Below are 62,409 nucleotides of genomic sequence, written 5' to 3' on the forward strand. Positions count from 1 at the left end.
TTCCCGCATAATTCATGAGGGGACAACGCCCCGCCCCATCCCCTGATTCATATTCATGAGCGCCGCGGCGCGTCCGGACCCTCGAGCCCCGCCTCCCGCGCCGGCCACGCCTCTTATTGAATATTCATGAGCAGCGTCCCCCTATATAAGGAGGGCCCGCCTCCCCCTTCCCTCAGTAGCCGTCAGGCCGTTGTGTGTGGCGGCCCCGCGTCCCCTCGGCCGTGGCCCTAGGGCATGGCGGCTGCGTGCCCCTTCGGTGAACTGCGGGGCTCCAGGCCGTGGCCTGCCGAAGGGAAGATCCTCCACGGTTGGCTGTGTGGGGGTATCTTTTATTTATCTGTGTCTGCGGGGCACGATGCAGCCTCCAGCCACTTCCACCCTCCTCCTCGACCATCTTCCTACAAGATCCAGTGGTGGGTCTTTAAAAAGACACCACAAAATCCCCTGTATGAACCTTTCCCATCCTGATTTGTTGTTACTTACAGCTTTTCTTCCTCACATCCACAGCGCATGCTCCTTTTTGGACTCGGTGCTTAAGACGGTTGGACTAGATGATCTTCAAGGTCCTTTCCAACCTAGATGATTCTGTGACATCAAGCAGTGGGCAACTCCTGTTCGGCTCTCTGGCTGGCTCTAAAGGTCCAGGAGCTCACAGATGAGATCAGCAGGTTGTAAAACAGCAGATCACAGCGGCCAGTGCCACACCAACCCTCTGGTTTAATCCTTTCTGGAGAATATATACTTGTAGGTGCTCAGTCAGTGTTTTTGCTCGGTGATGGTAGTGCTCAGTTCCACATCCGTGAGGTTTGGAGGAACTCAAATCCCCACCTCGCAGCCTCAGGCTAACCCCTTCCTCCCAGCTCCCCACCCACATCACAAAACTTTTAGGTCACCCCTAACCCATCATTTTCTATTGCTGCTTGAAACTGGGATTTAAAATTAATCTCTAGTCTTCTGCTGAATAACTCGCCGAGGAGGGGTAAAGGGGTGGTGGGGCAGGTCCTACTTTTGCCTAATTTAGGGTGTGAGGTGCTGGGAGGTGAAGGGCAGGGAGGTTTAGGAAATCACATCGTTTCAGTGATGCGCTTCTACACAGAGCTCTGATTCTTGTGGATTCCCCAGTGTCTAGTAATGAATCCCATTTAATGCCGGGTGCTAATTTACATTTTGCTCCTATTTGCACAAAATATTTTGATGCACAATATCTTTGAGATTTCTATCTTTCTGTCAGGCTAGTTGAAAGGCCCAGCTGGTGATTAGACCTGCAAGCTAAGAAACCGGGCTAAAAATCTTAACGAAGCTGCAGTCCTACCTATGGTGCTGCATGAAGCCTTGCAGCTGCAGGGACGGCACTGCTGTCAGCGTTTGAAGGTTTAGCGATGCAGAGTTGATTATTTTCATTAGCAACATTTAACAAAACCCCTCAGAGGCTTAATATGAGGAACAGTCATTTCTGAAGGAAGACCGACAGCGTTTGGCTGGCAGCATTAAGCGATTAGCAATTGAGGAGGAGAGCTTCAGTGCTTGTGGAACAGACTGACGATAATACATACAGCTTTTACTGAGAGAGAAAGGCTTTGAACTATTTTCCTCCTGAGAGGTGCCACATCCTATGGGGGAGCCTTGGAGGAAGAGATGCAAAATCACCTTTAGTCATCATGGGTTTTTTTCGGGGAAGGGAGGGTGTGGGAAGGAGGTTGCAAAACAGCTGGCGTAGAGGGGATGTGTATCCAGAGCGGGGCAGGCAGGGAAAAGGAGGCAGCGAACAGCCAGGCAAACAGGCTTTGAAAATAAGCAAGACAGCGAGGCGTGGGCATGAGCAAGGGGTGCTGGCTGCCGGTCGGGATGAGCTCTGTGTGTACAGTGAACAGCTGCCTTAGGAGAAGATCCCCGGGATCTGATTTGTGGTGGCTCCTCTTTTTCCCTTCCTCCTCTTGGCAGGGTTTGCAGAGGGACACTCTTCCAGGAGTTGAGGAGAGGAGCTGTGGCATCCAGATGCACGTGCTTCCCTCGGGAACTGGGGGGGAATGCAAACCTCCCTGCCACGTTGCTGGTGACAGGGGACTAAGCTGACCGGCTGGTTATTACAGACAAAAAGCTATGTGGAGTTTCAGATCTGTGTGATATCACACCCTGGCATTGCCCAGGGGGGTGCAGGACTCATGGAAAATGGAGCTGCCAGGGTCCCCAAGGGATTATTCAGTCACCCCCTTCCCTGCAGTGGGATCAGCTCAGCCCGAGTCATTCCTGAGCAATGCTTGTTCATCCTGTTCTTAAAGACCTCCACTGCTGGCAACCCACCTCCCCCCCCGGCGACTGGCTGAGCCTATTCCTGTCACCAGAAAGCTATTTTTCCGTTGTCGAACGTAAATCTTCCATAATTCTTGTCTTGGTGTCCCTGTTAACCCACATCCCTTCCTCCTGCCTCAGGCAAGTAACAGAGTCTAGACTAGGAGCCACCTTAGCACAGCTGCTCCCTGAGTCTGGGGTGAGTCAGATCCCAGGGAAGGGGTTTGTGTTACACCCCAGAGCATCCCCAGTGAATAGTTAGAAAGATCCTTGGCACAGTTTTGGGCTCAAACAACTAGTCCCATCCTAACCCAGCCCATCCCCAGGCATGATTTTGGGTTTACTGCCGCCACAAGTTGTTCTTCAAAAGTGATTTAGGTGCAGCCACCCTGTTTGGAAAGGATAAAAGCACTTAATAGTGTGGCTTTAGCCTGGGTAAGGACTATTTAATTTGTTAGCAACTACAGATTCCGTGCCTTCCGTGCAGGCAGGAGGCTTGGCCATCTCACCAGCTCTTCTGCTTTCCAGGTTATCGCATGTGCTGGGTCTGGAAGGCGTCTTGTCTCTCTGCTTAAGTGATCCTGGAGCCCTGCTTCAATATTTGTACAGTGCCAAGCACACAGGACACTTGGTAACATATCAACATCCTGGGAGATGAGATAGCAGGGAAGGAAGAGGGGGGTGAACCATCCTGGTCACATTGCCCTAAAACATTTCCTGGGGTGAGTTTTCTCTTTCCTGCACCAGCTGTGGGGGCTGAGGTTGGGGTGTTAGGACTCACACAGGGAGTGGGAGAGGCTGGTTCTTCTGCCAGACTAGGGAAGGGGGACATGGGACAATTGGGACTTTGTTAGTCACCTGCCACAAGTTTGACTGTTCTCATGCTGTCTGAGAATGGGGAAAAGATGGGTATAATAGAGATTTAGGGATTTTTTGCAGGAGATTTAGAATCATGGAATGGTTTTGGTTGGAAGATCATCCAGTTCCACCCCCTCCGCCATGGGCAGGGCCACCTTCCAGTAGCCCAGGTTGCCCAAAGCCCCGTCCAACCTGGCCTTGAACCCTTCCAGGGAGGGGGCAGCCACAGCTTCTCTGGGCAACCTGTGCCAGGGCCTCACCACCCTCACAGGGAAGAATTTCTGCCTTAGATCTGGTCTAAATCTCCCCTTTTTCAGTTTAAAACCATTCCCCCTCGTCCTATCCCTACCCCCCTGACGAAGAGTCCCTCCCCCCTTTCCTGTAGCCCCTTTCAGTCCTGGGAGGCCGCTCTAAGGTCTCCCCGGAGCCTTCTCTTCTCCAGCTGAACCCCCCAACTCTCTCAGCCTGTCCTCACAGGGGGGTGCTCCAGCCCCCCGAGCATCTTCGTGGCCTCCTCTGGCCCCGCTCGAGCAGGTCCGTGTCCTTCTGCTGTTGGTGCCTCCAGAGCTGGACCCAGCACTGCAGGGGGGTCTCCTGAGAGTGGAGCAGAGGGGGAGAATCCCCCCCTCGCCCTGCTGCCCACACTGCTCTGGGTGCAGCCCAGCACACGGGTGGCTTTCTGGGCTGCCAGCACACGTTGCTGGCTCACAGGCAGTTTTCCACCCCCCAACCCCCCCAAGTCCTTCTCCTTGGGGCTGCTCTCCAGCCACTCCTCGCCCAGCCTGGATTTGTGCCTGGGATTGCCCCGACCCATGGGCAGGACCTTGCCCTTGGCCTTGTTGCACTCCATGAGGTTCACAGGGTCCCCCCTCTCCAGCCTGCCCAGGTCCCTCGGGATGGATCCCTTCCCTCCAGCGTGTCACAGCACCACACAGCTCGGTGTTGGTGGGGAACTGGCTGAGGGTGCGCTCAGTCCCACTGTCCATGTCCCCAACAAAGGTGTTAAACAGTCCCAACCCCGACCCCTGAAGAACACCACTCATTCTTTCTTGGTTTTAGGTCACTGTGGCCGCCAGATCTCTCTGGTGCTTCTCCATCTTTTGGATACCTTCAACACTTCCTCATCACTGCCATATAGTTGGAGTTTATTTATCTGCAGCTGAGCTGAGCGCTCAGTTTTGGATCAAGGGTAGCAGAGCCTCTGGGAACCTCTACGTTGAGACAGTGCTCATGGGAGAGACACCCGCTCACACAGGGATGTTCAAAGGCTTCAGGAAGCTGTTGTGGAAGGGCAGGTCGGAGGGTTTGTATGGGACACGTGTGAGGTATCAGTGAATGCCACAAAACCATCAGCTCATGTGTGTGTTTTTGGGGGCATCTGCTTGGGGAGTTACTTTTTTTCCTTGCACAGCTGTGTGCTGAGCAGGACAGAGCACAGAGGAGCCATGCCTTGGGTTTGCACGTCCTGCTTTCTGATGCCTGACACCCTTAACAACCAGCAGCAAACGCGTTTAAGGGAATTTCACCCCAGTCCAGACAACCAGGGGTGCTGGATTGATTTTTCACCCAAACTCCCTGCTGCTTCAGGGTTGTAGGTGCAGGAGAGGTCTTTGAGCTCAGAGACACTCTCCTGGGGTGTTAATAGGTTCGTTAGATGGGATGTTGGGAACTGTTTTGCATCCCAGCATGGCACGTGGTGTGGATGCCCTGTTGACCATCAGAACTAAGCCTCTGCTGCATGGCAGCCTTTGATCAGAGGGCTGGAGATGGCGACTCAGATTGCTCCTACGCTTCGGTCTAAGGTGAGATCAGCTCTGTACATCATCGCTGACAGATATGCTCATCCTCTTCTCAAAGATCTCCAGCAGTGGGGACCCTGAAGCCTTCCCAAACAATCAGTCCCAATCTTTTAGTATCTTGTTTTTCTACCTGAATTTCTTTTATTGAAATTTAAACCTGGGATTTGTCCGGTCCCGCTGGGATGTCTCCCCCTACCTGCCATCCTGTTTGAACAAGTATTTCTTTCTATTACAGATCTCTATGATGAGTAGAGGAGGAAATCTCCAATGCCAACGCAGCACAGAAGACATATTTCTTCTCGTGGGGCTGCCCCAGCCATGGTCCTGCTTTGATGTCCCCGGTTGCTGCCCCTCACTCTCTCTGCTCTCCAGCCTGGCTGCTTCAGCAGCTTCCCCCAGGCCCCTGTTTTCTACCAGGTTCATCTTCAGGAATGTAAGAACTTTCTTAACCCTCAGCTTGGCCAGGGTGACTTTATGTTTTTGTGGTTTGTTGGTTTTTTTTTAACTGGGAAGACCAAGTGTGTGTCGAGTCTGTGTGTGGCTTTATTTTAAAGTCAAACAGCACTCTTGCCTTTTTGTGTATTGCCCAGAACACAGATTTTAGTAATGCTTGGGATGGATGTCACTGTGATGGCAATTGTACTCAGGCCTTTGAGAGCATGACTTGGCTTTGCAGGTTTATTCATTCCAGGGCTTGAATCAGCTTGAACTGATTTTTTGGGGCATTTTTAAGCAAGCCTTATGTTCGGAATCCCCCTCCAGAGGAACTTGGTGCTTCCTTTGGCAAAGGAGCTGGTGCAGGGGATTTTTGTCAGCCTGGCTCCATCTCGCACTCACCGCACCTCCTGCCAGGCCATCCCTTTCCCGCGAGGTCAGTGATCATACCAGCACCCCTGGATTATCTGTGTGCAGGGAAGGGGAATCAGAGAAAATCAGAGGAGGCAGAGCCTCTGCACTGGTTGCTATGGAAATCTCTTGTGCTTTTCTGCTTTTCATCTATTTACTGGGGCACTAAAACAGTCTCTCTTTTCACCATATTTGAGTGTCAGGTCCCTCTGATGAAGGCTCTCATCTACCCTAGACATTGGGTTGGCAGCAGAGAAATGTGGGTGCAGGGAAACACCTTGAAAGACCCACGATTGGAGAGAGGAAGGGAAGATCCGTGCCCAAGAAAACAGCATCTAAATCTGTGCCAGGAACTTTCTAGGGGTTATCATTTCCTTATTCTCTCACCCACACTTCTATCTTTGGTTGTTCCTACTTCAGCTGTTATATGACTAAAAGGATATTGGTGCATTGATCCCTGCTGTTGTGGGGATCCACAAAACACCGGTGACAAAAAAGCTAATTTCCAGGAAACAAAAAGATTGTAGTGACTTTATTAAGATGAACGACGACGTGAAGGAGGTAGTGGTTTGGTGCTGGCACTGGACTTAGTCCAGCAACTCAGGTGCTTGTCCTGTAGATGCTGCTGCTAGACAGAGTCAGGTGGGGTGTGTTATTCCCACGGATGCCCTGCCCCCCCTGAAAGCTGCCTGCTCCCCAGGATCAGCCTGACCTGGGAGCTGGGGCCTGGGGAGCCCTTGGGGAGGAGCAGAGAATATGGGAAGATGGGACAGTTCCCCACCAAAGCCATTCGTGGGACTAGCCGCTGTGCAGAGCTTTAGCTCTCTGCAGAGGTCCTAGTGACAGCGGATTCAGAAAGGGATCTCTGACAAATGTTCTCCCAAATTCCTCTGCACATCCAGCCCACCCTGGAGAAAACTTGGTGGCTGTGTCTCCAGTTTGTCTTCCAACCCAAACCCCTGCAAGGGGCAACAGTTTTGAACTGACAGAGGGGAGATTTAGATTAGATATGAGGAAGAAATTATTCCCTGTGAGGGTGGTGAGGCCCTGGCACAGGTTGCCCAGAGAAGCTGTGGCTGCCCCCTCCCTGGAAGGGTTCAAGGCCAGGCTGGACGGGGCTTTGGGCAACCTGGGCTAGTGGAAGGTGGCCCTGCCCATGACAGGGGGTTGGAACTAGACGATCTTTAAGGTCATTTCCAACCCAAACCCTTCTGTGATTCTACAATTCGGGACGTGCGGAGCTCAGCGCTGGCCTGCAGAGGGTATCCTAAGCCCGTGCAAGGTTCCAGCCTCACATCCCGCCACCCCAAGCCAAAACCTCTGCCTTGCCCAGCCTGCCGAGGAACATTTCTCTGCTTCTCACCCCTCCCGAGGAACTGGCAGGGTTTTGCCACCACCGTTTCTCTTTGTGGTCCTCCCAGCGATGATGCCAGCCCTGGTGAGACACTTGCCATGGGGTGCAGGTGGGGATATGTCGCAGAGGAGACAGGAGATATGGACAGACCTGTGGCACTGTGCTCCCCCATTTTTCCTCTCTGTCCTTCCCCCTTCGCTTTGCCCAGCCTCTCCTCACCTCTCTCTTATTTGGTTGCTGATCTCCATCCCTGGAGAAGAATCTCTTACCCACTGTCCTCTCTGTATGGCTGAGTATAGGCTATTTACCATGCGTTGGTCTTGTGCTTGGCAACACACTTGGGCACTAAAAAAATTACTGGATTTCCCATTCCAGGTTGGACTATGTGATCCCATTGGTAAATTATCTTTTTAAGCTTCGTCAGTCATTGACTGCCTTAAACCCCCAAAAGTGCAGCTTTAGAGCTCTTGGAAGTCCTCCAGCACTCAGTTTCATGCAAAAATAACCGCTGCCTGTGGTAGTTATGGCTGTCTGTGAGGAGAACAGACGTTCACAGATGCTGGCGTGTGCTCTCGCAGCGTTTGACTGGATCCTGTTGCAACTCCACAAAGCCCTTGGGAACACATTTTGCATTCAAGGTGCCGCAACAAATTACGTTGCCTCCAGCGTGAGTCCTGCAGGTCGTTAGATCGCTGTGGGGTGATAGATGTAAAGGCTGCTCCTCCTTTTTCCCCAAGCATGAGTCAGGAGAGGTAGGGTGATGTCCTCAGGAGAAGTAGGGTGATGTCCTCTCTAGGCAGTCTTTGTAGCTCAAGGGGTGTGGTATGAGATGCGATAAAGCTCCCGAGTGAGGCTTAGTTTCACGCGTGGTCCATTGGACAGAGCAATCTCCGAGACTGCTCCACAGTGAACGCTCTGCTTGAACGTCCCCCAAACCCAGCTGCCTTCGAGAGACCTTCGGGAGGAGCTCTCACCGGCGTTAATCACTCATCAGGCTGGGAGCAGGAAATCAGATGCTGGGTAAAGCGATGCCTGGATTAGAATTGCAGCCGGAGGCAGCTTCCCTGAGCTGCTGCGTCATGAGGAGGTGCTGACTGCTTGCAGGCAAGGTGTCTCCTTGCAGCTCCAGTGCTGACTTGAAGCTTGGAGGCACATCTCCTGCCATCGCTGAACCAAAGCCAGGCCCTGGGTCGGGGTGGCACAGGAGACTGGCTGCAGAGGTGGCTGCAATGAGCCCGGCAAGGAGTTCAAGGGTTACACCGTCAGTCGTGGGAATGAGGTAGCTCCTCTCCTGTGGTTTCATTGCTGTGAATTACAGCATTACTCCACCGGTAGTTTAATGCGGGAGAAGAAACAGCATAAAACCAGGCCAAGGCTCAGCCTGAAGGATCTTTGCCAGCTCTCCTCTTCCCACCCCAATTGGAGCTGCAGAGCCAGTGGTGTGAGGAGCTCCTGGAGCATCGTGCAGGGAGGCAAGATTGACTCTGCAGCTCAGAGAGAGATGTTTTGCCTCCCCATCTCTGCATGGTGTCCAGAGGGACCAGAAGGGAATGGAGCCACCCAAGCCATCAGCCCCAATTATCCAAATGTCTCTCTCTACCTCCTGGTGGCTTCTGTGCCTGCGGAGAGGAGGGCTGTCAAGCAGGATGGGCCAGGAGTAGGACTCTTACCCTCCTGCCCAGCCCATGCATGGGCTCAAGGCTTTGAGAAGTGGGGGAGATTGACTTCTCTGTGGTGGCCACCCTTGGATATGGAGGAGAATTCATAGCTGCTGCCTGTTGACAAGACCAAAAAGAGAGACACATAGGAAAAAGGCTGATCGGAAGCATTTCCAGGGTATCCAGTTTGTGGCTGGTGCTCTTTGAGCAGGACAACATCCTTCTGCAAAGAGAGAGCACAATGGCAGCGCTGCGTGGAAGTGACAACAGTGAGAAGAGCCCTCCCTGAGGAGGGCAGCGGGAGGGAGGGATAAAGCCTACCGAAACAAGGTGGTGTGGGAAAGCAGATAGAGGGGATCCATCAGGGCTGTGCCTCGGCCCTGTTTGAACTCTGCAGCAGGGCTCAGGCTTGGCTGCCAGTGTCGGTGACGTGTCTTCTGCTCTTTGGGGACTTTGAGGGCAACGGAGCTGGTGCAGGGTCTGGAGTACAGGTCTGATGAGGAGCAGCTGAGGGAACTGGGGGAGTTTAGTCTGGAGAAGAGGAGGCTGAGGGGAGACCTCATGGCCCTCTCCAACTCCCTGAAAGGAGGGTGCAGAGAGGGGGGATGAGTCTCTTGAGCCAAGGAACCAGCGGCAGGCCAAGAGGGAATGGCCTCAAGCTGCGCCAGGGCAGGGTCAGACTGGCTCTTAGGAAGGATTTCTTTGCAGAAGGGGTTGTTGGGCGTTGGAATGGGCTGCCCAGGGCAGGGGGGGAGTCCCCATCCCTGGAGGGGTTGAAGAGTCGGGCTGACCCAGCGCTGAGGGATCTGGTGGAGTTGGGAACGGTCAGTGTGAGGTTCATGGTTGAACTGGAGGATCTTCAAGGTCTTTTCCAACCTCGATGATTCTGTGATTATGTGAAGATACGACTCTTGCCCTCCTGGGAGGCTGGGCCGGAGCTGGGGAAGTACTGTGAGTTTTGTGTCTCTGCAGAAGTGGCATGAACCAGCTTTGAAATCCTCAGGTGATGAGAGGAAACCCACGAGGCTCCAAGCATAGGATGGGAATTTTGTGAAGTTGTGGTACGAAGAAAATTTGGATTTTGGCTCAATTTAGCCATACCCGTGGAGTATGGTGAAGAGGCATCACCCCATTTCATGTCCATCTTGCTGGGATGGGATGGCTCCATCTCCACTGAGTCTAGCTTGGACCTCTGGCACACTGATGTGGGATGCAGCGACTCCTCCCTGAACGCATGCCAAAAATAAAGGACATGGTCACTACTCATCGACAAGGATGGAGGAAGACTATGGAGTTACAACAGGAATCTTGCCTCTGCTTTGGGCAACCTCTAATTGAGGTGCCAGCACATCTGCCCTCCCACTGGCTGAAGTTCCCATGAGGCTGTGATGGTTTTGTTCAGGGTCTCGTGCCACAGCCTGTGTTTAAAAAGAAAAGAAAAAAAGAAAAAAAGCAGAATCCACTCATGGGAGGTGATTTTCCCTGCTTGGTGCCAGCTCGGATTGTGTAGCTGGCTGAGGGTCGGTGGAGTGGGCTGGCTGCAGCGTTTGAACAGGCACTGTGGTTTTCACTGCGGGATGACTGATAATCAGGATTTACTCCTGCCTTCCCCAGGACGGGCAGACTTCATGCCCGAGTGGAAGAAACCACATGAGGCTACATGTTTTTGTAACCCCATGTCAAGTGCAGCAGCATCTCCCCTGTCCCCAGGACAGGACTCACTCCTGCAGCCAGATTTCTTTAGTCTGCCTTGCAACGATTCACGATCCTGCAGGTTTCCAGCTCTGTCTGCAGCTGGCAGCCCTCGCATGTGCGTTTCTCCTGGTCCGCAGACGCGCACCGGATCAAACGTTAGGGACGCTGGGCTACAAACTTCCAGGGAAAGGTACAGTGTGCAGCCAGCTCCTCCAGCCTGCAGTCTGGCCAGCTCACGATCCTGCCATGAGGCTTGCGTGGTGGGGGATGTTATTGGAGCCCACGCTGTTTATTCAGTAGTTTGTAGGAGAATCTCGGTTTTCATTTGAAAAAAAAAAAATAAAAAAAGGAATCGTCTTGTCTTCTTGATTGCCCAGAAAACATGAAGTGAGTTTGACCTAAAGGCTCAGGAACCAGAAGGCAAATAAAAAGGACCCAAGTTTTATTATTTGCAAGCCAATCCCATGGTTTTTGGAGCCTGTTTCATGATCGCAGATGGATTGATGTTGGCAGTATCGGACTGTCAGCTGGATTCCTTCGCAGATGAAGATAAAGAGCCTCGTTTTTGCCAAAGGGTGAATGTATTCTTTATGAGATGCAACAGAGATGTAACACAGCACCTTGCTCCTGACAAGGCTGGCCTTTATTTCCTGGGTCTGCGCTTAGGACATGGCTGAACTTTGCCATAAGTTTTAGCCCTGATGCAGGGCCAGGATCTACAGTCCTGAATTCAGCTGTTGCTGTTGCAGCAGAGACGCAAAATAACTTCATTGACTTGGGCTTCGCGTCCCCATTTTTCTAAGCACTTTCATAACTTGCCCGCAGACCTACGCTACAAATGGGCTTTTCAAGTCTGCCTGGTGCAAGGGAAGAGCTGGGAGAGGAGGTACCGGCTGTTCCTGGTGGGAGCTGGAAGGAGCCTGCTGTTTACCCAAACCCCTTTAATATCTTTATCGAGGCACGAGAAGAAAATAGAGGGGCATTTCTAGCAACTTTTGCAGGGAGCTGGAAAGGAGTGGAGCAAGTGAAACAAGGGGAGCTGGGTTAGATGGAGACCTCATCGCCCTCTACAAGTCCCTGAAAGGAGGGTGCAGAGAGGCAGGGATGAGTCTCTTGAACCAAGGAACAATGGTTGGACTGGAGGATCTTCAAGGTCTTTTCCAACCTTGATGATTCTGGGATTCTGTGAAACTGGGACCATTGGGTGAGTTGAACCTGGCCAGTGTGAATCTGTGCTGCACAGAGCTGTCAGCCCACAGATAATGCAGTGGGGACTGTAAGATGGGCAAAAAACCTGGGTCCTCCAACCACAGCATGGGACATCCTCATCCCAGACCTACACGGAGTCTGCGGGGGTGCTGACCCATCACTTGGAGGAGAAGTGGGCAGCGTGGACCATCCCAGGCTTTGGGTTGCTCTGACACCTCAGATATTGTAATCCACAAGGCGTGTTGCTGCCTTCTTGTCCTGGTTTCGGTTAAACCATGACACTTCTCTAAAAACCAGCTTTGTAGTTTGTCTTGAAGATGCGTGGTCACATCAGGGTTGCTCCAGTTAGCCCTGAAATGCAACAGCAACAGCACTGCTTGGGCTTTCTGGGTGCCAGATGATGGACAGAGCAGCCCTGGGTTCTGGGCTCCTACATTCCCCTGTAGTGCCTTGGTCCTTGAGCAGAATCACACTGGCAATTCACAGGGGAGGACACTGAGTGGTAAAATTATTTTCAGAGCTTGTAAACAATCTGTGACAGTCCCCCTCCCCAGACAACCCAGCTCTGTCTCCTGCTCTACACACAGGGCTGTGCTCTTTGAGGATCACAGATATTCCCATATGGGAGAGTCAAGGTGGGCTGAAGACTCATCTGCATTTGCTAGCCGTGGCTCAGTGATTGTCACCTTCTTCCCAGGAAATGAGTCCAGCCCGTGCGGATGTGGAAATGCATCTTGACTTCTTGTGCTCAGCAGCTTAAAGAGAAAATAACAAAGATGATGATTTAAACTGTTATTAAAACAGGTTTCTTATTACAAAGGAGATTTCCCTCTCCCATATCCAGCTCCAGGAACAGGCACCTGCAGATGTGGTTTGGTACAGGTGTGGTGTCTGGCTCCTGGGGCAGGGCTAGAGCCAGATGGAAAGAAGAGATGGAAGGAAAGAAGAGTTTTTGCTGCAGAAATTCCCTTTGGCTGCTTTCTTCTCCAAGCCAAATGAGGCACGTGGCTGATGCGACCAGGATTAGGGGTGTGGGAACACCTTGGAGCTGTCGGCAGACTGGTGGCTTGGTGCCACTCTCAAGTGGGTTGGCATCAGGCACAAAGATCTCACACCTGATCCCAAACTTGAATTAATGGAGAAAAATAAATAATAACTTGGCTGATGGAGGAGATCTCTGGTCACCTGGTGCCAGAGGGATCGCAGGTGATGACAGTCTCTCCCCGGCCAGTGGTGCGAGGAAGCTGAAGGAGATGAGGGGAAGGGAGAGACCCGGTGGTGTAGAGATGAAGACGTTTGCAAAGGAGAAGCCCGGAGCTCCTGGAAGGTCTGGGACCTCCATCCACGCCTGCCTGATGTGGGAATATGGGCATGAAGGTGTTCAGTGCTGTGTAAAGCCCATATTTCTTGGGCTAATAAAGTGTCTTGCTCTAAGCACCCCTGGAAGTGTGAGTTGTGAAGGTGGAGCAGGAGAAATGGTTAAAAAATCCACGCAAAATCTGGCCTTGGGGGTCTAAGGAAGCTGCAGGAGACCATCTCTATGATGAACTGGTGGCCCTGGGTTATTCTGGCCTCGGGAAGCGGCGCTGCGGAGTGGTCACGGCTGCTCAGGGAGGATCCAGTGCTGCCCAACTTCTCCATGAGGGTCCTGGAGAGCAGCAAGCTGAGCCCCACGAACACGCAGAGCAGGGCTGGCAGCCGGCGCGGGATGGCTTCAGCCAGGATTTGGGGAGCAGGCGGGAACGGGAGCGGCATGTGTGGTGAGGTGGCTTCTCCAGGGGTGACTGCATGGCCCGTGGCTTTCCAACCAACGGCGTTTCGTGCCCAGCACCTCTGTCCTGTGGAGACGAAGGGGCAGCCGAGGTGTCACCTGCTCTGCTGGGGTGGCGGGAGGAGGATTTGGGATCGTGGCTGGGGGCCGATGGGGGGGTTCCTGCAGGTATTTAAGATGGTTTTATGCAGCTGGAGGAATGTAAAGCACCTGGGGGGGCAGAGGGGGCTCGACCGCTTTGTCTGGCTGAAACTTCTGCCCCTGCGGGTGCAGGGGGGATAGCTGCACCCTGCTGCCCCAGGAAGGAAGGAGCCTGTTCATGTCACTGGGAAGAGAACTGGAACTTACTGGGATGGGAATCAGGGCACTGGGGGACCTTGGGGATGGATCAGAGCCCTGGGAGGGGAGGCTGCAGCCCGGATTTCGGGTTTTTCTCACTCGGAGCGTGGGATGCTCGGGGTTGTGCCAGGGCCGGCTTTTCCCCGGGATGGGGTGGATGCATCTCCCGTGGGGGGCTCAAGCATCTCAGAGCCAAGTGGGGTTTAACAGGGAGAAGGGGTGTAGCCCGGCTTTGTCTGGTGTGTGTGTGTGTGTGAGATAGATCCCATTAGTGTCACTTCCCGGCTCGTAGCACCCCAGGACGGGGTCCAGCCCGGCAGGTCCTTCCAGGCTGCAGGGAGGCAGGGGTTAAACCTGCGGCTCCCGCACCCCCTCCCCGCCCGCCCTCCCTCCGCCCTCCTGCCGCCGAGGAATTTCCTAAAACACCCAAAAAAAAAAAAAAAGTGGGAAAAAAAAAATAATAATTAAAAAAAAAAAAACCCAAAACCACCCTGCGGATCTCAACACCCCCCACCCCCCCATCTCCGCCTTTAATACCAACAAACAAACTCCTCGGCTCTCCCTAAAGGAGGCGCCTTTGATCGGAGCGAGACGAGCCCCGCCGGGCACCGGCACCGGCACCGCGGCCCCGGCATCCCCGGGCACCGGCCCCGGCCCCGAGACAGCGGCCCCGGCAGCGGGACCGAGACATCACCGGGCACCGCACCGGGACCAAGCAGCGGGACATCGGGCAGCGGCACCCCCGGGCACCGGGACCGAAGCCCCCGGGCGCCGATCGCCGGGCTGCGATGCTTCCCGGGGCGGGTCCCCTCGCCTTCCTCCTCCGGTGCCTGCTGCTCCTCTTCGCCTCCGAGAGCCGAGCCCGGGCTCGTAAGTCCCCCCCCCCACCCCTCCACACCCCGCTCCCCTCCCGGCTGCGCTGGGTCCCTCCGTGCCTCAGTTTCCCCATCGCTGGGCTCCCCAGAAAGTTGTAGGGGGGCTTTGCGGACATGGCTAGGGACACGGAGAGGCTCCTCGCCATGGCGGGTGCTGGTCCTCCGTGGCCAGGATGTCCCAGCAAGCCAGGTCCCCCATCCTGCACTATTGGGGACACGGCTGTGTCCCCCTCCACCCGCTGCTGTCCCCGGCTGCTTTGCGGGGACATACAGCGCCGAGCACACCGCTGCTGAGGGGGCTGTGGCCTTTGGTGGGCTGGTGGGGATGTGCTGAAGGTCTGGGACGCTCCCCCCCCCCCCCCCCCCCCCCCCCGTGGGCTAGAAATCACACAGGGCAGGGGGGTGAATTACAGCCTTTCCCCTGCACAGATCCCACCCTGCGTGGGTGCATCTCCCCTCCGAGGGTGCACGGGGACATGAGCAACTTGGGGAAATGACCCCCCCCAAACCAAGTTGGGAGCTTTCCTCCACATCCCTCCCTTGTCCATCCCTTGTTCTCTCCTTGCTCCTGCTCCCATCTGGCTGACTGGGACAGATAAAATTAAGGATGGGGAAAGGAAGGGACGTTCAGCACTTCCTTGTATAAAAAGGCTTGAAGTACTTGGCCAGGGCTCTTCAGCATCTTGGAGGGTGCTGGAGGTGTTAATCAGGGTGAGGAGGTGCGTTTGGCTTGGGCAAAGCATTGGGACCCCCCCCAGTGGGTGCTGGGCACCCCTACTACATCGCAAAGCCACCTGAGCACTGAGCAAACCAGAGCACGACCCGTCGTGTCCCTACATTTTATTCTCCCCTTTAATCTCCCAAAATCCCAGCGGAGTCTGTCGGTGGCTGCGTTAGGGTGATTTACGACTTGCCCACTGCCAGCAGTGCATTAGGCATTCGCCAAATAATCGTCCTCCTGGAGCGCTGACCCAAAATGTGAGCGCTGGATTTCTTGTCCCGGCAGTGGGGGAGAAAGGCAGGCGGATGGATGGGGCTGTGTTGGAGAGCAAAATTTGGGTGAGTTTGGCTACTTTCCCTTCCCTGGGCTCATTGAAAGCCGCCGAGCTCAGACCACAGTGGCCGTTTCTTGCATGAGGGTTGTGAGTCTGACTCCCTGCCTCTGCCAGGGCTGTGTTAACTGTGGTACCCAGGTTAGGAGGAGGATGGAGACATCTCCAGAAGGTGAAACAGATGCTAGGTGAGGTGTTTGCTCTTCAGAGGTGCCTGCTGATGGTAGCAGAACCCCTAAATTGGGCATAAAGCCTCATGAATGGGGGTACTAGGGGTTTGTCTGCTTTGGGAGGACGTGCTGGTGTCCATTTGTGGGCTTTATAATGGTGATAAAGAGCTGGGGGCTGTGGGACCGGGGCAGGATTGGAGCTGGGAGGTCCAGGATCGCCCCCAGCTCCATATCACTTTGGCTCTGTTGTGGGGCACATCCCGCGGCATGGGGGGCTTGGCTGTGGCTCCAGGTGCCCTGTGGCCGAGGGCAGGGGGGGTCTTGGTGACAAGATCCTCATTGAATCGTGGACTTTTCTCCACCATCCACCTCTGCAGCTCACTGCCTCACATTTTGCTCGGGGCTGAGCGCTCAGGGAGAATGAAGACAGGAATAAATTAGTTACAAGCGGGCTCATCAGCCAAGAGACCTACAGTGTCGTGGCTAAAAATAGGTGAGAAGCAGAAACGCTTAGGCTTGAAGGCAAGTCAGAAAAGAAGAATTTGCCCACAGAAACAGGCTATTTTAGGGGATTTACACTCTCAGCTGAAAAAATATCAGAGGCACAGGTTACTGGGCCGAATGTGCTGCAGCCCGGCCGCTATGAGTAATTCAGCAGCAATAGTTGAATGCAATGATATTTTGGCTGGAGGCATTTAAAAACCAGCATCTCTGGAGAGTGCGGGGCAGTGGTTTTCCCCAGAAGCTTGGAAGTTGCCATTTAATTTCTTTTTAATGTGGTTCATGGAGAAAAGGGTGTTTGTGGGATCCATCTCTCATATGAGTTTGGATCCAGCCTGATGACAGACTGAGTGGTCCAAGGTGGGAAAGACTGGGATGAAAAGCAAATCCTACTGGCGGCCATGGTAAGGGAGAGGCGAGGGCTGCACACCCCGCTTTAGAAAACTGAGCATCCCCTTGGGAAGAAGAGGAGGGAAATGGGGCCCCGTCTGCTGCTCACAGAGCCCATGGGGATGCTCTGAGTGTGGGACTTTGCTTAGCTCCTCCACCCCGGGGAGCTCAGGGATGCTTCATGAGGCTGCATTCGCAGAGCTGCAGAGTTTTCCAAGCTCCCAAAATCCCAAGAAGAAATTCCCAGCCCAGGACTGAGCGAGGCGAGTGTGTGGGAAGCGATCTGGATGTGAGTGGAGTCATTAGGATGCCACATGTCAAGGGCCCAGTGTGTTTTAACCAGTCCCTTCACAGCTAAGTTGCATTTTAAGCCCTTCATAAATACAGGGCTGTCATAGGAGCGCCTGGACTTTCTGTACCAGACAGTGCTTTTTACACTTTATTTATGGCCGCTCTTAAAACTCACAAACTGGTTTGCATAAACACACCCCCACATGCCTGGCGCGGTGCTGGCAGTCAGGTGCGTGACCTCCAAAAAAGCTGTCGGGGCTGGGAGCCTGGCTCAGATGTGCCCTGCTCAGAGAAGAGCTGTGGGGGGACCGCCTGGGGATGCAGAGATGGAGGAAACCCCTCACTCCACGGGATGAAACTGGAGAGAAGCGGGGTGAGGTCTGTGGAATGTTTCGGTAGCATCCCTACTGGAGCCAGTTTGGTACGTGGAGTGAAAGTCCCTGCTAGGGAAACTGAGGCATGGGGCTGGTGGAGGCTTTCTGTGGTGGACGAGCAAATTGGGAGAGGTTGTTACCTTCATTTTCTACGCTTTGGGGTCTTGCAGGTGCATTAGCCCCTCTCTAACCATGGGTCAAGGCTTTACCTGCAGCAGGGACTCACCTCTGGGGACTCCTCAGTGTCCTGTAGCGTAGAGGAGCTCCAATGTAAGTCAGGATTGATGTCTGGTGATCCCATGCATGTGGAGACCCAGCTGGGCAGTGGGTGTCTTAATGGGAGCCCTTCCTCAGGGCTGATGGAGCAGTGATGTAAAAGCAGCTTAAAACCAACCATGACCCATCCCTCACATCTGGGAAACCCTGACGTGGGAGTGGGGAATGTAGGGGCAGGGTCTTGCACATGCGTGTGTGTATGTGATTTAACTTTGTTGAGCATCAGTCCCTGTATCCAGAGGGATATTCGGCCTGAGCAAAGGAGAATTTGGCAGCAGAACATGGTATTTCAGTAGCCATCACATGTGTAAGTTTAATGGCTCACCTTGGTTCCTGCTGCCATGCTTGGGATCAGTGCAGGAGACCATCTGACCTGTTTTGGCCCCTGGTTCAGCCATGGTCAAAGCGCCCAGGCAGTGGGACAAGTCACACCACCTTGGGAAATCCATGGGGACATCCTTGTCCACTGAAAATGTGGAGGGGTGCAAGGAATTGGCTCGAATAGGCTGTGCCCGTGGGTGGGAGAGCTTCAGGGGACAGGTCTCATGGACATGCTGGCCTGAGGGGACTTGTCTGCATCCAAGTCCAGGAGATGTCCAGAGGTGGTCTGACCAATGTTGGCCAGTTTGATGGTTCAACAAGGAGGCTGTGGGGTCTTGCTCATTTCCCCTCATTTTGCGGTCTCTCACTGGCTCTAGAGCAGGTCATGAAGATGTGAGATGGCATCTCGTTGGTGACTGGTGTATGAAGCTGTTGAGATACATCCTAAAGAGGTGTTGGGGCCGTTCTCATGGTGTGAGAGAGATGTCAGCAGTCACTGAATGCAGCACAAGATGGGTTTTTCCATGCCATTCAGTTTGGATTGGTGTCTCTAGACCGTCTTATGAAGATGCTGTTCCAGCAGGTTCATAGAGTGTCTCAGAGCCTCCGTGACAGCCTTTTCTGGGGTTTCAATCTCCTGGTAGCTGGAAAGCTTCCTGCAATACTTATCTTAAATTTTCCAGGCTTTGCCCCAAAGTAATTGCTTCTTCTTGTCCCTGCCATGGCCAGAGATCACCCTTTTCTTGGTAACAGCTCTCTTATTCCTTGCCTTCCTGTGGTACTTTCCATCTCATATTTCCATCCATCCAGGATGCCATTAATAATTAATGACAATTAATGATAATCAGAGTAAACCAGGGCCCGGGCATAGCCTCAACATTGACCGGGAGTGTTCAGACTCTTGCTGTGGGTGCACTCTCCAGCATGGTGTTGGCTTGTGCCAACTTGGGCTTTGCCAAATGCCGGGGGACAGCTGGATCAAGGCTGTTCCAGTGGGTGGGTATGGACATAAGCAGGGCCAGGCCACTGGTCCCAGACCCTGGCCTGGGGTATTCGGTGATTTGGATGTAACCAGGTGGTCCTCACCCAAGAAAATACTGGAGCCATGGCAGAAAATGGCTGTTGGATGGGGAGACAGGGAGAAACTTTCCTCCTCCATGATGTTCCCAGCAGAGCCCTTTAGGGTGGGCAAGGCAGAGCAGCTCCCATGTGCGGGAGCCGCTCTCGGCAGCATCTCCCACCCTCCCTCTGGACATGAGGCCACAGGACTTGCTGCTGAGTGGCAGGGGAATCATTTCCATGGCTTTCAGTTGGCTTTTCTGGTTCATACAACCCATAATGGTACTCTGAAGAGCAGGGTCTTGTATCGGGAGCTTCTTGTATTTGAGAAGAAACTAGTTAGATGGGACCTGTTCTTGGAGGTGTTTCATAATGGGAACAGTTTCCACCTCTGCTCCTGCTTCCAGGTCTCCTAGGGCCACCTCCAAGCGTGGAGCCTCTGACTCACAATCAGCAAGCTCTGGTTGTGTCTCCAAGGTGATGTGGACCAGGCTGGCCCACTGTCTTCTCCTGCCTAGGGATGGCATGGTCCTCGGGAAGGAAACCAAGGTGATGGCTTCATCTGGATTTTTTTTCAGTCTTGAAAATGCTCCGCAGCTCAGGAGCCCTCTCTGGAAAACGAGAAGTGAAACAACATGACGTTTGTGAGCGTACTGTTGGTGAAGACGCAATAAATAAGGAGACTGAACGGCATGGGAGAAATTTACTGCCACAAATGGCTTTTCACTCCGAGTGAATTGGGAAGATATCCAAAGTTTGACCTCTGAAAATTAAATTATTAGCCTGGCATGGGAAAAAATGATCCAGAGCCTCCAGCTTTTAAGCCTCCTCCTTCCATCCATCCCCAGCTTGCTTTTAACCAAACATGCCGGCACCTCTTGCCAAATACGCGGCATAGTGCTACTGAGATGCGGACAAGTGTCTGCTGCTGCCCAGCGCTGCCAGTCGGCTTTAATTTTACCAGCGGGCCCTTTGCAGACATGAATCAGGCTGCTTTCGAGGGCTGGACCCAAACCAGGGCTCCACTTGTGATTAAATGTTTGAACGAAGCAGCCAACTGGCATGGGAGCCTGCAAGCTGAGCGGCCCCGCGTCACATGAAGGCAACTTGATTTCTTCACCCTCAGCGTAATTCATGAAGATGCTGCAAGCAGGGAAAAATGAAGTCACTTTCTCACCCTTTTGCAAAATGATGATTTTTTTTTTTTTAGTTTTGTGGATTTTTTTTTTTTCCTCTCTTCTTGGTTTCTGCAGTTTCCAGCCACATGCTCCCCGTTCTTGCGTGGTTTGCTGTAAGCTTCTGTTGTGCATGGCCAGGAATATGGGTTTGCTGACTTGTCAAGAGCTTTGGAGCAAGCTCTGGGGACAATGTAAAGACCTGAGTAGGGAAAAGGAAGGAGAATGCCTCTGCCTGTCCTTCTGATGGCATCCACCCCAGAATTATTGCAAATCTCCACCTCTGCAGATGCAACACTGGCCCCGCAACTCTGTGCTTGGGCCAGGTGGTCTGGACAGCTGGTGGCCACCTCCTTTGAAGGTAGAACTTGGAGAATCATGTGCTTGAAGCTATCAACGAGGAGCTCAGGGCTGCTGGCTGACCTGTAGGGCTTGAGTTGGAAGGGACCCATAAGGAACATCACAGACCCGTAGGGCTGCCCTTCCTGATGGCCACAGGGTCTGACCATGGCAGAGCATCGCTTGGGTTCATCCTGAGGATGGTCAGGAACTGGAGGAAGGACGGCAGCCCACCACAGCATATTTGTATGAGTTTTGCCTGGTTGGTGGAAGAAACACGTTAAGCAGGTGGCATCTCCAGGTTTGGCAAGGTGGGACAACACCAGCCAGACTCTCTAAACCACTGCTTTGCCCCAGGTGAGAGAGCGGAGCATGGGGTGGCTTTTAGTTTCATTTGAGTGGTGAATGCCACCGAGTTCATTTTGAGGACCCTCTGCTATTCATCGAGGAGTTCTTCCAGCAGCGTATGGGGTCAGCACCCACTAGCTTGCCTGACTTCATGTGGCAGGCTCCTGGAGCTGGTCACCGTGACTCAAACAGTCCTCTCCCCTCTCCCTGCAGCCCCAGGGCACCGCAAGGTTTTAAAAGACTCATAAACGCTTCAGGGAGCATAAATGTCTCCGCTGCCTTCGAGCAACGTAATCACCCAAACTACCTCAAATTCCCTCAATGACATAACCTTTTAAATCACCTTCAGTTTTTTTAGTGGGGCTGTGAGCACTTAAACCACTAATAACACACACGGGCAGGCGTGTGCTTATTTACGAAAGACCTTAAGCCCCGGCGCGTTCCTCCAGCTGGTCAGGGCTTGGGGACACGGCACAGGAGAGGGGGGAGCAGCCATTGGTCTGTGGTGGGAGTTACAGAGTCCAGGTTCCTGCAGGTCCAACTGGGGCCAGACTCAGTTCTGCAGGACCAGGCGATGCTTTTTGATGTGAACGTTAAGAATGGCTGAATTGGGCTTTCTGGCCAAAGCCCTGTGGTTTTTGGTGGTGATATGGCCATGGTTTGTCCCATGGGTTCTGCTGCAGGCTGGCCTCATCCTGATAAAGGGTTGGTGTGTAACCAAGGGCTTGGAGATGGAGGGGGTTGATAGGAACCTTCTAAAATCCAGGGAGAGGGGAGATCCCAGTTGTGCTGGGCACCATCTCATCCCTCTCCGTGTGCTGCCGCAAGGTTAAACGCATGCCAGTGTAGTCAGGGCTGGTTCATTTATGGGACGGACACCTCCAGTTCAGGAGCATGGCTGGAAACTTGCTCCTTCTCAGGATAATAGGATCAAGGCAGAAGAGAAAAATACATGGTTTTATGCTTTTCAGGCCAAAAAGTGGACAAGATGGACTTGCTATGCCCATAAATGAAGAGCATGGTTCAACCCACTCCAGCCAGACCAGTGCCACGTTGAGCCCAGTAAAGCCAAGGGGCTGAGCCTGGTGGGATGGGCCAAGCCAGCACAATCCTGCTCCTTAGGGCTTGTGCTTGGCTGCCCATGTGCTGACAGTGCTTGTCCAGGGATCCTTGAGAGAATGAGCTGAAGCTCTTCGGGGAGCAGAAGGTTTTCGTTCAGAAAGTGTTTCTGCCTCAAAATGTCTTTTATTTTTCTTCGTTTTGTGGGTAACAGTGAAAATGTCTCCTAAATTCAGGGTCTCCTGTCTTCCCAACCATTCCCAGCCCTTCTGGTCTCCCTGGGGGAAATACAGTCCATTGGCATCACCCTGAAATCTCCTTTCCATCTTCCAGAGAGTGCTTCTACTGACCTATTTTATAGTGAGAACTCTAATTTTTGCCTCAGAAACACTCGTTATGTTCCTTGCTTGCAAAGGGAGCCCAGCTTGCTCAAAGGAGTTGCCATTTGGGTCAGACAGGTCCCAGCCTAAAAAAAACAAATTATGGCAAAAAAAAGGCTTTTGGGAAATGTATTCTATCTGGGGTTTGGTGAATGGGATGTGGCCATCAACTACTCATGGGAAACAGCATGAAGGCACAGAGCTGTCCTTGCTCTTCTCATCACGAAGGAAGGAGAGTTCTCCCAAGGACCATCCTTTTCTCTTACATAACTTCTCTTGGTTGATTTTCAGGGCCAGATATGTTCTGCGACTTCAACGGCAAGAAGTACAGCCCGGGCGACAGTTGGCACCCCTACCTGGAGCCGCAGGGGCTGATGTACTGCATCCGCTGCAGCTGCTCCGAGGCACGTTCCCCATGAGGTGCCGCGGGAGGTGGTGGGGATGCTGCTGCGTTGGGGTGTTGCCTTGACAGCTTTTAAACAGATTGGTTCTAGTGTCTAATTTGACCAGAAAAGTCCTTTCCAGTCCCATAGGGACGTTGGATTAATCTCTTTCCTTCTGAAAAAGCCCCCTGTCCCCCTGGGGGTGTTGGGTTGACTTTGTGAGGGAGCTGTCTCAATACTGTTAGTGGGCTGTGGGAGGAAGTGGCTCAGGGCTGTTGTAGGACCATGAGTGATCTTTGATGATGAGAGATGAGACCATGAGCTGGCTGGATTTGAGCTGGGGATGAAGACATCCTTGGCTGGGTGAGCTACACCAGCACAATCTGTCGTGATAATGTGGCCATCATCCAACATCTCCCTCCTCTTGAACTGTCTTTCTCTCTGTCTCTCCCCAGAACGCCAACATCAGGTGCTACCGGATCCAGTGCCCGGCTCTGCAGTGTGCCAGTCCCGTCACAGACCCCCAGCAGTGCTGCCCGCGGTGTCTCGGTAGGTGGACAACCCACAGGGAGGGGGTGACAATGTGGCCGTGGTCCTGCGGGACGTACCTCAACTGCAGTCACTTGGATGCTCACACCTGGGGCAGCACAACGGTGCTGGGTCTGGCTCTGCTCATGGGGTCATGGCAGCCATGGCAGCTTGAGCTGCTCACATTGCTTTTTCCCCCCAAAAATGTCATTTTGATGGAAAAGAGCTCTCTACCAGACCAATTTCTCCAACTGCCCCCCATCCTGAAAGTCTTGTAGGATCAAAATGTCAGTTCATAGTTCAGTGACAAACCAGAAGCTACACTTTATTCAGATCATTTGCTAGCAAAATGTGTTGGATACAGGAAAAAAAAATTTTGAATATTTTAAACAAAATTCTGCAATTTTCCCCTCCCCTGGATGTGACGACCTCCAGCATCAGCTGGAGTGAGATCAAAAGGGCTTCTCCCATGGGTAATTAGCTAAAAATTAGAGATAGGCTTTTTTTCTATTTTTTTTTTCTAATTTTTCAAATCACCAGTGGTTTTTGACTGGCTTTGCCACCACTCTGGCACGGCAAGGGAACAAGACCGTGGGAGGTCGGACGTCCAGGTTTTACCTCTGTGCTGTGCTCAGCATGGTCAGGTCAGTCCCATCCTCCAAAAGCTTTTGGGCATGTAAATCGCCACGGGCTGTGCAATGCCCCGGCCACTTCTTCATGATAATTGTGGTGTGTAAAGGGCCTTTTGTCCTTTTGGGTTGGGCTGGTGGGGAATCTGCTGAGCATTGGTGCTACACTGGGGCCAGGCAAGGGCTGTCTCTCATCCCGTTGCTTTTTCATCTTCTTTTCCAGAGCCACATTCCCCTTCTGGCCTCCGGGCACCCGTCAAGTCCTGCCAGTACAACGGGACGACCTACCAGCAAGGCGAGATGTTCACCACCAGTGAGCTCTTTCCCAGCCGCCAACCAAACCAGTGTGTGCAGTGCAGCTGCTCCGTAAGCTACCTGCGAGCCCACGGGAGGTGGGGAGGGCTCGGGGTCTACTCCTGCACCCCAATAGTGTCCCACCAGGTCAAAAATCATATGAGGACCATTGGGTGGTACCAGTTCATGGTGGGATGGTTTACTGACAGGATCAGGTTATCAGTGCAGGAGATTGAGCTTCCTCTGAAAAGGTGCTGGCTCCTCCCTGCCCGGTGACTAGGGACCACGGCAGAGCTGGGTGCTTCCCCCTCTGCCTGGGTGCATGGTCTGGCCTCAACCCAGAGCAGGGTGTGCTGCAAATGTCCTCTGAGCCCTGGGGTTGGAGCACGAAGCAGTCGCCTGCATCTCCTCCCCGGTGGGAAGAGCACAAACAAGCTGCTCTGAGGGTGGGTTATTCACTGGAGATCCCATTGGCCAGTTCTGGGTGGACCCTGCTGGGGCTCCTTGGGGTGAGCAGGGGACATCCCCACTGAGCACACCAATGGGTGCATTGGCCTGCTGTGAGGACCAGTGGCTCTGGGGCTGTCCCTGCAGCATCCAGCTATCCCACCTGCCCCACTGAGGCATTGTACAGCAGATGACCGGCAGAGAAGACAACCAGGAGCCTTTCCCTGTACGTGCTTGCTGCAAAGCAGATGGGATTGGTAACCAGGGGAAGAGAAGGCTGAGGGGAGACCTCATTGTCCTCAATAACTCCCTGAAAGGAGGGTGCAGAGAGTGAGGGATGAGTCTCTTGAACCAAGGAACAAGTCACAGGACAAAAGGGAATGACCTCAAGCTGCACCAGGGCAGGGTTAGACTGGCTCTTAGGAAGGATTTCTTTGCAGAAGGGGTTGTTGGGCGTTGGAATGGGCTGCCCAGGGCAGGGGGGGAGTCCCCATCCCTGGAGGGGTTGAAGAGTCGGGCTGACCCAGCACTGAGGGATCTGGTGGAGTTAAGAATGGTCAGTGTGAGGTTAATGGTTGGACTGGAGGAGCTTCAAGGACTTTTCCAGCTTTGATGATTCTGGGATTCTGTGATTCTGTGAACCTGGGGGAGCTCCGTGTGCCTGCAAGACAACATGGACCTGAGGTGCCAGCTCTTGGACTTGGGATGCTGAGCCTGGTGTTGAGCTCATGAGTTTTGAGCTGAGCTCCAGAAAGGATTTGGTGGCTCCCAACCATTGCTGGGTGCCTCCAGCAGCCATCTCCTGCCCTGCCCTGCATGGCTGGAGCTCATCCCCCGACACATCGGGGAGATGACAGCAGGGAGCCAGGGGCAGTGGAGCCTCGCAGTCATAGTTGGCAATGGGCAGGCACGTAGTGATCTTCAGCCCCCCCTGCTTGGATTTAAGTGGAAGCTGAACCCAGGGCTGAGATGGGCACCAAGAGCTGGTCTCGTCTGGAAACTCCTCCAGTGTGTTCACCAGCCCTCTGGGCCATTGCGTGCAGAGCTGTGCCCTGGAGAAGGGCTGTGCGTGTGCTTTCCAAGCTGTCTACAAAAAGCATTTTCAGGAAGCATCTGCCTTTCACGCCAAGTTGCTATGACCACTGCATGCTCATCTTCCTTCATGGTCCTGGTTGCCCTACCTGAGGGCTGTGACGGCGGCCAAGGTGCTGTGTGGTCCTCGGTGTGCATCCCTGTGATGGATTGCCAAGCACCGGAGGGATGTTCCTTCTCTGTGAGCCTCCAGCAATGTCCTGAGACAGGGCTTGGCTCCGCTCTGCTGGGATCCTGCAAAAAAACATCAAAAACCAGGTCCTCACACTTTGTCTGGGAGGCACAAGGCAGCCTGGCCAGCGGCGATGGGGAAGGTGTGTGGAGCACGGGCCGCACGTGCCAGGAACTGAGTGTTGGGAAATAAATGGAGCAGCTCCTCCTCCTCGAGAGGGAGTGAGGAAGAAGGATTGAAAGTGCCGACGCTGGACTTGGAAGCTGTGGGGAACTGCACATACCGGCCGCAGTCTCTGCCATAAAAAAGAAGAGGGTTGAAGTGGCTTTCACTGCCCATTGTACAGAGCCCTTGGATGGGACCAGGCTCCACTGGTGTGTGATTTGTTTGCAGCAAATAATTGGACTAAGCTTGACCAGGAAAGAAAAAGGGGTGGGAGAGCCCAAGCCACCCCCCCTCTCATGCCAACAGCATGCACACAATGGCTGCCATCAGCTGATGCTGGATAGTAAAGTATCTGTGATACCAGGATAGCTGGTCTGAGCCTCTGGTGCTTGTGCATGCCTCGGAGCTAGGTGGCAAGAGGAATAACTTAGAAATTATACAGCTTTTGAGGCTGGTTCCTCTCTTATGGACCCCAACTGGATGCCAGCCCACCAGGCTGGGGACAAATGCCAGGAAGGAGTCTTCAAGTCCAACTGTACGTGCCCACCTGGTCCTGCTTTCCCACCCCATCTGCCACCATCCCCAGGAGCCTGTGGAGCTCCGTGTCCCTCTCGGAGGCACTGGCTCTCGCTCAGGCTCTGTTTATTCGGCAGGATAATGCCTTGGATACGAGGGGAAAATAAAAGGATGGCTGTGGAGCCTTGCAGCAGCGGGGTCTCGCTGGGCTGTGTCTGATGTTGTCAGCTGCTAGAACAGCTGCGTGAACAGCTGGTCTAAACCTCTTTGAAAACTGCCCTGAGACCAGAGCCTCTGGGATAAATCCTTCTTTTTATGACATTTGTTCTTTCCCGCCCGAGGCAGGTCTTTGCCATGCATGAGCTGCTGGTCAGAACGAGAAAGAAGGAAGAGGCTGCATGGCCAAACCCCTCTCCCTGCAGGTCTGGACACCATGGAGGTCCCTAAAGAGGAGAGCACGGTTTGGTTTGCAGCGACCTCCACCAGATCCTCTCATTTACCAAACTTTCCTCCTCCTCTTCATGTCCCCTGCACAGCAACTTGGCTTCCTGATGGTAGAAGCTGCCGTGGTTTGGTTTTCTAAGGATACCCTTGGTTAACCTCTTGGTTTTGGTTGACTGAGAGGTTGGGGACACCCCAGAGAAAATTGCTGCATGGAGAAGAGGACCTTGCTGTTGAGGCCTGGCTGCTGTTGGGCTGCTGAACGTCCTTTTCTACCCTTCTGCAGAACAGCAAAAACTTAACTCTGCAGCAAACAAGTGCAAATCTATGGACTGAAGTGGGACTGGGATGCGCTAAGGTTGAGACTGGCCTTCACCTGTGTTTTTCGGCTTGAATCACTACAGCAATGATGTTTTCCAAACTAACCACCAAGCCAGTGGCAGAAAGTCTACACCTGAACATCCACCCACAGCTCTCGACCTGGTGTCTTTGTGTGCTTGGCTCTGGTGTCATCAAATAACCCGCGACAGAGGGAGAGCAGAGCTGTGGCACAGACCTGCGTCTGGGTTCAGCCCCCCACTTCCCCTTTCCACCTGTCTTCAAGTCCTTGTCCTGGGAGGTGTCAGAGAAAAGTTTCTCGTGCCACTTTGAACTGATGGGTGTTGTGCAATGTTTAGAGGTGTGTGGTTGTTATCTCAGATCTGGTAGCACTAACAATGTCTGAGAGGAAGATGCTGCCTCCCCCTTTTTGGGGAAGACCGCTCCACTCATTAGTATGTGGACTGGCAATCAGTGGACCAGCCGTGCCAGGAGAGGACACCACCCTCCGCGCTACACCCCGCAAGATGGAGAGTGTGGCAGGGACAGATTTTCAGCTTTCATCAGTTGCTAGACGCCTGGTGATATTTGAGGATGGACTATTGGGGGGATTTTGATTTATGCCTGCGATTTGAAGTGCTGGCCCCCCAACATGGGGGACATACAGCCCTGTCCGGATCTTTATAATGCTGACAATGCTTTTTTTTTTCCTCCTGCCCTCCTAGGAAGGCCAGATTTACTGTGGCTTGGTGACCTGCCCGGAGCTGTTGTGCTCCTCTCCCCTAACCGTGCCGGATTCCTGCTGCCAGGTCTGCAAAGGTAATGAGGGGCCCAGGAGCTGCTCCTGAGTGTCTGTGTGCCCAGGTGGCCACGAAGGCCAATGGCATCCTGGCTTGTATCAGCACTAGCGTGGCCAGCAGGGACAGGGAAGGGATCTTACCCCTGGACTCGGCACTGGTGAGGCCGCCCCTCGATTCCTGGGTTCAGTTTTGGGCCCCTCACGCCAAGACAGACACTGAGGGGCTGGAGCATGTTCAAAGGGCAATGGAGCTGGTGCAGGGTCTGGAGCACAGGTGTGATGGGGAGCGGCTGAGGGAACTGGGGGGGTTTAGTGTGGAGAAGAGGAGGCTGAGGGGAGACCTCATGGCCCTCTCCAACTCCCTGAGAGGAGGGTGCGGGGAGGGGGGATGAGTCTCTTGACCCAAGGAACCAGCATCAGGACAAGAGGGAATGGCCTCAAGCTGCGCCAGGGCAGGGTCAGACTGGCTCTTAGGAAGGATTTCTTTGCAGAAGGGGTTGTTGGGTGTTGGAATGGGCTGCCCAGGGCAGGGGGGGAGTCCCCATCCCTGGAGGGGTTGAAGAGTCGGGCTGACCCAGCGCTGAGGGATCTGGTGGAGTTGGGAACGGTCAGGGTGAGGTTCATGGTTGGGCTGGAGGAGCTTCAAGGTCTTTTCCAACCTCGATGATTCTGTGATTTTGTGAGGGCTGGGAGACCCCCAACTGGTTGTCACCAGCTGGCAGGAGCCATTTCAAGCCACTTTGGCAGGCTTTTGGAAACCTGTGCTGTAAATCAGGCCACTTGCTATGTCTTGGTTGCACCAGGAAAAAAGATGCGGCCCCTTTTTTTTTCTTGAGTGCATCCCTTCCCACACCTAGTTGTGTCCTGCCTTCCTGCAGTCCATATGGTGGCTAGGGCCACTCTTTGCCCTGCGACTCGTGTGTCATGCAGGAGATGTGGCCTGCATGGAAGGCAAAATTCTCCAGACCCCTCACTCACCAGGATGGAGATGGTTGTATGGACCATGTAAAGATGGTTCTTGCCTGTTGCTCCAGGGAAGTTTCCAGGACAGTCAGGGAAATCCCCACCTTCTACCTGAGCACAGCATGGCTGAATTTCACTCCCACAGCTCTCCGTGGGGGAGAAACTCTTGAATTTGCTGCTGTTTCCCCTGACTGACACCTTGGAGGGTGAGGAAAGAGTCAAGCTCCGTGTCTCCAGATGAGACAGACTCAAGAGCGAATGGGCAGGTTCACACCTTGCTGACAATGAAGTCACAGCATAAAATGGCTCTTTAATATGAGAAATATTTAGGAAGCTGGAGGGCCATGGTGGTCTCCTGGCCATGGACACAGAATGACCTCCTCCAGGTGCCTCCTCCAAACTCTCCCCTTCTGCAATTTGTGTTCCTCTCTCCTAGTTTTCTTTGGTGCAGCTGGGGCATGTCATTGACTCAGTGAGAAATGTCTTTGGATTTCTTTTTAAACATCCCCATCACCTCATACTCTGCCTCTGGGATGTTTTCATGCCACCTAACTTCAGAAGCTACCGGGCCATGTCTTTCCTGGAGCTGAGCTGTTGTTAATAGTGGGGATACAAAGGTTTTTTGGGGTATGGCTCCCATTTGCTTCAGGTGATGTGAATTAGCTATTCAAAGCTCCTCTCTCTCCAGACCTTGCAGGTGGGCCAGCACCCTGAAGAGAGCTGCTTTCAGTCAAAGAGAGAGCAAATCTTCATCCAGCCCTGCAGCATTTCACAGGACAATGTTTTTTCCTTGCAGATGGCTCATATGAGAAGTCCACGGAAGAGGAACCCCTGCAGTTAAACAGAGGTGTTGTACGTGACGTTTGCATTTTAAAACTCAGATTATTGCTTCTAGCACAGCCCCATTAAACAGCTCAAAGCAAGCCATTTGCCCTTGGCCATAGTATTCTACAAAGAACTGACCCACAGCAGCTCTAGGAGGGCAGTCAGTTCCTTGGATAGCAGAACCACAGACACCTGGTTTGCAGATGAATCGTGTCTTGGAACTGACTCTAGGTGAGGGCTATCAGCATAAGCTGAGACCTCAGACCACCAGGGAAAGGCTCTTGTTCCCTTCCTCTGAAGCATCTCTGATGTCTTTGGAAGCGCAAAAGACCTGTGGGAACTGGAAATCTTGGGCACTTCTCCTTCTTGTTGGCCAGCCTGGCTGAGGCTGGCCAGTAGGTTAAAACAGCTGAGGAACATGGACAGAGCAGGCTCAGTGGTGACCGACAGCCAGATGTGACCCTTACCCATAGAATCAGATGGCCCAAATCTCTCTCTGGGGGCTTTTGCTTCAGGAGATGGTGTCTCCTCCCTGCCCTGGGCTCAGAGGTATCCTGCCTCCCAGCTGTAACTTCCACAGAGCAGCCAGCGCTGGAGCTGGCCACCAGCGTGCTTTCCCCAGGCTGTTTGTATCGGCAGCCCCAGCAAGGAAAAAGTGACTCCTTGGCTGCTGAGGGTTGATTCACGGTGACATTTCAGAGCTGGGCGGCCCATGCCAGGTCTGTGGGATTAGGTCACTTACAGCTCCTGGCCCTGCCCTTTTCCATACTGCTGGGTGAAACGCCAGCATCACACCTCCACCACCTATAAAACCTCTAAAATAGACACAAGGGGATCCTTTGTGCTGCATGTCTTGTCCCAGCAGTTTGCTCTTGGAAGCCCGGGATGTTCCCAGGATTTCAGTCCTGCTGGCTGGCAGCCCCACACCAACCCTCCTGGTGCCAGCCAGGTGAGAGGGCAGGATACGGCCCGTCCTTACCTCTCTGAGCCTGGTTGGGTTGCACAGATGCCGGTCCTGCTTCCCAACAGGCATGTAGAAAAGACCAGCCCATTTCCCTGCCTGAGTTAGTGGTGCAGGACCTCACCTGAGGGCATTGGGTTGAGTGTGGGATGAGAAAGGTGCTGCCCCAATGAGGGTGACCTATGGGCAATGACACAAACTGCTCAGGACCCCTTAGCCAGCTGCAGGCACCGAGATGTCTCCTGGGTCATTGCTCATCCCTGGGGTCTCTGGACATTCCACTCCTGCTGGAAGGTGTGTGGGACACTGCATGGCTTTTTCCAGCATGCTTTGGAGTGAGAACGACCCGACTGCCTGGGTCTGAGCCCCCTTCTTTTCTCTGACTGCTCACAGAGGCACTCGCAAGACCAGTGCTTGGGGGGAGCGATGGGCAAGAAGTCACCTGGAGCCACCGCATCCACTGTTCTCACTTCCTCCCTGGAGTTCATTCCCAGGAGCTTCAAACCCAAGGGAGGAGGTGGCACCACTGTGAAGATCGTCTTGAAAGAGAAGCACAAGAAAGGTAAGGGATGGAGGAGCCAGGCAGTCTCTACGTGGCCTAAGGTGACTTCTCCAGGACTTTGAATTATCCAGGACTTTGAATTCTCTAGGGAATCTGTTTCAGCAGCAGATTTCCACCACCAAGTCCCACCTCCCACTCCTCCACAGCCAGCCTCACCCAACTATCTCAGCCCTGCTGACCCCTTGGCTGCATGAATCTACCACTTTCCAAAAAAGTTTGGAAGAAGATTGGTCTCTGGGGTGTTTTGAAGATCTGGGACCTGGGAAGGGAGGTTCTCAGCTGGAAGACTCCATGTGGTCCTTCCAGGACAGTGCCATGGAGAGACAGGATGTTCCTCCTTGCACCTACTCACATGTGCCGGGTCTGTCCCAGTGCTGTGGTCTTCCTCCTGGAGGAGACAGAAGGAAAGTCAGATGAGAAGGCAACCCCATGAAGCAAAAGGGGAAAAGACAGGTTCCTTCTCCTCTTGGGGGTTCTCCTACCACTGTGTCCTCAGAAGAGCTCTTTCCAGTCCTTGGAGATGAAGCTCTGGAGGAAATTTTGGGACCTCCAAAAACTTTCATGGAGGAGTCAGCAGGTGGCACTCTTCACTGTGCTTCATGCCTGCGACAGCCTCGCAGAGACCCTGGGCTTGCAGAGGCTTGGAGGCAGGCAAGGTCCTGCCCACACTTACCACCCCACCAGGGTGGTTGACCCCAGCAGCCTCCATCTCCTGGACCCTGGTCCCCCTGCCCCATGGCATCTCCTAGGTGGGGTGACTGCAATATCCCAGGGTCCGCTGCTGCTGGATGTGCTGCCGGAGGACCATGCTCCCAGGTGGTGAAATGTGTTGAGCTCCACCAAACCTTGGGTGTGCAAAGAGGAGGATGTTTTATTTCCACCAGCAACTCTTTTCTCTCTCTCCTCCAGCTTGTGTTTACAATGGGAAGACCTATTCCCACGGGGAAGTGTGGCACCCCGTCTTCCGGCTCTATGGCCTCCTGCCCTGCATCCTCTGCACTTGTAGGGACGGTGTCCAGGACTGCCAGAAGATCACGTGCCCCAAGGAGTATCCATGTGACTATCCAGAGAAAGTAGATGGGAAATGCTGTAAAATATGTCCAGGTAGGTGGGATCCCACCTGCTCCTGCAGCTGCCTTCCAGTTCCTCCATTTAGCCTTGGTGTAAAGACAAATGTGTAGGGTTTCACATCACTGGTAGCCTGAATTCACACTGGGTGAGTTCACCAGGGCAAGCACTGATGTAAGGGTTGGCCTGTCTTGGAGAGCAGCAGGACTGACCCAAGGTGAGGAAGCTGCACTGATACCAAAAGGTTGTATCAGTTGGGTGGGTGTAATCTGGAGAAAGATGCCCAAGAAGGAACATGCTAAGATTCTTCAGGCAGATAGAAGATGCTTTCTGGGGAGAGGGCACGGTCTGTTCTCCAGACCTCCATCTGGGACAAGAAGTCACAGGGTTAAATTGTGGCAGCTGAAATGTTGTTTGAAATTAAGAGGACACTTTCCAGGTGTGGGGTTATCTGTGGCACTCGTGGTTTGTTTGAATTTGAGTTGAGGACCCCGTCCCTGGAAGGGGGAGGGTTAAGCACACCGCTATTGGGGTGAGCCAGGTAGAATTGGGCTGGTGCTGGGACTGTGACATGGTGGAGAGAACCTCTTTTTTTTCATGTTTAATGGGTTTTGGGTCTCTCAGCTGTTTCTTGGTCTTCGGAAAGCTGTTTACATTAAACCACAGACCTGGCAAAGATGTGGCAGGGCATGAGACCTTCTCCTGTTCACACTGGAGAATGTTTTCTAGGCTACACCCCTCTGTACTGCCATTCAGCAGTAGATGTTCAGATGATGGACCACCCACTGCTTCCCTAGAGAGACTAAAGATACCTGACTGTCTCTGAGCCTGACTGCAGATGCAGCAGTTTCTGGGTGATCTCCTCTGAGGTGCATCTTCAGGGTGGTTTTGTGGAGGGATCTCACCAGGGAGATCAAGCAGGAGGCATTGCCACATTTAAGAAAGGGGGCAAACAGGCTGCAAAATAATTTCAGCTGGGATTTTCAAGGTTTTCCAGCCTCTGAGCAGGGAGGTTCTGGGATGGCCTCCCTGGGGGAGTGAAGGGCAGAAGCTCAGCTTGTTTTAATAAGGATTCTGATATGTTTATGAGCAGGATTTATGACGTGGTGCCTGGTGGGAAAGGGATGTGATGACTGAGCAGAACCCTTCCAGTCTTGCATTCCCATTATAGCCGGTCTTTCTGGTTTAAAGTCTACAACTTTCTCTGCTGGGATCTCTTGTCTGCTGTTCAGTCTTCATTTATTTCCAGTTAAACACTCTGACCCAGCCAAAGTGATTTTCTTCTTGCTTTCCAGTACTCATAGATAGCAATCACACACACATATACACATTGCTCAGCCAAGTTACAGGCTTGTCCTTTGCTTCACTGCACGGAGGTTTCGCCCATCTTCTTTTTCCAGGCAGTTTCCATGACTGTCCTCCTCTTCCTCCTTCGTACCCAGTAGCCTGAAGAGAAACGCTGAGTGATTTCTATTTGCAAAAGGGATCCCAATCGAAGGGGAATTGCTGCAATGCATTGGTCGGATGGGGAGACCATCACAGCTGCTGGGGGCTGAGCTGGTGGCTGGGACTCTTGGGTCCCTGCTCTTCCTCCCTAACACTGTTGGCCATTGAGTGGCTCCAGCGTGAAGCTCTGAGGTTGTTAAATACCTGTTGTACCTGCAAGGATGTGTGGTTCCTTCCCTGTCGTGAAGGTGGGGCTTCCTCAGTCAATGCAGCCCTGGAGTGGGTGAATTTTAATGGTCTGGAATAGAGATTTTCCTGCACCTGGACCCTGAGGTGGCAGGGGTGAGGGTGGTGAGCTGTGATTGTCCCCCTCTGCATCATGCTGAGCCTGCAGAGCTGAACACTTGTCCTCCCATTGATGAAAAAACCCTGATTTGCATCCCTTTAAATGGGGATTTCCATCCCCTCTCTGAGGAAAGTAGCTCAGGACCACCCCAGAAAGCACAGGGGAGAGCAGAATCAGGCCTAAAATAACTGTCCTACTAAAATAAACCCCGCGTGTCTATTTATAGCCAAACTTTCTTTTGAGTAGTGTAAAAAGCTTCAGCATCCAAAATGACTGGGAGAACAAGGCTAAATTCAGCAGAGCTGGGCTCCTCTGCGTTCCAAGGACCACAACCAAAGGCAATAAATCTCTTTCCAGAACCATGGGGGATTCTTAATTACTCCAGATACATAAAAAAAAAAAATTAAAAAATTAGCAACTCTCCTTTAGCAAGGATGTTGAAAAAGTCACACAGGGTCCCGCTGGTGCCCCTGGTGTGGGTCTCCCCGCTGTTGCACCCCATGTGGGGAGGGGGCTCGGGTTGGGGCTGAGCCCACCAGCGGGGCTGAGCCGGGCACGCTGCCCAGGCAGCCCAGCCACAGCGCTGGCTCCCGTGCTGTGGGCTCATCCCTTCGCTTTGCTGACGTTGCTCCTCCTGGATGGCAGCGGGAGCGATGGGAAGCGGGGAATCCAGCCTGGGATTTGCAGTGATGATGGCACCAAGGTCCCTGCAGTGGGTACGGGGGATCCAGGTGGAGAAAATCTCCCTTCCTCATCCCTGCTGTCACAGAGGGTGCCAGAATCAAAGGGAATGGAAAATATGGGGATGAGCAGGTCCACAGATCCTTTATCAACATCTCCCTTTGCTGCTGATCTCGGCGCTGGGGAGCAGACCCTGGGAGCCAGGATCCCATTCAGAGACACGGCTGTGCCACCCAACGCGATGCGTTTCCCTTGGCCTGGGTCCTGAGATGATCTCCTTCAAACTCCTTCCTGTCCCTATTTAATGAACTCTGTCCTTGTTTTTGCCCAGAAACCAGAGTCAAACCCACCGATGAAATAATCACCACCCGGTGCGGCAAGAACCCCAACCGCGTCCTCGTGTACATGTTTGTGCCACCGAGCTCGGAGACCTCCAAGGAGATCCTCAGGACAATCGCGATTGAGAAGGAGCCTGCGGAAGAGGTGGAAATCTACAACTGGAAGCTGATTAAAGGTGAGTACTGTAACGAAACCAGCCAGCAACGGAGGAGGTGAGTGTGGAAACCTGGTGCTTTCCAAGCTTTGTTCAATTTTTCAGGCTTTTCTAGTGGTGCTCCAGACCTTGCATGGTGAGTCAAAACCTGCTGACAGCAGGCTGGCTTTTCTGACTCCCCCGTTTCACACCCTTTTGCTGCAGTTGCATGCAGACCAGGGACTGGAAACCACTTTTGGCCCCAGTGTACACCTCCACAAGCTGCAACACCATCCGGAGCCACAGCACGTGGGCAAACAAGGCAAGGGCCATGGGGCTGTTCCTCCAAACCTGCCAAACGGACATGGAAAACAAAACAAAAAATTGTTCTGGTCATTCCATATTTTTACTTTTTGCTTTTTTTTTTTCCCCTGGTACACCCATCACTGAGAGCAAAGCTTGCAGAGCTGCTGCAAAGATGCACACAGGGTGGGGATGAATTGCCCCCAGCTCGCTTTTTGGATGGGTGGATTTGGATGCTCTGGTTGATGTGTCTTCCAGAGATCAAAGCACAGCAAATACACCATCAGATGACACCAATCTCTTTCTCTGTCCCTGCACCTTTAGCTGTGCAACACTCTTATGGACCAGAGGAGTTTCTCTCTACTAGGGCCACTTGGTCCAGTAGATATTAGTGTTGTGTTTCTCTGCGTCTGGGAAAGCATTGCAGTTCCCCAACCCCGAGTCTCCGTTGGATGTACTCTACCCCTTGCAAAAACTTGTACCTTGAGCTCTTGAGGTTGGTCGCAACCTCCTATGGATACAGTGACCCTCAGACCCTGTAGCTGGGTGTCTTCTGGACATGTGTAGGCAGATATTCTGGTCTCCTGTGTATGTTCATGTCTCACCTCACTCCCCAAGGAGATCTCAGCTCTCCTGGGGCTGGCACTTCCCAGATGCCAGGGGCAGGCACACATGGATAATAGCCGGAGAAATTAAGTCCAGAGACAGAGCCCTGGCTGCCACCATGTTTCCATCCTCCCCCTGCCATCCTCCATCCTCCACGGTGCCCCTCTCTCTGTCCTCCCCCCTACCTCAGCAAAGCCTCCTTCACAATGGCACCTTGTAGCTGGAGGACAGCTCTGAGCCTGCACTGTCTGGGCCCCACCGTTTCCTCTCCTCGCTCCTTGGCAGAGGTCGCCACCCAAACCTTCTCGCCACCTTCTGAGGCCAAAAGCTTCACGTCTGCACGGAGCTCCCGAGCTCTGCCAGCCAAGGACAGGGGAGGCCCTTGTCCCCGAGGCCAACACAGCTCTTTTGCTTGGCAGAGCAAAGTGTTACTATTGGGAAAGAGCATGAGCTCAGTCACATATGGATTCCACCTCTCCATGGTCCATCACTCTACCAACAGAGCAGTGAGTGTGGAGAAAAGAGGCTGCAAGTTGCGCCTGGAGCCCGTCCATCTGCCTTTGTATGGGCTTGCAATACCTACGTGGCCTCATCTATTTCTGTGCCGGGATAGTTTCCTCCACGAGGCAGGAATTGGCAGGAGGAGCTTTACCCAACTTGCTGGTGGTACACGACCAGCCCCCTAATGAGTGACAGTTGGGGGCTTTCCCACATTTTTTAGGGGTCTGAACAACTCAGGAGTTTTGAAATGTGACATTCTGATGGTTTGGAGCAGGAATTATTGCTGGGAGTGAGGACGAAAAAGGATCAGGCAGGATCAGAGAGAGAGCAGCACGGTTTGGGGGCTCTGTCATTGACTCCTGCCCTTCAGCCTGCCTCACTGGAGGCCTGGGCTGTACTTGGAGGTGCGGTTCCCCCTTGGACCTCTTTCCCACGTTTACCCTGCCAGGCTGGTGATTAGACATTGACCAAAATACTCCTTTCTTTCTTGAAAACCTGGAGCTTTGGGACCTTTGGTGATCCCTAGTGTTTCATCATGCTGATGTACCCTCATACCCTGGCTGGAGGGGAGTTGTGTGGTCCAGACCAGCTGTCCCCACACTATTGTGTCATGTGCTTGAAGATCTCCTGTCATGGAGACTCTGTGGCCCTTGTAATATCTTCCAGAGCCGCAAACCTCCTAAGGAAAGACTTTGCCCAATGTACAGCCTCCCTACAGCTCAAGCTCGTGCCTTCTCATACTCTCCACCACAGGTGTGAAGAGCAAACTCCTTTCTTCTGATGCATCTGAAGATGCCATCAGCTCCTGCCACTTCCCTCTCTTACACAGGTTAAGCAGTTGATTTTTTTCAGTCTTTTCTTGATGTTCGAAATTTCTTTTGGTCCTTCCCATAGCTCTGCTCTGGGTTCTTTATGTCTTTCTTGAAGAGCTCAAAATGGGGAGCAAGGCTCTGGTCAAAGGTTGTATCCTGCTGGGATGGGTCTCATACACCCATGTGCACCCACGGTCCCATCTCCATCCACCTGCCGAAGCTTTGTTTTGCAAGTGGTTTAGCAAATCCTGAGAACAGTTTCTTGAATTAGACCCTCACTCTCTTTGTTCCCCAGCCCAGCATTGAGTACCATGTTTAAAGAGTCATGCTGGTTCCCCACACAGTCAGCAGAGAGAAGAAGTTACGATACGTCCCGTCCACCCGTTTTAGTGTTTTAGGCACTGCAGAAGAGCCTGCCTCTCCCTTGTCTCTCCAAAATTAGGGAAGATGAATTGCTCCCTTGGAGATGGGGCTGGTCCTTAATTCATTACTTGTTCTCTACTGAACTCTGCTTGTTTTTTGGTCCTGAGGCAGTGCCTAAAGCATAGAGTCACAGAAAGGTTTGGGTTGGAAGAGACCTTAAAGATCATCTAGTCCAACCCCCCTGCCACGAGCAGGGACACCTTCCACTAGCCCAGGTTGCCCAAAGCCCTGTCCAACCTGGCCTTGAATGTTTCCAGGCATCTACCACCTCTCTGGGAAACCTGTGCCAGTGTTTCACCACCCTCATCATTAAAAATTTCTTCCTTGCATCTACACTGAATCTTCTCTCTTTTAGTTTAAAACTTACTGCTTGTGCTATCACTACAGGCCCTACTAAAAAGTCTGTCCCCATCTTTCTTATAAGCCCCCTTTAAAGCACCAGGAAAGGTGGTAAGTGCCCAACAGCCCCGCCACCTCCCTCCGTCTCATCCTAAACTTCTCAAAGGAGACGATCCTGTTTGTTGGACAGGATCTGCTCGCCGGGAAATGCCATCACCCTTTACCAGCTCCATCCCGTAATGCCTCTTTGGCGGATGGCAGGCGCAGTGGGCTATTCTTATCTGCGCCGCCTCATGCTCTCCCTGTGCGTGCTGAAGCATCATCTGCATTCCTCCGCTGCTCCCCAGCTCCTGGCATCTGTCAGAAACGACCGTGCGAGGGGCCAAAGGTCTCAGCCAGCTCTCCAAGGGCTCTTGGGTGAACATTATCTAGGTCGGTTGATTAAAAGATGTTTATCTCTTGTAGCTCTTGTTTAAAATATCCTCTTGGTTACTAATGTACTGGAAAGCGCTTCATCAGCCACGGGGACTATAAGCACAGCCTCCTGCTCCTTTCTAAGTATAGACCAGAAGGATTTATTGAACACTTGTGCCTTTCTTGCGTCATTAACAGTTTTATAATCTCCATTCAGTATCTCCTTTTGTTACTGGTAGGACTTCTTTTCCTGACCCACTTAAAGGACTTATTAATAGCCCAAATATTCACATATTTCTCTGGATGTCTTTGACTTCCTGTATTAATTTTCCACAGTCCATAACATCTTGTTTATATAGATTGCTACCCAGTTCCCTTTTGTTACATACGCTTTTTGTGTGTAATTGCTGCTGGGAATCGGGGAAAGTTTCTTAACCAAATAAGGGGGACCACGTTGCCTCTCACATCTGCCGGCAGCGAGAAGCTGGACGCACAGGGAGCCTGGGTGAGAGGTGGGGAAGGATATGCCAGGCATACCTGCCCGGTTTGTCATGCTTTGCGGGCAAATAGGGATATCATAACCCCTAATCCCACTGAAAGATCACTTCCATTGCTAAATGCAACTTCTGGGTTTCTTGGGTCAAACATCTGAGACAGACACCTCTGCTAATGGGACAATGCTGGCACAGGCAGAAATATCAATCTCTGCTGAGGTAATTTGTTTGTGTTTTTTTTTTTTTTTCTGTCCTGGAGGAGTTTCAGGGGGCAAAGAGATGGAAAACTTTGGTCCCTGACTACTTCCAGGAAAGGAAAGCATCCGAGGATGGAGAGTCCTCTGTGGTCGGGGAAGATAGGTGGTCAAGAGTGAGCAGAGAGAACAGTGATACCAGGATCCCATTGGTCTCACCCTTATTTCTCTTATGGTTTTAGGGAAGATCAGAGCTCCTCCAGTGCAAGATGCTTTTTGGAGCAACAAAATCTTATTTCTTTCACTTGCTTCGTGGTGTTGTCCCTGCCACATTCTGATTTAACGAGCAGTTACTGTTTTCAAATGAGATCTCTCCCAGGTTTTGGCCAGCCCTGGGTTCACTCCCAAACTCCCACCAGGCTCCAGCAGCAGGTTCTGCACCAAACCAGGACCCCGGGGCATCCAGTGCAGGCAGTGTTCCTTTTGCATCTCAGGAGGGGACAGAGAGGTGTGCATCCAAACCTGAGCCTTAAACTGAGCGTCACAGAGTCTGATGCCCTGTGTTTCTCTCTGCAGGAATATTTCATCTGATACAGACCAAGAAGATCAGCAAACAAGAATTCAAGCAAGAAGCACAGAACTTCAGGCTGATCACCAGGACGAATGAAGGTAGGGAGAGAAAAAAAAATCACATTTCCCTGCTCCACCAGCAGACTCTGCCCCAAACAACCCCATGTTTTGCTGCATAAATCCAGCATGACGTGGGGAGCAAACCGTAGGGAGAAGGCTTGTGCAAACATAGCCGGGTCAGGGCTGACCTGTCTTCACACGCATATGCAACACTCCTGGTTAGCAGTCACATTTTCGCTTTATGGTATCAGAAAGGGCAGCCAGCTTTCTAAAAGTGGATGCACGCTTGTGAAATCCAAAGGCTTTGTCTCTCCAAAGCCTGTAAAACTGTTTGATTTTTATATTTAATCCATCTGGCGTTATGGGGGGAAAAAAAAAATGATGCAAGGGATTCGAAAAAAATAAACTCTTGAAATATTTTTAAAAATCATTCTTAATGTTCTTGGATGTGCGTAAATGTTACAAAAAGCAGGAATGCCAGCGCACATGCCGAGAGTGCTTGTGCGGAGTGAAACTGCCGTGCTATTTCCCGCTGGCTGCCTCTTTGCCCGGGCTGGGTTAGAGTTTAATGGGTTAGGTTCGGATTGGAGCCATTCCCGTATTGTCCAGCACCCATGGGTCACCGGGTCAGCCGGGAACGGTGCTGCTGCCCAGTGCATACCAGCACACCCAGTGCCCCAGGGAGGGTGGAGATTTGTTTTCACCTCCAATCCATTTGAGACAACATCTCTTGCCCAAACCCCGGGGGATTTTCAGGTCCCTGCTCCCAGGTTGGGCTTTGCACCTCCATGTGGTCTCTAGCATGTGCCTCCTTCTTTGTGCCTCAGTTTCCCCTGACAAATAACCCTGTTGTGAAACCATCCCTCTGCCATTGCTGCAAGTTCTATGAAAGCATTTGCCGGTGATTTCTTCACAACAGGAGATTAATTCAGCTAGAAAATACGCCCCCCCTGGGGATGACGATGTTAGGGCTGCATAACCCTTGCTGGGGTTGTGGAGAAAGTGACCACCTAGAGGGAAAACACCTCCAGCCACCTCCTGCAGTTACGGGATGCTGATGTTTTGGGGGGGCAAGGAGAGGGGTTGGGGAGCTTTGTGCCCATTTTTGGGGTGTTTCCCAGCTTCCTCCAGTGCATTTGCTTTGCAGGGAGTCTGCAGCTCACCTGTGAGGCTGTGGGGGCACCTGGGGAGTTTCTTTTCCTTCTGCAGCAGGACTTTCCCTGACCATACGTGGTTGCAAAGCCCTGCAAGGCTGGGACAGCAGCAGAAAAATTATTATAAATGGCAGGAGGTTGAGCAACCCCCCCCAAAGAATGGGGGCTGATGGCCATCGCCCTGTGCTGACAAAGAGAGCAGAGAAACATACCCCCCCCACACACCCATGGCCCACAAAAATGTGAATTTGGGGTTTCTGATGATGAATCAGAGGACAAGCAAAATGCTTCTCCCCCCTGAGAGGCAGGGAGTCCACCCGAAGCCCAGGCATGCCGGGGAGAACACGGCCCTAACCGCTCACGTTAAAGCGCACTTTGAGGAAGCAGATGGAGTGATTTACCCTCATTTCAGACCGATCTCTTTTCTTTTGCTCGCACAGGAGTGGTTTCCAGGGAAAGCATTGGCATTGCTGTTAATTGAGCTGTTAATTGCATTGCAAGATGTATATAGGGCCTCTCTTGACCTCAAATACCATTTTAATTACAAGATTAGGACCAGATTACGGGGCTGCTCATGAGCTGCTCCAGCCATGGCCAGCGTTGTGGGGAGACCTTTCCCCCCATTTCTCTCCCATCACGGTCCTCATGGGCCGTCCAGTGCGGAGGGTGCTGCGTGGGAGGTAAATTCTGTTTTCCTGCTCTGAGGGTTGTTGTTGAGTGTCCATCTCTGCTCATCCAGGTCACTGGAACATTTTCCGAGCCCAGACGTCAGAGCTGAGGATGACAGAGAGCCCAGAGAAAGAAACAAAGAACTTGTAAGGAAAAAACTTTAACCTAGCTATTGATTTATCTACACACACACACACATACACACATACACATATATAGGAAAACCAAAGTTGCATTATTAAATAGACTGGCACAGCAATAAAGGATACACTAGTGTAAATTACAGAAACTCCAGGAAAGGAACCAAACTGAACCGCATTGAAGCCACAGCCGTGGAGGTGCCTCTCTCTAGCGGGAGAGTGCGAGAGGCTGCCTGTTGTCTCCTGCTACCGAAGATGTCGGGTGTGCAGAGGGAGGAGGGAGAGACGGCGGTGAGACGACACCTGGGGCGACGTGAAGAGGTGGGGTACATCCCTGACACCCTGGCATTTCTGAAGAGCACCAGGAGCTAGCAGTAAAGCAGAACATGACCATGCTTTTTACCAACCGCCGGCGTAAAGATGACCTGCAAGGAGAGAAAAATCATCCCGATTTCTTTTCTTGGAGCCCCTGTGATCTGCAAAGGGTTTCTTTGGCTGAATGCCCTCCAAAGGGTGTTTCGTGAAAAATCTTGGGTCTTTTCTCCTTTGTTTCACCTGGGAGGATTCTTTTCCCTTCTTTGCAGGTCACTGGAAGACGTAGTTTTTGGGAGGACCCACCTGCTGACAGGGTCTGAGACCCCGAACACTGCACTAAGGTCGCTACTAAGCCTGTTATTATGCTATATATTTATATATATCCTACATAATATCTACTGGGCTGTATTCACAGGAGGGGCATCTCCCAAAGGGCAAACAGGACCATTTCTGCAGTGTGGGGAGGAGGACGTGCAGCAGCATCGCCCTCCCCCTGTCTGGAAATAGCTTTGGGGGATTTTCAGGTTGTTTTGGTACATGTATTTATCCCTGGTTTCTTGTTTTATTCTGTTTTGATAAATCTATTTATTTGGAGATCCAGATCTGTCCGATAAATCTGATTAAAGCGTCTTCTTGATTCAGCCTCCTCTGCTGGCTCTTCTTTCCCGCTGTGTTACGGCTCAGGGGGGGGGGCCCGTTTGGGACCCCCATTCCAGTGGGGTCTGATCCCCTCAGGCAACGTCCTCAGGGTTGGGATGCGGGATGGAGGCATGGCGACAGCATCCCACGGATGCTTTGCTCATCATTGGGGGATCATCCCGTCCCACTTTCGTTCGGTCCGCAGGCAATTTGGGGCTGAAAATGGAGCTGGGGGCTGCCAGTGGGTACGGGGGGGTCAGGCAAAGGCTGGGGGCAAACACGGGCCAGGAAACGGGAGGTCCTGGTGCTCTGGATGGGTGCCCGAGCAAGCTGCTAAGTGAGTGCAGGTGCTCTCTCTTGGACAGGCAACGGCTCACGTGGGGCTATAAAAGGATCAATGCGAGCAGCTCCCACCCCGGGGACGGCCGTGCCTTCCCCTTCTCTCTTCGTTATGCTCCAAAAAAATAAAAAATCAGGGATTTCTGCCACGCGCTTGGGATGTGGATGGAAACCAGGTCTGTCCGTGGCCAAAGGACGGAGGGGAGAAAGAGCAAAACTCCAGCCAACCCGCGGCAAGGAGCAACCGGGGATAATGGGAGCAGTCGGTGGGCACTGCCGTGGCACCGCTCACTGCTGCCGCGCGACGAGCCAGGCAACGGTGCCTGTCTGGTTAAATTTACCCAGGGGAAAAAAAATCCCAGCGGTGCTTTGGGCGTTAGGGGTGTTCCCCGTGGTGTGGGGTGAAGGGAGGGAGACTGGAGCTGCTTGCTGGCAGGGAGGGTGCTGCCAGTCCCCGCGCTACGCCTGACCCCTCGCTCGTCAGCCTAATTAACTCACTCTCGCGTGCTCTAATTGAAGCAGAGCCGAGGCCCAATTTATACTCATTTACCAGAAGCGGCAGGCGTTTGAAATGAAGCTGCCCAGCTGGATTCCTAGGGAAGGCCTGAAGAAAACCAGCACAAACCCTGTCCTGCCTGGCCAAGACAAGGTTTCCTCCCAGTAGCTATAGGTTACTGAGCCCAGTATAAATTGTTGAGCCCATATAGGTTATACTGAGCTCAGACACAGGCAGGAGACCTCGTGGGTGCAAATCAGCTGAGGGCTGTGCCCAGAGGTCCTCTACCATCTCCAGGAGGGTGGTGGGTGCTGCCAGCTGCTCCACGGCCAGGAGAAACCCTTTGGGGAGCAGCGCTGGAGGGCCCTGCCTGCCTGCCTGGGGTGAGGTCCCTGCCATCCCTCCCTGAGCCATCTCCACCCTGAGTGTGGTGCTTTACATTTCTCTAAAAAAGAGGGTTTGAAGTAACCACAGAGCTTCAGCGTGGTGTCGCCCTGGCCCCCTAGCTGAGCTTTGCCTTGGGCAGGGACATATGGAGATTAACAGCAATGTGCAAGAGGGACTTTCTTTGGAGAGAGGTTTCCTGGAGACACAAGATGGAGATGGAGAAGCAGACCCATCCCAAGGAACTTCCCACCAAGAGATGATCCTACTGCCTGGTCCCTTCCTGGGAAACATGGATGGCATTGCCCTGGTGCTCTGAACTGGACTGGGTATCCTCTGCCCCTGCCTCTGCCATTGTCCTTGTGCTGAAGTTGGTTCTAGCAAACAGGGTTTGGTGCTGAGCGTACCCACCACGAAAGAAAGATGTGGAAGTCTCCAAAGATGTTATTTTCCTGATGTGACTGTCCCATCCTCCCATAACTTTCTTTATCTCCCAGACCCATTGCACGCCCTGGCCCTGGCTGCCTCCGAGCAGCATCTCGTTTTCTCTGGTGTCAGCTTCTCCCCCGCTGTCGGGTGTTACGCCACTGCCAGCTTTCTGTTGTTGTGAGTCAGGCTTTCTGCTGCCTTTCAGTTATCCCTTTACTGCAGCCCTGCTTTGGGACGCTGTCATAAAAGGCACCCCATAAATTTTATATTGAACAATAAAACATTTTCGCCTTGGCTGCTGTTCTCCCTCACTCGCTGCAGCAACACAGACCAAAGGGGCGAGCTCCAGTTAGGCAGGAGCCAAGTGCCGTATCTCGGCTGCCGGCTCCTGGCAAAGAAAATTGGGATGACATTGATTTTTGCTGGTTTGGTTGGAGGAATAAGCCTGGAGGCACCTCGCCTTGCACGGTGTCTGCTGTCCGAGGGGCACAGCCACAGCTGGCACAGGACAGCTTGTCTCCGCCCGAAGAGACCCCCAAAAGCCTCCCCTCTGCTCCCTGGGGTGAGGCAGGAAGGGCTCTTACCCATCTGAAGCGATCCCTGAGCCAGCGGGGATAGGAGACGTGGGCTCAGCTCTCCCTTCAGATGGCAGAGCTGCAACCATGGGCTTCTTACCTGGGTTCTTCACCCTTCCCTGGACACCCATCCTCATCCATTTATCCATCCATCCATCCATCCATCCATCCATCCATCCATCCATCCATCCATCCATCCATCCATCCATCCATCCTTCTCCACCCATAACCTTTTGGGCCCTCTGGCTTTTTCTTCCCTGCGGTGGCATGGGAAGGAGAAGACATCAGCTTTCTCCTGAGTGCTGGCCAGTGTCAGAGACCATCATTTCTCCAGGACTGTAAAAAAACATCCCAGAGGAGCGCTGGGGACATGCACAGGGGCCACATGGGCTGGTGACGTGTGGCTGAGGAGGGGCAGAGGGACTTGCTGGACGGGGCTACAAGCGGTGGGTAAGCTCCTGCAATGGTGTCAGTGATACACCGGAGCCGTCCGTGTCAGGAGCCTGCCCTAATGACCATATCTCCCCGCAGGGGACCTCTTAGAGGCTGCTTTCCCTGCGGGGGCATCTCTGGGGATTAACCCTTTTAATTGGATCAGCAGCCACAGATCAGAAGCCAACATTTCGCGGTTGGTGGCATCGCCTCCCTCGCCCTGCTCCTCCTCCCTGCGTCCGTTTGCCTCTGCAGGAATCACCCCGTTTCCACCCCGAGCCGTGAAGACGGGGTTGATTTGGGGGCAGAGACGGCACAGCGCCGTGGGACCTTTCATCCCTTGCAACACTGAGTTTGCAGGGCAAGGCTGGGCTTTCTGCGGAGGATTTGAGGAGGCTGCTCCCGGGGTCTGCAGGGGTTGTTCCCTGGGGACATCCCACATGTCTCACTGTCACCTCTGCTGCAGCCCGGACCATGTGGGTGCCCACCCCACCGTGGCTGAGGCCACCCTGCCCTGCCACGCATAGACCCAAGTGTCCCTGAGCCCTCACTAATGATTTTGTGATTGTGATGATATAGTCATTTTAATGATACGATGATATAGTCATTTTAATGTGATATATAGTCATTTATGAAATGATGATATAGTAATTTTAATGACTCCCCTTACCCCCAGGTGGCTCAGCACCTTTGTAGTCTTTCTTTACAGCTGGGCCACCTTCCTCACAGCTTCTTAACAGGGTTTATAGACCTGTCATTGTCCAGTTGTGCTGGTTGTGACTCATTCCTGATCTGTTTAAGGGTTGGGAACAGAAAAAAAACCTTGCAATCCTGACTGTTTGCACATCTACGAGCAAGGAGAAACAGCTTGTGGCTGCAGAGATGATGCAGTTTGTGAAAGATGGAGCTCTCCGAAACCTCCCTGCATATCCTGGCTGATGTTCCCCCACCTCGGGCTGCCATCCCCATGTTTGTCTTGAATTAGCCACAGAGCATGAGATGGAGTTTCAGCCAGCTCAGACCTTTGCTGATGTGAATAAAACCTGTGAGCAGAAAGCCAGCACCCATTGGTGGCACCACCGAGCTGGAGGAGCAGCACAGGTCTTCATGCTGTCACGTAGAGGTTGCCTGATGTCTTGAGAGCAGAAAAACTCAGAGCAAACACCCAAATGCATCTTGTATGACACTGAGGGCTTTGGGGCTTCAAACGTCCTGTCCAAGAGAACCTGGCATGGACCCAGACACCCACCGTGGCCTGAGCCAGGAGGAGAGGGGGACATCAGTGTGCCCAGACCTGCAAGGAGAAGGGCTTTTACATGAAGACTGAGGTGGCATCGATGGGTTTTGCCATCCTGCCTGCATCTGCCTTGTCTCTGCCAGAATTTTGTACATGTGTTAAACACAGCTAATTCTGAACACTGCTGGGCAACTGCTCCATTGAACTCGGTCCTTGGGGTATTTGCAGGAGCATCCACGCAATTAGACCATGGCAGCATCTCTCCCGTTGGAAGGAATTTGGCTCCAAGGGGCAACACAACACACTGGGGTGTTTACTGCAGCCTCCCTGGCCGGGGCAGTTGTCTCCTCACCACAGTCCCTTCTTGACCCTCAGGGAGAAGATGTCGTGATTTAATTACATGCTGCCCCTGCTTCTGCAGGACCCACATCTCCTGCTGCTTCTTCTGCAGGACCCACATCTGCTGCTTCTTCTATGGGACCTGTATCTCCTCTCAGCCTTCCTGCAATCCCTCTCTCCTCTTCCTCTGATCTGTTTTGTGCTCAATAAGTGCATCTGATAGCCCACGGCTGGTGCAGCCTGTGCTGAGGCAGCTTTGGTCTCTACAGAGAGCATTTGGGCACCGGGTCCAGTTTGGGTCCCCAGTACCAGGCAGGCAGTGACAGGCTGGACCCAGTCCAGCTGGAAGCTACGCCAAAAAATTTTTGCCCTTCAGGCTGATCAAACGCTGGAACAGGGACCAAGGGAAGGAGGGGCATCCCATCCTTGGAGAAACTCAGCCCTTGCCTGGACGTAGCCCTGAGCAACCTGATGTAACTTCAAAGCTGTCCCTGCTTGGAGCCTGAGGTTGGACCAGGGACCTCCTGGGGTCCCGTCCAACCTGAATTACCCTGTGGCTGTGTGGTCTGGGACGGATGGCAAGTCACCATCAGAAATCTTGGCTCTACCGCTGGGGTCTTAGGGTTTTTTTACGTCAGAGCCATGCTATTTCATGCTCTATTATCAGGTTAGTCAAAACACTTCTCTAAACTATATGTCTATATAATTGCCAGCTACACTCACTTCCTTGGCTCCTGCTGTTTTCCATTGCATTGGATTTTCAGTCATGCAAAATATCTACTTTCACCTTAATCTGCATGAACCCCCCCTGCCCCGTGGGCAGCTCAGGAGTGAAGGGGAAGCCAATACCTCTCGGCTACGTTTGCTGGAGCCTCGTTCTCCAACAGGCAAGACAGAAGAGCTGGTGCTGGTGACGTGCACTGCTCAAATTGAGGTGTCTTTGCACCATTAGTGCTCTGCCATGGGGAAATGAAGTCACATAAAAGAAGGTTTTGTTGGGTTTGGTGCTGCCCTGAAAATCCTGTATGAAGCCCACAGCTCTGGAGGTGTTTTCAATTTTTGTCTCATAGATAAAGCATCTCCCAATGATCTGGGATGTCTGTTCTCATATCACCTCCCCCCAGCCAAAACCAGGGATTTCTCCCCAAAAGGTTGGGATTTCTCTTAAAATGATGCTTGCAGTTCTCCAGAGAGACCCACACGCCACGCTGGGTGAGTGTTGCCCCCACACCTGCTCTCCTTCACACATCCCTTTCTTTTTTGGTGATGAGAAATGGAGAACCCAGAAGATGATCCGTGCTGCACAGCTCACAGGCTGTTCTCGTGCCACTGTGGACCTGTCTCCTCTCCAGACTAAACAGTCCTAATATTTCCTGTCTCTTCTCACATAGAAATGTGTCTGTAATCACTCTTTTCTCCTGTTTCTGCATCTTTTTGGATGCCAGAGCAGCTCAGGATGTACCTAATCTGCTGGGTTGTACGAGCTGCTGGGGAAACGAGATTGCATTTCCCTGCCTCCAGCTTTGTCAAAGCTTGACACCCCTGAAACTGGGAAAGAAAAAAATCCCTGCAGAGAAAAGCTTTGCCAGCAAGTTAGGACTACCTGGACACTGGAAAAAGTCCCTGGCTGCCTGAAAGACGGGTGCTGAGAAAGGGGTGATGAGAAAAACAGGGAAATCCTCGGAGACCACGGCTGGCGGGGCTGGAGCCAAAGGAGGGATGGGAGGTGGGGGAAATGTGACCAGCGCGGCACCACCGCAGCCCTAGGGGCTCTTTCCTCTGGCACGATGCTTGGCCTCTCTGCCCTGTACGTGTTACGTGACCATCCCCAAACGAGGGGTTTCCAAAGGGAAAAGTAGGACAAACCAATGGTATAAAGGAGCCAGTGGAGCATCCCGCAGCATTCGTGGTCCTCCTGCCCCACGGGATGCAGGGAGCTGCCCATGCTGCCTCCAGCTGCCCTTTCCAGCACACTGGGGTGGTGTTTCTTGCTCTCCTATTTTTTGCCCACGAGACCACACAGTCCCCAGCAGACATCCCTGTTTGTACAGGCTGGATAAATCCGAAGGAAACTGCTCACGAGTCCTTCTCACCAGCATTGCCAAAAGACCATGATTCAGTGCTTTTTTTTGGGTAGAAATTAATTAGTTCAGGCCCATCACAATTATCTAACTCAATGAGCACAACAATAACCCACTGTTTAAAGGTTGTTCATGGCCATTTAGCACCATCTGGGTCGTCTGATCAGGGGCTTTGAAAACAGTTGAAAATGAAGTAAGAAGGATTGCTTGGCCCGGACGCCCCTTTTTGCCTCCCAGCTGCACAGACAATGAAAATAATCCTGATAGACCCATTAGACACAGGCAGAGGGACTGTAGAGCAAACATCACCCCATATCTTGCCATGCCCCTCTGAGCTGCAGGTCAGTGTCCCCAAAAGGGAAAGTGGTGGCCTTGGAAGGAGCAAGGGAGAAGAGCTTGGCCACGTGTCCAAATAGCAAAGATCTCTGCCCTGGACATGCTCCTCTACAAGCTTTGGGGTTTGAGTTTGAGTGCGTGAAGCTTGAGGCATTCCCATGGAAAGGTTGGGGGGTGCAGAGGTCTCTGCTGCTGCTCAGGACTTGGACTGCTTCGGAGATTGAACAGTTTCTTGTGGGCACTGGAAGATGGATTTGAGGGTTTGCCAAGTTGGGCTTCTTCTTCCCCCAAGCTGGGAAGGCAGCAGGGAACACTGTTGATTTTGAAGAGTGGGTGGCTGCTCACCATGTCCAAAGCTGCCCTGAGAGGAGCTCAGAACCTGCTGGAAATTCAGGACAGACTCATCCTTGGGTGGCCACCTGAGAAATGAGGCTCTCCATGTCATCTAAATTAGGAGATGCCACATCTGATAGCCCCTGTACACCCTTCATGGCCCTCCCAGCAGCCAACCTCCAGGTCCCACAGTCCCTCCAGTAGCTGGCTTGGACCTCCCAGTCCCACCAGTCTCATATCACAGCCCCTCCCAGTTTCTTCAATATCCATCCCAGACTGACAGTTTCTCCAACACCCGGCTGTGACCTGTGGCCTGACCATATTGCTGGCACCCGGATCCCCAAACACACATACACACTCAGGACAGAGCCCCTCAACCAGGAAAACAGTTAGAAATGGAGCTTAATGAGGAAATGGGGTCTAATTAATGAGACAAAAACTGCGCTGATTTGGGACAAGTCCATCTACTTAGACAGAACTGGCCCATTTATCCCCCTATCCCTCTATTTTCACATGTTTGTTTGTCCCCAGACCTCCTTCATCCCTTCCTTTGCCCACTCTTGGTCCATCCCCTCAACATTGTCTTCTACAGTCACCAAATGCTCTTCCCTTGGGGTCTCAGCACCTTCCTTCCTCCTCATGCTTGGGCATGAATCCCTGGGGTCCATCAAACCCCTTCCTACATCATGGGAGGAACAGTGGTGGCACCATGCACTTCTCCGTCCCCCATCACCACCACCTTGTACCAGCCACACTGTCCTCTGTTTCCCCCAGGCTGGGGGGGTCTGGGTGTAGATGGGGTCTTGGGTAGGAACAACACACGGATTTATAGCCCTGGTTTTGCTGCAATCTCTGTAGTGCAACACGCTTGCTGTGCCCAGGGGATCTGGGTGTCTGGCCATGCCTGGTGGAGGCTGTGCTGAGCACAGACACCACCATGTCTTCTGCAGACATGGTGCCCGGCTTTCTGCACTCTGCCATAGCCACAGGAGCACTAATATGGGGCATATCTTCCTCCATGGAGCACTATCATGACCACCACAGCTTGCACCAGGAGCTTTGCCAACTGGAGGCATCAACTTCTCATCAACGGGGCAGTTGCTTGCATGACTGGACAGCAGCATGACTTGTGCTCAGATCTGGCCATACATCTCCTCAGGATAGACTGGACATCTCTGAAATGTGGTTGTGTGACAGATTTTTGATCTGGAGGGGCCCAGAGGGGTGGATTTTGAGTGGTCAGAGGAAGACAACTAACCTTCTTTGCCCTGGGAAGGTGCATGTCTCAGCTGGGCTGGTGTGGTGAGGTTCAACCCATGGGCTGGAATGGGCACCACGGCTTCTTGCAGTGGCCAAGAATGAGTTCAAAAGGGGACAGAGACGAAGTGATGGAAGGGCCTGCTGTGAAATGTGGCTGTCCAGTGGCATGAGCTCTGCCCTTGCAGCACCATTTCTCCCTGTGGGTCACTGGGGGAAGCCAGTGTGATCAGCCTGGGAGGGGACATTGCATTTGGACATGCTTTTTGGCTGGATGACCCCACTCATGGTGTCCCAGGGCACCTGGCGGGGCAGGGGACCCACGTCTCAAGGGTCTTCCCAGGTCCTGAGCAGCAGGGAGAACATTGCAGCATGCATTGGACACTGATTCATGGTACGGCTGTCCCGACGGCTTCCTTCACCCTCAGCACCCCATCTCACCAGCTTCGTCCAGCAGCCCTGGAATGAGATTGTTCTTCTCTGCAGGGGGATGAACAACATCGTTCTCAACCCCTTGTCCCTCTTTCACCATCCTGCAGCTGCCCTGCAGCACAAGACAGGTCTTCTCCTCCCATGGGATGGAAAAAATTGTCTTTGAAGAGAGTGGCCATGCTAAGGACATGTGTGTGTGAGCGATCCATATCAGCAGGAGTCCTGCTTGCACTGGGAAGGGGCGCCTCCATCTCCGACATGGTGTCTGTGATGGCTGTTTGCAACAGAAAATGAGATGTTTCTTCATGTTTGTGCTCAGCAACGGTTCTTCCAAGCACTATTAGGGGTTGGAGCAGGCTGGGCTCTTGGCACGGGGTTCCCATCAAGCAGCGCAATGACTGCTGAGGTCTGGGTGGGAGATAATTTTCATCAGTTGGTCCTGTTGTTACTATGCCATGCATCTCTCATTTTTTTCATGACATGAAGACTCACATTTTAGGAAAAATCCCATCTGGTTGCCCTCTACAACTTGGTCCTGCTTGGAGAAAGCTGGACATGTCACCATGGGCTTGCATACTGGCTTTTGTCAGGTGGGAACCCATTGTCTGTTCCCAGCCCAACCACAAGCTTGGCTCCCATCCCATGGGAGGAAGGTCCTAGGAGCCCACTCCCATGGTTGGGAGCTCTTTCTTGCTTGTCTCCATGTCTCTCCCACACTGGGTGGCAGGGCCACTGGCTGCTGGAGCCCCAGGGTGGTTATTCCCCCAGTGACAGCTGTGGTGAGATGGGTCGGGGATGCAGGAAGGGCAAAACTCCAGGACAACCTCAGCACCCAACCTCCAACCTCACTGCTCCAACCTCCAGGCATTTCTGCAAACAAAAGGAACCACAAGATATTAAACCCCCAGGTCCAGAGTGGGATGGACAGGCAGGTCTCCAAGAAACCAATCTAGATGGGAAATGTAGGCAAGTGTGTCCACCCCGCCACCACCACCCACCATGTCAGTGTCCATCCAAACCGGCCAAATGTAGGTTTTTAAAAATTTTTTTTTCCCTGCATGGCTCTATAGATGGTTTTTGCTTGGTGCCGAGTGCTCCAGGTTGCAGCTTGCACAGGAAAACCTGGTAAAGCAGAGTTTTACTCACCGGGGGGCTGCCCCAGACAGCAAGAGGGGTTTGGCAGGGGGCTGCAGAGCGACCCACTGAGATTCCTCCGAACCCAGTCAGGCTTCCGGCTCCCGTTCTGTGGCAGGAGGATCGGCACTAAATAATGAACAGAAACATTGATCCCCTTCCAGGCTGCTTTTAGCACGTCCCGAGAAGTTACGCAGACGCCGGTGCAGGTTCCTTCTCCTCCTCGGCGGAGTGAGGGAATCTGGAGCCTACTGACGTATCAGCCCAGACGTGACACAGAGGAGAGCTGCACATTGTCCTTCCCTCGATGACCTTCCTTGGAAGTCAGGAAGACCCAGTTGCACAACGAGCGAAGGCTTTCAATACGTGATGGTAGTTGCATCAATACGTGATACGGCTATTAGCGATCGTTACCTGGGCCAAGAGCTTTCCAGGGGAAAACTGCAAATTACTTTGCTGACTTCCCAAGACGGATTATTGGCATTTGAAGCTGAATGTGAATCACCAAAATCAACAAAAGAGGTCGGTTAGAGGTGAATATAATTTGGCCCTTCATCTAAATGACCACCAGCCTGTGATAGATACCCAAAATTACTAGAACAAACTCTCCAGACAGCACTGATCTCCTAATAAACAACAGATCGTGTGACTGCCGCTGGATTTGCATATCAGGTTTGCCAACCTCTGACCCAAGATGACCAGATCCCCAAAGGCATTTGGGTGCCTCTTGCCCTTGAACCTGCCCTGCAGATCTAAGCAGCTCTGGTGAAAATCAGGGCACACTGGAATCGGAGGGAGTTTTGTCCTTCATGTTGGCATGGCCAAGGTTTAACCCTACGCATCCAAAAGGATTTTGAGGAAGGTTTTGTCTTTGAAATGGCAATTTAACCCTTTCTAGCCGGCCCTTGCCTTGGAGGAATCATTTTCCTGTGAAATGGCAATTTCTTTGTCTTTGAAATGGCAATTTAACCCTTTCAAGCTGGTCCTTGCCTTGGAGGAATCATTTTCCTGTGACCCAAAGCTTGAGTTTTACCTCTCTTCCTCAGCCAGGCAGCATGTGTGCTGGTTGGGAAGGGGATATCTGGGTTGACTTGGCTGCTGACTACCTTCCAAGGGACTTGGTGCCCCTTGGGGTCATGTTGCAGGTCCTTGGAGAAGACAGATACTGAGCTGAATGTGGAGAAGTGATGGGAGCTGGGACTTGCAGCCACAGCTCGGTTGTAGCTCATTGCTCTTCCTTTTTGTGAGACCAGCAGTAGAGTAGCCCGATGTCCACGTGGGGCTCCAAAACAAGCCTTGGGTGATGCTCTTACCAGTCGCGGGGTCCCCTTTCCCAGTGGGGATGGTCCCTCCTCCCCTGTGAAGTTTTCCACCCCTGGGGAGCAGCCGTGTTCCCCACACCTGGTCTGGGGAAGAGGGATAACGTCATCCGCAGCTCCTTGGCACAAAAGCGATTGCAAAATACCAGCCAGCAGGCCAGAAGAGAGGCCAGCTGGGGGAAAACTTATGGGTGAGCCCAGCGCCAAGTCTCCCAGCCGGGAATTGGTGGGGAGGGCTCAGGCTCTGCTTTTCACAGAGCTTGCGGTTTTATTCCCTTTACACCAAGGTAAGGGGAGGGAGGAGGCATCTCTTGCAACCAAAAAAACCCTGGGATTTTGTTCTTCAAACATCTTGGTTTGGGGATAGTCCAGTGGGATACGTCAGTGGAAGATTTTTGGGAAGTGACATCCCAGTGTCCCTGTGGGATGGACTCAGCAGGACTGGGGTGCCCCGTCACACCGTGTGTGCTCCTCTCCCATGTCCTCCTCTTCTTCCCTCTCTCCTCTGTTTTTTTAGACATCCTAGAGCTTTTTTAGAGGCCCAACAGAGTGTTGTGATGGTTCATGAAGCTCTCCAGGCTTTGACAGGAGCTCCAGCCCTTGTTTTGAACCTGCTCCCCTCTCCAGCCTGTGGTCCCTGCTGGGAGAGGTGGGATCTTGGGGAGCAGATGCTGCTGCTTGGGGTTTTATTCCCTGCAATGAATTCTGAAGTTGCTGCTTAGCCTGCTGGAGGGGAGCGTGCAGACAACCTCCCCACCAGCCTTGTCTCTCTAAATTGAGGAAAAACACAAGAAACAGGGCAGGTGGGAGATGCCCCTTCCTTGGGTTGCCCCCCTGGTACCTGGCAGGGGATGGGTCAGGGCTTGAAGGTGGATGTCACATCCAAAACCATTGTGCTCAATAGCCACCAGCAGCTCCATGCACTCACCTGGTCCCTGTTTGAACCCACCCATAATTTTGGCCTCCACAAGGTCTTGCAGAAGGCCTGAATTCACAGCTGCAACCTGTTGGCCCCTAATTACTCCTGATTTGCATCTGAGTAGGTAAGACCCCCAGCACTTGGGGATTTGTTTAGAAATAAATGCTGCCTTATTTTTTACAATGTTTCTGAGTTTCCATCTCAGAAAGCCTTTACAGGCTTTTTTCCAGCCCGGTGGGGTGTCATGGGGGGATGTCTGACCAGCCCAGGAGACCAAAATGCTGTTCCTCACCTTGCAGAAACCAAATTTTTCTCTACGGCACTTGGCTCTGACCCAGAATCTGGCCAGTCCCGGCATGGCAAAACCTTTTTAACAGCATTAGAGCAGCTTTATCCACCCAACCGGCAATGCTGGCGTGGGATGGGCTCGGGTGGACCATCCCTGGACCACAGTGGGCAGCACTGCAGAGCCAGAGGGACCAGGCATGTCCCCTCCTTTGGCAGTGGCAAGGATTTGTGTGCCTCCAAACCCACTCATCAGCACCCCTTTTCTGCTCTACCCCTGCGCAGGGAAGAGGGTTTGCTTTTGGGGCCAAAGCACCCAAGATCCCGCTCTGGCCACCACTACTGGAGAACATCACCTCCAGGCGAAGGATGAGAAGATGATGGGGACGATCAGTGTGGATCAGGCTCAACCTGACCTCCGGCTGTGTGCCTGGGGGGTGAGGAGGGGTGGGATACGCTGGGATTTTAGAAAAGTTTTTGACAACAGCTCCACTAGAATCCTCATGGCCAAAACTGGGGAGATATGGAGTGATAGGGACACCCCTACAGCAGGTATCCCTGGCATATAAGGCTGGGAGCAGGTGAGGATGGCTGAGGTGCTGTTTTGAGCTCCTTTGCAGCACGTCTGCCAGCTCAGCCAGGGCTCAGCCCACCCAAATTTACTCCTAAAGTCCTTTTGGAAGCGCAGCCCCATGCTGAGCACCAGGGAACACGGTGAGTGTGGGTAAAGGGCTGGAGAGATGTGGTCCCTTGGGACGGGCCATGTGGGACAGGAGGAATGCCAGAAATCCATCGTTATAACAATAATCTTATTTGAATATTATTATTTAAAATGTACGGTGAGGATGGCCACCCTAGCAGAAGAGATTGTGGTGGGTGAGCAGGAGCTGGAGCAGGAGCAGCGATGGAGGAGAAGGAGGAGGATGATGATGAGAATCAGATCTGCTCTTGGATAAACAAGTCAAAAGTCTTCAAAACCCCAAATTTAGCAAGCTGGGTGACCCCCAAATTTAGCAGGACACTGTGAGTGGGTGCTGTGGTGGTTATGTGACAGTGTGCCATGCCGGTGAGTGTCAGCGAGTGTCACCAGGGGCTGGGTGCTGGGTGCAGCCCCCAAACCCATGGAAACAACTCCCCAGAACCTGGCAACAGCCCCCTGGCACTGGTAACATGAAAGGGAGGTGGAGAAAATTTAATTCCCCAGGTGTGGGATGCTGTGTCCCAACTCCATTGCACCCCTGCATCCCCTGATGGGTGTTTCAGCTCCGGGGAGGGTGAGGCTGGGACCGTGGGGTGATTGTTTCACTGCTGGAGTTACGAGAACATCCTTGTGAGTTACGTCCTGCCATCTCATGCCTTGGCATGGGACAGGCATCGTGTGGCACAGAGCCAGACCCTCTGTGACATCGTGCCCATGGTGAAGGACGAGGAGGGAGCTGCATCGGCAACAGCCATGCCAGGCACCTTGTCTGGGGGCTGTGTCCCCTCCTTGGGGGTGGTCTGGGGACAGTGGAGCGGTCGCTGGGGATCGTGGTTGGGATGCAGGGGGATCAGAGCCAGTGTAGGGCTGACATCCCGGATTTGGGGAGCCAGGTCCCCCCGCTAATGCCTCTGCCTGCCTCCTCCAGTGGCTCTGCCCATGCTGGGGTGTTTCAAGAGCCACAGACGGTATGTATGGGGATGGAGCTCAGCCCCTGGGACATGCTCATGGCTGTCCCGTGCACCACAGGGGACCTGGGAAGAGCAGGGATGTCCCTGGGGTCCCTGGGCCCCCCCGCAAGAAGACACAGGTCTCCAAACTGGGGGGGACCAATCCCCACGAGCATCCCTGTCACTGGGGATGGCATGATGGTCCATCAGGAGGTGGTGCTGAGCTCTGCCATCCCCAGGCTCAAGCATCCCCTTCTGGGTGCAGGGCAGGGTGACACCCTTGTGCCAGCCCCCCAAATTTCCCCCTGGCCTTGGGGCTCACCAGCCCACCCCTTCCGCACTGGGGTCCTCCCTGGCAGCCTGCACCCCCTCTCTCAGCAGGGCCAGTAGCTGGGAACCTGTGCTGGGACCAGAAGCCCGTTTCATACAGCGGGGGAATATAATAAAATTAAAGCTCATTAAGCACTTAGAGAAGGGTTTGCATTGAGGGGGTGTGGGCAGGGGGCCGGGGGCGGGTGGGCATCTCAATACTGGGCTATTTAGAAGGGAGAATTTAATAACAGGGGGGTTGGTTTTTATGGCAATAGATTTATTCCACCTGGGCTAAGAAATACATTCCACATCTGCCGAGCCGTGTAACCAGACTCTAATTAAAATCGTATGCCAAGCAAGGGCCTGGCTGTAAAACACAAAGCTGGCTTTTAGAGCGGCTGGGAACCGCGGCTCGCGCCGAGCCCCGGGCCCAGGGCCAGGCGGCCGCGGGGCGGCAGAGGCAGGCGGTGGTGGCCGGCAGGACGGGCACGGGGCTGGTGGGGAGGATTTTCAGCTGCTCGTTTTCCCCATGGCGGGGCAGGAGGGATGCGTGGCTCTGGGGTAGGTGGAGGTGGAGTGTGGTGTCTGTGTGTGTGTGCAGGGACCTTGGACAAGGTGACATCTGTGTGCATGTAGTGGCCCTGGGGACAAGGTGATGTCTGTGTGTAGGGAGTGACCATGGGGACAAGGTGACACCCATGTGTGTATGCAGAGATCCTGGGACAAGGTGACACCCATAGGCACGTAATGACCGTGGGGAGAAGGTGACATCCATGTGCAGGGACACTGGGACAAGGTGACATCCATGTGTACGTAGTGACCATGGGGACAAGGTGGTGTCCGTGTGTAGGGAGTGACCATGGGGACAAGGTAACACCCATGGGCACATAATGACCGTGGGGACAAGGTGATGTCCATGTGTAGGGAGTGACCATAGGGACAAGGTGACAACTGTGTGTGCAGGGACCCTGGGACAAGGTGACACCTGTGGGCATGTAATGACCATGGGGAAAAGGTGACATCCATGTGCATGTAGTGACCATGGGGACAAGGTGACACCCATGTGTACAGAATGACTATGGGGACAAGGTGACATCCATGTGCATGTAGTGACCATGGGGACAAGGTGATGACTATGTGTGTAGGGACTCTGGGACAAGGTGACATCCATGTGTACAGAATGACTATGGGGACAAGGTGACATCCATGTGCATGTAGTGACCATGGGGACAAGGTGACATCCATGTGCTGGGACCCTGGGACAAGGTGACGTACATGTGTACGGAGTGACCATGGGGACAAGGTGACGTCCATGTGTGTGCAGAGATGCTGGGAGAAGGTGACGTGCATGTGTGTCCACAGGGATCACGGGGACTGGTCAACATCATTGTGTGCCTGGTGACAGTGACACCCGTGCGTGCATGGTGACTGTGGGACAGGGCCGTGTCCATCTGTCCATGGTGGCCACAGAGACAGGGTGTGGTCCCTGCACATGGGGACAGGGCAATGTCCACCTACATGCAGTGACCGCGGGGACAGGGTGACATCTGTGGGGACAGGGTGACAGCCGTGCAGCTGTAGTGCCCGTGGGATGGGGTGATGCCCATGCACTAGTGACATGGGGACAGGGTGATGTCCATGGGTAAGTTGTGACCCAGGGGACAAGGTGACGACTGTGTGTGTGTCATGATGGTGACATCCACACATGGGGTGCACCATGGGACGGCTGACGGCCACGCACAAGCAGTGCCACGGGGATGGGGTGACATCCACACGTGTGTAGCAACACCGGGGCAGCGTGACATCCCTTCATGGCTGCAGTGACAACAGGGGGACGGTGACAACCACATCTCCATAGCACCCATGAGGACAGGGTGACATTTCCAGCCCATAACACCATGACGGGGTGACATCCCTGCAGCTGTAACGACCACGGGATGGGGTGGTGCCCACGCAGTGCCACGGGGACAGGGTGACATCCACGTCCACGCAGCCGCTGGCACCGCGGCGGCCGGTTACTGGGGCTGAAAGGCTGCCCTGTGCGCGCCGTCGCGGGACACCCGCGCTGTAATTTTACAGTCCCGCGAAGTCAAGCCTAATATTTACTGAACAAACAGCGGTTCTGTCTCGGGTTTAATAGTCCGGTCCTCCAGACAGCGGCAAAAAGTGCCAGTTCTGATGGAGAAACTAATGAGACCTTCGAAATAGTTTGTACGGGAGTAGTGAAGAAAAAAAAAAAACCCAATGCACTTGATGCCAAGGAAAATACACTTACCTAGTAAAGCATGAGTAATAAGTGGCACTTTTTACAGTGTGAAGATATAACTTTTCATGAAAATACCAAATAAGGCTCCGTGCGAAAGGTGGACGGCCTTTCTATTGAGGTGGGTTTTTTTCCCCCCCCTTTCTCTTTTTTTCCCTTTCTTTTCCTTCGCAAGACGCACGTGTGTTTTCCCCAGTGCCCGTTTTGCAGGAGCCTGTTTACGGGGCCGGGCTCCCGCCACCCCCGGCACAGCCCGGCTCGGGTTCCTTCACCATACGACGAAATGAGAAGGGAATGGAAAAACAGGAGCTGCTGTTCTGCGAGACTTTCTATTTTTAAAAGGTTAAAAATATCTATTTTCAGACACCAGCCCAGGAAGCGCTGGGGTGAAGTGACACGGCGGGATGCGAGGAGTAAACAAGCGCTGGGACGTGCCGAGCGGCGCGGGAGCCGCGGCTCCGAGGATGCTCGTGGGGACGGGGACAGCATGGGCCACCACGAGCCACGGACGTGGCCGCAAGGAGACAGCAGGGTGGCTTGAAAGGGCCACAGGGCTCAGCACCAAAACTGGGTGATGTTTAGCCCTGAGGAAGGGTGCTCAGCACCCAGGGGGATGCTCTGCACCCAAGGGCATGCCCAGCCCCCGGGGAGGGTGCTCAGCCCTGAGGAAGGATCCTCAGCCCCGAGGGCCCCAGGGTGCTCAGTACTGAGGTTGGGGGATGCTCAGCACCCAGCATGCTGGCTTTGTGCAGCAGGGTTTTGGTAGCAGGGAGGGGGCTACAGCGGCGGCCCCTGTGAAAAGCTTCTTGAAGCTCCCCCAGCTCCAAGTCAGAACCACCTCTGGCCAAGGCCGAGACAATTAGTGATGGTGGCCACACCGCTGCGATAATGAATTTAAGAGGGGAAAGCTGAGAGGGGTGGGGGGAAGTTTTTAAGACAGGGTAAGACTTCTCATAGTCCCATTCGGTCTGTTAAGTGTCCTTACTGTTGGTGTTTTGAATTAAAGTGACATTCTTTTTCTTCCCCTAAGTCTGTCTTTTGCCTGTGATGATTAATGGGTGAGGAACCCCTCCCTGTCCTTATCACAGAATCATCGAGGTTGGAAGAGACCTTGAAGCTCCTCCAGTCCAACCATGAACCTCACCCTGACCGTTCCCAACTCCACCAGATCCCTCAGCGCTGGGTCAGCCCGACTCTTCAACCCCTCCAGGGATGGGGACTCCCCCCCTGCCCTGGGCAGCCCATTCCAACGCCCAACAACCCCTTCTGCAAAGAAATCCTTCCTAAGAGCCAGTCTGACCCTGCCCTGGCGCAGCTTGAGGCCATTCCCTCTTGTCCTGGCGCTGGTTCCTTGGCTCAAGAGACTCATCCCCCCTCTCTGCACCCTCCTTTCAGGGAGTTGGAGAGGGCCAGGAGGTCTCCCCTCAGCCTCCTCTTCTCCACACTAAACCCCCCCAGTTCCCTCAGCCGCTCCCCATCACACCTGTGCTCCAGACCCTGCACCAGCTCCGTTGCCCTTCTCTGGACACGCTCGAGTCATTCAATGGCCTTTTTGGAGTGAGGGGCCCAAAACTGAACCCAGGAATCGAGGGGCGGCCTCACCAGTGCCGAGCACAGGGGTAAGATCCCTTCCCTGTCCCTGCTGGCCACGCTAGTGCTGATACAAGCCAGGATGCCATTGGCCTTCTTGGCCACCTGGGCACACTGCTGGCTCATTATCAATCCATCCCCCTCAGGTCCCTCTCTGACTGGCAGCTCTCCAGCCACTCCTCCCCAAGCCTGTAGCGCTGCTGGGGGTTGTTGTGGCCCAAGTGCAGCACCCGGCATTTGGCCTTAGTGAAACTCCCCCCGTTGGGCTCAGCCCATCGCTCCAGCCTGGCCAGGTCTCTCTGCAGAGCCTCCCTACCCTCGAGCAGATCAATACTCCCACCCAACTCGGTGTCATCTGCAAACTGACTGAGGGTGCACTTGATCCCCTCGTCTAGATCATCAATAAAGATGTTAAAGAGGAGTGGCCCCAAAACCCAGCCCTGTGGGACACCACTCGTGACCGGCCGCCAACTGGATTTAACTCTGTTCACCACAACTCTTTGGGCCCGGCCATCCAGTCAGTTTTTTACCCAGTGAAGCATATTTGCTGGGAGTTGTTGCAGAAATCCAACACTCCCCCCCGCAGCCCAAGAGAGCGGCGAGGGCAGGGGTCACCCCCCAGGGAAGAGGCCCACCTCAGAGAACGCCACATCAGGGCTTAAATATTATTACTGCCGTGATTTTGCATGGCTGCCAGTTTAATTTCCAGCCTCGGGGATGCTGGATGGGACCCCTCACGGTCTCAGGTCTGAGCCCCAAAGCAGGACCAGCTTTGATGTGAGATCTAGCTCCAGAATTAGAGCAGAGGCTCAGGGTTCCCACAGCTGAGTTGCCCTGGTGTGCCGTTGGTTGCCAAAGTGGGAGTTTTTGGGATGCTCCAGGCACTGAATCCCCTCCTCCGAGCCCTGCAGAAGATGTGGTTTAAGACGGGAAGCATTTTTAATTTAAAAAAAAAAAAAAAATCAAATAATAATTAAGACATGTAATTTGTGCACGGTTCCTGGTAGGACATGGGCTGAAAACATCAAATAATGGCACAAGCAACGCTGGGAGAAGTTTTGCTGACGCTCAGCAGCTGTGGTGTCTTGCAGCCAGTGG

General features: G+C 53.2%; 1 protein-coding gene across 1 annotated transcript; it reads left to right on the forward strand.

The window, feature by feature from the left end:
* Window positions 1-13,800: 13,800 nt before the first annotated feature.
* On the forward strand, window positions 13,801-42,246 carry CHRDL2 (chordin like 2). Its single transcript, XM_074860612.1, has 11 exons — window positions 13,801-14,688; window positions 22,720-22,832; window positions 23,267-23,360; window positions 24,192-24,334; window positions 28,139-28,232; window positions 29,972-30,027; window positions 31,355-31,523; window positions 32,433-32,627; window positions 35,396-35,578; window positions 40,199-40,291; window positions 42,146-42,246. The coding sequence occupies exons 1-11, from the start codon at window positions 14,607-14,609 to the stop codon at window positions 42,223-42,225; spliced, it is 1,302 nt and encodes a 433-aa protein (XP_074716713.1). The 5' UTR covers window positions 13,801-14,606; the 3' UTR covers window positions 42,226-42,246.
* The last annotated feature ends 20,163 nt before the right edge of the window (window positions 42,247-62,409 follow it).

This window comes from Strix uralensis, chromosome 2 (assembly GCF_047716275.1).
Source record: "Strix uralensis isolate ZFMK-TIS-50842 chromosome 2, bStrUra1, whole genome shotgun sequence".
Classification (NCBI taxonomy): Eukaryota; Metazoa; Chordata; class Aves; order Strigiformes; family Strigidae; genus Strix; species Strix uralensis.

Bases quoted from the DNA above. Each gene is read 5' to 3' on its own strand.
- CHRDL2 (XM_074860612.1), top strand. From the start codon at position 14,607: ATGCTTCCCGGGGCGGGTCCCCTCGCCTTCCTCCTCCGGTGCCTGCTG. The intron at 14,689-22,719 runs GTAAGTCCCCCC...GTTGATTTTCAG, and splicing joins CGAGAGCCGAGCCCGGGCTC to GGCCAGATATGTTCTGCGAC. The intron at 24,335-28,138 runs GTAAGCTACCTG...CTGCCCTCCTAG, and splicing joins GTGTGCAGTGCAGCTGCTCC to GAAGGCCAGATTTACTGTGG.